Source organism: Polypterus senegalus, chromosome 14 (assembly GCF_016835505.1).
Source record: "Polypterus senegalus isolate Bchr_013 chromosome 14, ASM1683550v1, whole genome shotgun sequence".
Lineage (NCBI taxonomy): Eukaryota > Metazoa > Chordata > Cladistia > Polypteriformes > Polypteridae > Polypterus > Polypterus senegalus.
In genome coordinates, this window is record NC_053167.1 from 127,358,152 (window position 1) to 127,414,816 (window position 56,665).

Consider the following 56,665-nt stretch of genomic DNA (forward strand, 5'->3'; position numbering starts at 1 on the left):
CCAGTTTTGGCCCAATGACCTCACTTTCCGTTTCCGCCCCCAAGAACATCACTTCAGGTTTTGAATCGATGACCTCACTTTCCAGTTCCGCACCCAAGAACATCTCTTACGGTTTTGACTCAATGACCTCACTTTCCAGTTCTGCCCCCAACAACATCACTTCCAGTTTTAGCCCAATGACCTTACTTTCCAGTTCTGCTCCCAACAACATCATTTCCGGTTTTGGCCCATTGACCTCACTTTCCAGTTCCGGGCCCCAATGCCGTCACTTCCGCCAACCTGTCTTAAAAGCAAGACAACCTCCACTTTGCATTCAGGTGTTTTGGACTCAGCTCTCTACACAGCTGTATCGCATTTTTCGCCTTTCGCTGCCCCAAACCTTGTTTCATGTGTCAAGGCTATCACTTCACATGGGTCAAAGCCCGTCCTAGCAGTGCTGGGTTCAGTTTGGTACCTCTGATCAACGTAAGACTTTAAAATATGGAACAACCTGGAAGGAAGGTGCCCGCTCCACACTGACAGCACCAGGTGTTGGGTCTGATCTTGGACGGGCAGGGCTGGCCACTCTGCTAACTGCGACTCCACGTTAGATTGAGGATGCAACTAATGATCATCAGCCTTACCAAAATTATGCTCGGTTCACTTGCAAATGATGCCATTAAGCATGTTTAAGCAAAAAAAGAAAAAGAAATGAAGCAAAAGCAATAAACTCTGAGGCTGGCATGCCAGGGAAGCACTCCCTTAAGTGAAATTTTACTGCCAATGGTGTGCAAGCAGAGGAGTATAAATACTGAGCAGCCGGGAGGTGCTGGCAGTCAGTAACCTTCAGGGGAAACGCTCCCAGTCCACAGCCAGTCTGCCAGTACTTAGGGGACCATGAAGGTCAGTGTGGTGTGTGTGTTGCTGCTGCTGGCTGCTGTCTGTGTCGGAGTGCACAGCGAAATGAAGATGGTGAAGCTGTGCGGCAGGGAGTTTGTCAGAGCCGTCATCTACACCTGTGGAGGGTCACGGTGGAGGAGAATACCAGGTGGGGGGGACCTGCCAGGTAAGCTTTTTTAATCCATGACTTTTTTTTTTGGGGTGGTGTTTTTATCTAAAGTTTTCTTGCCTCCTCTTCCTCCTCCTAGTAATGACTTCTTTAAGGTTTAACAAGTTTCTATTAGTAATGATGAAGGTACATCCATCCATCCATCCATTATCCAACCCGCTATATCCTAACTACAGGGTCACAGGGGTCTGCTGGAGCCAATCCCAGCCAACACAGGGCGCAAGGCAGGAAACAAACCCCAGGCAGGGCGCCAGCCCACCACATGATGAAGGTACACCACTTCCCAGTTCATACAGTGACAGTACTAGGGACAGTTTCATCAATAACAGTTGTGACCAGTAGAGGGCATTGCAGCACCCCAAACCTCAGACCCCACCACACACACACAAGTCCCGGGTTCAAATAAGTGATTTATCAACAACAACACCTTCACAATGGCTCCTCCAATACACACAGTTCTTCTTTTATTTCTCTTTTTCTTTTCCTCCACACTTCCAGGCGAGCTTTGTCCTCCTTTCTCCCGAGTCCGACTTGTATGGATGTGGCAGTGCGGCTCCTTTTATCTTAGACCCGGGAGTACTTCTGGTACCAGGGCATGGCCCAATGGTAGTACTTCCAGGTCATTTGGAAGTCCCAAAAAACATAGCACCTAGCTAAGGATGGGCGGAGGGGGCAGCACATTTTTAGGGTGGCATTATTGGCCAAAAGGCTCAGTACAACTCATGAATCCATCCATCCATCCATCCATCATTCAACCCACTATATCCTAACTACAGGGTCATGGAGGTCTGCTGGAGCCAATCCCAGCCAACACAGGGCGTCGAGGCAGGAAACAAACCTCAAGCAGGGCGCCAGCCCACCACAGGGCACACGCACATACACACTAGGGACAATTTAGAATTGCCAATCCACCTAACCTGCATGTCTTTGGACTCTGGGCGGAACCTCACAGAACACGGGAGAACATGCAAACTCCAAGCAGGGAGGACCTGGGAAGCAAACCCGGGTCTCCTAACTGTGAGGCAGCAGCGCTACCCACTGCTCCACCGTGCCACCCCATCCGTGAATAAAAAAAGTCAAATTCTCTGATTTTTATCCACAAATGCTTCAAAAATAATTTTCAGACTGTCCTTCTTTGATGGCATCAGACACAGCAGTTGAAATCTTTGAGGCAGTAATAAAAATAAACATAAATATTACACCGAGGGGTGGCACGGTGGCACAGTGGTAAGGAGGCCTGGGTTCACTTCCTGGGTCCTCCCTGCGTGGAGTTTGCATGTTCTCCCCGTGTCTGCGTAGGTTTCCTCCCAGAGTCTAAAGACATGCAGGTTAGGTGCATTGGTGATTCTAAATTGTCCGTAGTGTGTGTGTGTGTGTGCCCTGCGGTGGGCTGGTGCCCTGCCTGGGGATTTGTTCCTGCCTTGTGCCCTGTGTTGGCTGCGATTGGCTCTGGTAGGCCCTGTGACCCTGTGTTAGGATATAGTGAGTTGGATAATGACTGACTGACTCCAGATGACTGTTATAACATTTTCACTTGTTCCAGTTGCCCAGGATGACACAGAGGTTAGTGCTGTCCAGTTACGGTCCAGTAGCGTGGCTGTGAATCCCACACTGGGTCATGCTGTGCACCTTCTCCCTATCATTGCGTATTTCTTTTTCCCTTTTTTTTCCTACAACTGTGAAGATGGGAATGGTTGGTGATATTAACTTCCTGTTTGTGGCACATTAGTATATGTGAGGGGGGAAACTTTTCAAGATGGGTGGTGACCATTCTGAAGTCGGCCATTTTGGATCCAACTTTTGTTTTTTCAATAGGAAGAGGGTCATGTGACACATTAAACTTATTGGGAATTTCACAAGAAAAACAATGGTGTGCTTGGTTTTAACGTAACTTTATTCTTTAATGAGTTATTTACAAGTTTCTGACCACTTATAAAACGTGTTCAATGTGCTGCCCATTGTGTTGGATTGTCAATGCAACCCTCTTCTCCCACTCTTCACACACTGATAGCAACACCGCAGGAGAAATACTAGCACAGGCTTCCAGTATCGGTAGTTTCAGGTGCTGCACTTCTCGTATCTTCACAGCATAGACAATGGCCTTCAGATGACCCCAAAGATAAAAGTCTAAGGGGGTCAGATCGGGAGACCTTGGGGGCCATTCAACTGGCCCACGATGACCAATCCACTTTCCAGGAAACTGTTCATCTAGGAATGCTCGGACCTGACACCCATAATGTGGTGGTGCACCATCTTGCTGGAAAAACTCAGGGAACATGCCAGCTTCAGCGCATAAAGAGGGAAACACATCATCATGTAGCAATTTCGCATATCCAGTGGCCTTGAGGTTTCCATTGATGAAGAATGGCCCCACTATCTTTATACCCCATATACCACACCATACCATCAATTGTTTTGTTCCAACAGTCTTGGAGGGATCTATCCAATGTGGGTTAGTGTCAGACCAATAGCGGTGGTTTTGTTTGTTAACTTCACCATTCACATAAAAGTTTGCCTCATCACTGAACAAAATCTTCAGCGTAAACTGAGGGTCCTGTTCCAATTTTTGTTTTGCCCATTCTGCAAATTCAGTGTGCCGATCTGGGTCATCCTCGTTGAGATGCTGCAGTAGCTGGAGTTTGTAAGGGTGCCATTTGTGAGTAGCTAATATCCGCCGAAGGGATGTTCGACTAATGCCACTCTCCAGTGACATGCGGCGAGTGCTACGCTGTGGGCTCTTGCTGAATGAAGCTAGGACAGCCACTGATGTTTCTTCATTAGTGACAGTTTTCATGCGTCCACATTTTGGCAAATCCAACACTGAACCAGTTTCACGAAACTTAGCAAGCAGTTTGCTAACTGTAGCATGGGAGATGGGTGGTCTCGTAGGGTGTCTTGCATTGAAATCTGCTGCAATGACCCGGTTACTGCGTTCACCAGACATCAACACAATTTCTATCCGCTCCTCACGTGTTAACCTGTTAAATAACTCATGAAAGAATAAAGTTACGTTAAAACCAACCACACCATTGTTTTTCTTGTGAAATTCCCAATAAGTTTGATGTGTCACATGACCCTCTTCCTATTGAAAAAACAAAAGTTGGATCCAAAATGGCCGACTTCAAAATGGCCACCATGGTCACCACCCATCTTGAAAAGTTTCCCCCCTCACATATACTAATGTGCCACAAACAGGAAGTTAATATCACCAACCATTCCCATTTTATTAAGGTGTATCCATATAAATGGCCCACTCTGTATATGTTAACCGCAATGTAGCGGTATCGAAACAGAAATCGGCAAACGGCAGGTTTGACCAACTTTTTCGCTGCAACGGTGTGTACTGACAACTAAAACAGCTTGATGATGTAATATGGCATATTATATAGGATTATATAAAGCGCAGTACAGATAATGTTTAGTAGTTTAGAAAATTAATTTTAATGTCAAACAGTAACCAGTACATAAAATGAAATTATCATGAAATGGCCGGCCCATGACCAGACCATACCAGAGTCCGCGGCCCACCGAGCATTGCCCGAATGCCCTGATGGCCAGTCTGCCCCTACCTGAGAGATATGGAGGAATATTTCGGACAAAATTAAATAAATAAATGCGCAAATAAATAAAAGTACTGTACTGTGAAATGTGAACATAAATAAATAAATGTGCCATGAAATGAGAGCCTAAATAAATAAATATGTCATGAAATGAGAGCATAAATAAATAAATGTGTCACGAAATATGTTTTTTGTTGCTAATTTATTTATTTAATTTTGGCCGTAACTTTCCTGCCTCTCACTTTCACTCGTCAAAGTTGAGAGGGTGGGCTCTAACACGCCCTCTAGTTACTGATTGGTGAATCGATAGCACAAGAATTAATTAGAAAAATGCTTACTACTGCCGATGAAATGGATTCTGCCGTAGATATTACGTATTTCAGAGAGAGAGTTGAAGATTTATCGGAATAAATTACAATTTAGGCGGCCCTTTTAGACTCCGATATAGATGATACTATTTTTGAAATTATCGAAGAACAGGTGGAACAGACTCTACTACACTCCAGTTCGGGTGACGCAGTTCCCTGCTCTGGACGTCCATCCTTTGACATTCCAACTGAGTCAATAGAACACCTTCTGTTATGCGGTTTAAAAGTACGGCAGATTACAGATCTATATGGTGTATCGGAGAAGTTTGGCAGTTTGATATATGGTAAGCTGCAACGGCTGTATTAGTTTAGGTACTTTGACATGGAATGCCCAAAGCGGCTCCAACTAATATTTTGAACTGAGTATTTCACTCTTGTTTTACGAGTATAAAGTCAGGTGCATATTCGCAGCTACTTTTTCAAACAACTTTACCACTGATCAGAGCTGTAGAGTTGTTTGAAAAAGTATCTGCGAATAGGCACCGCAAATATTGTAATTTCTTCCGATAAATCTTCAATTCACTCTCTGAAATACGTCATATCTACGGCAGAATCCATTTCATCGGCAGCAGTAAGCATTTTTCTAATTAATTCTTGTGCTATCGATTCACCAATCAGTAACTAGAGGGTGTATTAGAGCCCACCCTCTCAACTTTGACGAGTGGAAGTGACAGTTTTATTTCAAGTCGTATTTCATGACGGTTTGCAGGAATGTTACGGACAAAATTAAATAAATAAATAAATAAGCAACAAAAAACTTATTTCGTGACACATTTATTTATTTAGGCTCTCATTTCATGACACATGTAGTTATTTATGCTCACATTTCACAGTACTTTTATTTATGTACGCATTTATTTATTTAATTTTGTCCGAAATATTCCTCCATAGGAGAGATGTCGTTAATGAACAAAAAAGAAAAAAAAAACCTTCACATCCCACACAGCCCTCCCTCTCGAACCATCCAGGGGTGCCGCCTTTCCTCCTTTTTCCCGTCAATCATACCCCGACGTCAGTCCTCCGCCCTTCCTCGATCGACCCAACAGTCGCTCCCCCAACCCCACCTTCAACCTGGCTTCAATACTGATGAAGTCATTAATCGTTATGCATATACTGTCACAAATGATAGATATTGGGACTCAAAACTTTCCCTCTCTCATTTCTGCTACCATCCATTATGTTAATGAGAACTACATTCTTGTGTCAAGGGTACTTTGTGCGACCCTGTTTGAAGCAAAGGTGAAAACAAAAGTTAAGTTTTCGGAATTGACTGCCAGTGACCGAGGAGCAAACACGATCGTTGCCATGCGTGGCTACATTAGATTAACTGTGCCCACATTCTTAACACGATTCTCTTAAGTGCTTTTACACCAGCAGTAACAGAAAGAAAAGTACGCACCCAGAATTGCACAGCTTCTGTCAGGTTAAAAAAAGGCAGGTATTTTAAACATACTGGACAAGGCCAGCTTACGAGGTCACTCAAACAGGTCTGTAGAGACAAGGTAGAGTGCTGCATTCGGGATTGCAGCAACTTGTCGACTGGCTGCTTCAAGAAAAGGATACAGCTGTGGTCTCTTTTCTGAAAACCTTTCAATGATGCGTCGGCTGATTTCGAATCAGATATTATCAAAAGAAATTGACAGCAAACTGTTCAACACCAACTGTTATCCACAGGTGATACGAAGGAATAACATTTATCAGCCCGAAGCCTATAGCTTTTATTGAAAAGGATCGCAAAGGCGCAGGATCAAGAAGAGATTTGTAATAATCGCGATTCATTGCAATTGAACTAAATCAAAGAGTGCAGTCAAGTTCATTGGTCAGCTATTAGTAACGCCCTCTTTCGTCACGGAGCTTGAGAGCGGACCAGCAGATGCCAGGGACGTTCACAGTGCGCGTATACTGATAAGCAAAAAGTACTCTGAGAAAGTGGGGAAGCGTTTGTTAAGCTATTAGTACCGACTAGAAAAGCGTATGTTTCAAGCAAAACTTGCACGTGCGACTTGTACATAGACAGCGCCTACCTTCCGTCTCCTTTCCACATGTTTGTGGAATGAATAGCAATTATTAAAACACATTGATAGTACTGTAGCGATCCTGGTAAATAAAGAAGAGGAGCACAATCTTTAACTCCAGCATTTCTGGGCCACGGAGCACCCCTCCTCCTCCTTACATCCGCTACTTCTATCTCAGGGGTGTGTCCGCCCTTACAAACAGAAACCTCCCCTTCCATACACAGCAGGTTATTTAAAATATCACCAACAGTGAAAATGTGTGACAAATTTGACAGCTGGTATTAATACATTACACTACTGAAAGAATTTAAATTTTGAAAATGTATATTTTTTATTTTTTTAGTGCCTGTAACATTTTATTCAATGCATAATGTACAAAACACCCTAGTCCAACTCAGTATGTTTGTGGGCTAAAGCCCATCCTGGTAGCATTTGGGTATAAGAAGTATGGCACCACTCCATCACAGAACACTCTCATGTGCACACACCCATCTAACGTGCATGTCCTTGGGGGTATGAGAGCAAAACCAGACTACCTGGACAAAAATAAACACGGACATGGAAAAAACATTCAAACTCCACACTGAAAACATCCATGCACAGGATCTGAACAAAGAACACAGGACCCATGAGGTAGCCATGCTACCCAGTGTGCCATTGTACTGCAGGACCAGGACCATCACAGTACTAAACATTAGCTTTATCTTTTGCTTTCTTTTTGTATGGACATAATGCATCCATTTAACCTTTTTAGTTTGTATTATACTTTTTATAATGCCCTTTATTGTTAAACATCTCTCTCTCTCTCTCTCTCTCTCTCTCTCTATATATATATATATATATATACACACTACAGTGCATCCAGAAAGTATTCACAGCGCATCACTTTTCCACATTTTGTTATGTTACAGCCTTATTCCAAAATGGATTCAATTAATTTTTTCCTCAGAATTCTACACACAACACCCCATAATGACAACATGAAAAAGTTTACTTGAGGTTTTGCAAATGTATTAAAATAAAAACTGAGAAATCCATGTACATAAGTATTCACAGCCTTTGCTCAATACTTTGTCGATGCACCTTTGGCAGCAATTCCAGCCTCAAGTCTTTTGAATATGATGCCACAAGCTTGGCACACCTATCCTTGGCCAGTTTCGCCCATTCCTCTTTGCAGCACCTCTCAAGCTCCATCAGGTTGGATGGGAAGCGTCGGTGCACAGCCATTTAAGATCTCTCCAGAGATGTTCAATCTTATTCAAGTTTGGGCCACTCAAGGACATTCACAGAGTTGTCCTGTAGCCACTCCTTTGATATCTTGGCTGTGTGCTTAGGGTCGTTGTCCTGCTGAAAGATGAACTGTCGCCCCAGTCTGAGGTCAAGAGCGCTCTGGAGCAGGTTTTCATCCAGGATGTCTCTGTATATTGCTGCAGTCATCTTTCCCTTTATCCTGACTAGTCTCCCAGTTCCTGCCACTGAAAAACATCCCCACAGCATGATGCTGCCACCACCATGCTTCACTGTAGGGATGGTATTGGCCTGGTGATGAGCAGTGCCTGGTTTCCTCCAAACGTGACGCCTGGCATTCACACCAAAGAGTTCAATCTTTGTCTCATCAGACCAGAGAATTTTGTTTCTCATGGTCTGAAAGTCCTTCAGGTGCCTTTTGGCAAACTCCAGGCGGGCTGCCATGTGCCTTTTACTAAGGAGTGGCTTCCGTCTGGCCACTCTACCACACAGGCCTGATTGGTTGTCCTTCTGGAAGGTTCTCCTCTCTCCACAGAGGACCTCTGACAGAGTGACCATCAGGTTCTTGGTTACCTCTCTGACTAAGGCCCTTCTCGCCCGATCGCTCAGTTTAGATGGCTGGCCAGCTCTAGGAAGAGTCCTGGTGGTTTTGAACTTCTTCCACTTATGGATGATGGAGGCCACTGTGCTCATTGGGACCTTCAAAGCAGCAGAAATTTTCTGTAACCTTCCCCAGATTTGTGCCTCAAGACAATCCTGTCTCGGAGGTCTACAGACAATTCCTTTGACTTCATGCTTGGTTTGTGCTCTGACATGAACTGTCAACTGTGGGACCTTCTATAGACAGGTGTGTGCCTTTCCAAATCATGTCACATCAACTGAATTGACCACAGGTGGACTCCAATGAAGCTGCAGAAACATCTCAAGGATGATCAGGGGAAACAGGATGCACCTGAGCTCAATTTGGAGCTTCATGGCAAAGGCTGCCAATACTTACATACATGTGCTTTCTCAGTTTTTTTATTTTTAATACATTTCCAAAAATCTCAAGTAAACTTTTTTCACATTGTCATTATGGGGTGTTGTGTGTAGAATTCTGAGGAAAAAAATGAATTGAATCATTTTGGGAATAAGGCTGTAACATAAAATGTGGAAAAAGTGATGTGCTGTGAATACTTTCGGATGCACTGTATATATAAAATCCAGCGTCTGTCTGTCCTCTTTTCATCAGAGAACTACTTAACGGATTTAGATCGTTTTTTTTCTATAATTTACTTGAACATTCTGGTTGATTTTGCAACTTCTCTGATTGCACGAAGTATCATAGTTCGCTTGCAGTACCGATTTATTTGCGCGAATCTGAGAGACACGCAGTGGGCCGAGGGGCGGGTTCCCTCCTCACTCACGCGCCATCCTCTTCGAGTCGCTCTACCTTCCCTCCGCTTAACTAGCGATACCCGTTTCTTCAACAGACATTATCATCTACAGATTGTTAAGGAGTAACTTTTGACATTTTTGAGAGAGAGATCAGAGCTACGTGTGTTTTAGAGGGGAGCTGCTGATTGCTAGAGATATCATGGCCACGTGCTTTTCTCCCCATGTGGGTGATGCTCTCCTGTGAGAGCTGAACACGATCAGATACAGTGCCAGTATTTGACATTGGAGCGTACCTACCTTCAGCTTGGCCAGAATTACATTTTTTGTACTGTATTGCTTTTTAAAGTTTGTCCTGTTTCACTATTATGTGGGCAGAGCTGCGGGGGGACACCTGGTGCAATATAAAATAAAGACAATCTATCCACTAATTCATTTTTTTTGCAGAGTACATTTGTGCAAACACCAATGTTTAATTGTACTGTACCAGTTTATCCCACCAGTTCACTTAAAACTGCATCTCTTTAAAGAATTAGGAGTGTCCTGAAAAGAAAAAAAAAAAAATGAAACACAGGATAAGATACAAACTCCAAAGGCAATGGCCAGGTTGTGAACTGAAACCCGGGGCTATGAGTCAGCAATGTTAAACACTTGACTAGACCACTTTGGTCAGATTTGCTTATTATTTTACTATGTCTGTTTGGAACACGTTACTACATGGCTTTTTCTTTTTGTCTCCCACCTTTATGAACAGGTCCAGGACAGATGTCTCTGAATCCTTTCTCCCAATCTCTGAACTCCCTGGAGGACATCAGCAGTGAGGACAGCAGGGAGATCTTCAGCAGCAGCAACCCATTAGTTAAGAGAGAAGCCCCCCTCAAGCTGGAGCGGGATCTTAATCAAATCCTCACTACTGGCTGTTGCCAGTTTGGCTGCAATAAAAAAGACCTTAGTTTTCTCTGCTAGAGCAGGACTGTGGCACTGTGCCCAAAGCTCCTGTTGTTTTAAATCCAGGAAAGCTACGGCTTCGCCATTTAGATTGTCATTGTAAATAACACATTCATTGCATGAGCCGCTTTTTGTTTTGATGAAAGAAACCTGAATTCTTTGTACCAAACATATAGGAAATGTCTGATGCGATGCCCAGTTTTGCAGATCACCTAAGAACCGAAAATATACCATGCAGTGCTTTTAGTGTAGAGCTTACAAATCTGCTTCTCCTCTCTGTTGTGTTTAGAAGTAAAAATCAGCTGCAGAGAAAGAAAAAAGAACAGCTTTAAATGAATCAGGGGAATTGTTTAATGAAGGGGTTTATAAATCTGGTTGATATAGATGTATCAATATTATTTACATCTGAAAAATTGGAATATTAAAAAAAAATATATCTACTATATCTATTGTTAATACCCAATACAAACTGAAATATGTCAGAGAGTACAGTCTGTTAATAAGTTAGGCAAGAAAAGGAAGCTATAATAAAGATGTATAACAGCGGATATATTATTATTGTTTTACAATTGTTTTTCTTTTTCTGACAATGTTAATACAAAGCTGGTTTAAAAAATGAATAAAAACGTGCAATTACCATAGCTGTATTACTCATAAATAATGACAACCAAAAAAAAACACAGTATCTATTCTGTTGTGTTATGTTTAACGTATTTGTATCAATGTAAGTAAATAGATTTCTTTACATTATGTGTAACATTAAATATACAACTTTATATACAATGGGCCTGTGACCCTCGATTGGATTAAACAGATTGAAAACAAATGATAGATGGATTTAAGAGTAGGTTTTTCAGATAGAAACCATTATTCAAAATAAACTGCATAAACATTGGCAACAGCAAACAGGGAATTATTCTTAAAGGTAAATGAGGAGAAGGTGTCACTTGCGGGATCCCAGAGGCATCTGCTTCCAAACTTCATGTTCTGCTCATTCAGCTGCCCAATGTTTATTAGAACGATGATCTTGTACCTTGGGATCATCAAATCTTTAACCCTGGCTTTTACAACCTAAAATAAAAAGAAATGTACTTTAACGGTTTTCAAAAAGGAAAGATTGCATCACACTTTCAGACCCGATAAATCCAATTCATGGTCATGGGCAGCCAGAGTCAATTCTAGTTGTATCAGGTGCAATGCTCGAACGAACTGTGGATGTGATAACAGCCAGGTCACCTCTAGGCTCACACAACCACACTCACGACGATTAGAATCGCTAAGTGTCCTACCACACATACTTGGGGTTGCAAGAAGAAAACTGTAGTCACTTGGGAGAAAAACTTATAAAGACTTGTGCAGACCCCACACAAATACTAACTGGGTACAGAATTCAAATCAACAAGGATGGATCCATGAAGTAGCACCACTATCCACCATGCCATCATTGTAGTACTCCATAGAATAAAGTAGTATAAGGTTTTACTGTTAGATACACAGCTTTTGTTTATGTTGTCCCTCAAGTGGTCAGCATATTCAGTCCCATACATACCGTATGTTGATTTACAAATGATCTCATGATCATACAGTATCATGTTATTTTCTAACCTGATTAATACAGACTTCGATTTACTGACTATGAAGTCAGTAGACGGAGTGGGAGAGCATGGGTGGTCATGAGGTCGCTGGTAAGGGGTGTGTGGCACTCCTGATATCTATACAAAAGGATGAAGGTCCAAGTCTTTAGAGTCCTGGTGCTTCCTGTCTTGCTATATGGTTGTGAGACATGGATGCTATCCAGTGATCTGAGACGAAGACTGGACTCCTTTGGTACTGTGTCTGTCCAGAAAATCCTTGGGTACCACTGGTTTGACTTTGTGTTGCTAATGGAGTCCAGAATGAGGCACATTACCTACATTGTGAGGGAGCGTCAGTTACGGCACTACGGCCATGTGGTGTGATTCCCTGATGGTGATCCAGCTCGTAAGATACTCATTGTTGGGAATCCGTGTGGCTGGACCAGGCCAAGGGGTCGCCAGCGTAACACCTGGCTGCGGCAGATAGAAGGTCATTTCTGGAGGTTGGTACTCAATCAATCAATCAACATTTATTTATATAGCACATATTCATACAAAAAAATGTAGCTCAAAGTGCTTTACAAAATGAATAGAAAAATAGAAGACACAATAAAAAATAAACATAAGTCAACATTAATTAACATAGAATAAGAGTAAGGTCAGATGGCCAGGGTGGACAGAAAAAACAAAAAAACTCCAAAGGCTGGAGAAAAAAATAAAATCTGTAGGGGTTCCAGACCAAGAGACCGCCCAGTCCCCTCTGGGCAGTACTGGACCGCATGTCTGCCTGGGGGGTTGCCAACTGGGATCCCGAGCTGTTTCATCGTGTGGTGGGTGCGGCAATGTGCTGTACCAGTGCATGCTCCCCAACTTGACTTGACTTGACTTAATACAAACCAGGGTTTTGGCTGGAGCCTATCCCAGATAGCATAGGGTGCAAGGCACGGATAAACCCTGGACAGGGCACCAATCCATCACAGGGCAAACACGCACACCCACATACCAAAGCCAATTTAGCGTGGCCAATTCACCTAACTTGCATGTCTTTAGGCAGTGGGTGGAAACCAGTGTACCGGGAAGAAATCCACACAGACATGGGGAGTACATGCAAACTCCATGCAGGGAAGACCAAGGACATGAATCCTGGTCTCCTTACTGTGAGGCAGCAAAGCTACAACTATACAACTGTGCCGCCCTTATTCATCTGAGTGAAATAAAAAGAGAAAGTAGCAAATTATTTTAAGCAATTTACTGTATCTGGCTGCTGTCTTTGTGGAAATTTTACATTTTTTTCCTTGTGCAAGGTTTTTTATTCTCTCTAATGGGGTTTTCTCTTTCACATCCTAAAAACATGTCAAGTCAAGTCAGGTTGGGGAGCATGCACTGGTACAGTGCGTTGCCGCACCCACCACACAACGAAACAACTCGGGATCCTGGTTAGCAACCCCTCAGGCAGACATACAGTCCAGTCCCACCCTCCGGAAATGACCCTCTTTCTCCCGCAGCCAGGTGTTACGTGGGCGACCCCTTGGCCTGGTCCAGCCACTCGGGTCCCCAACAATGAGGATCTTATAAGCTGGATCACCCTCGGGGAAACGCGCCACATGGCCGTAGTGCCGTTACTGACATTCCCTCACAATGCAGGTAATGTGCCTCATTTGGGACTCCATGAGCATTAAAATAAATATCTGTTTTAGCTTAATTTGTTTAAAGTTTGCTTAATAGGGGCAACATTGCAGGAATTAGCCTAAGACTGACAAGCAAGCTGGCAAGTCCTAAATGTATTCATGTAGGTCCATGTTATCTATAAAAAGACAGGTAGCTAATGGGCCACAGTAGTGTTCAGGCAACATTGGGTCTGGAGCTGTAGTGACATCAGCAGCCACTTCTGTTTTTATTTGGTACGTTGAGTTCTGGTTGACACCAGCCTTTTTTAACTAAATTGGTCTTCCTGGGATTTATTCTGGGTTTGTGCACATCTTGAGAGTATCCTCTATCATTCACCGTTAACTAACCCAGAATGAGTGAGCTGGGCCGTGTGTGCGAGACTGTCTAGCAATGGTTCCTAGTACTTTGCACCCAATGCTGCCACAACAGGTTCTGGCTTCACTGTGGCTGAAAATTGGATTTAGCAGGTTCAAGAAATAAAAGTGTAAGCTTATTTAACATACTGATATACAAACGTTTGGTCATTAAATCACAGAAGGAATAAAACAGCACTAAAGAATTCAGAGAATTGGGTATAACACATGAGAAAAAACATGAGAGTGAGGTCAGCATCATCAGCCAACAGCAATAAAAGTAATACTGATAAAAAATAAAAAGTAACTAATTACTACAAAAATCAGGTCCATTCAAAAAATAAATTAGGCAGTAGCATCGTTGTTAACGCTTTGGACTTTAAATCCTGAGGTTGTGGGTTCAAATACCACTACTGACACTGTGTGACCACAAGCAAGTCAATTCACCTGCCTGTATTGCAATTGGAGAGAAAAAACAAAGGAAACGTAACCGCTCCTGTCACCAAATGTCACCTCCAATAAGGGCATCAGCCAAATAATAAATAATAATAAATTAGCTTGCTTACGGGCACCAGCCATTTGAAGCTTCTATATCATAAACAGCATAGTGAAAAATATTAACAAGACAAGACAAACTGGCTGGTTTGATAAGAGGAGTGACCCTTTCCTTGTTATTCTGGCCAAAACAAATGGAGGTGCTTAGTGCAGTCCAGATCTATAAGGTCTCCTAGTGGCAACAGATAATGGGTAATTAGAACTGACACCAAAGCTAGCTAATGTTCAAGACTGTGATAGCCTCACAGACAGAAAAAGTGTGAAAATCCTGAGTTGTCCATTTATTCTCTTTAATTATTTGGTAAATTACTAGCTAACCTCACTGTCACTCTCAGCTCATAACCTCCGGATCTCCTCTGTGGAGAACCTTTGAATGGCAGCAAACAATATAGCTTAATAACAGCAAAGGTTTCTGCCTATATATCATAAGCTGCTAATCTACTCCATTAGTTACTCCTTGGGTTACTATGAGAGTTTCATTGTATCTCCCGCAGCTCCAAGATTTTAAATAAGGAAACAACTCTTCTGTACTGTATTTACAAATGGTCTGCTTTCACAAAGGAATGCTTCAATGTAAAAGTAAAGTTTGTCAAATAAATCATCTATCTAGTAATTTTCAGAAATGTATTTGTCCATTATGAGTTTATAGAAACCCAGAGCCTTATGCAGCAACACTGGGCCCAAGAACTAAACCTAAATATGATGTTGGACCATACTCATAATGGGCCAAATTAAAGTTGCCAGTTAATCTGGCATGCATGAAAACCAATGTGGAGTGTGAAAAATCACGTAAACTCCACACACACCATTGCTGGGCCAGAAATTAAATGTGGCCTTCTGGATCTGTGACACACTGAAGTATCAAGAACACATTGCTCTCATCTTAGTCGTAAAATGTTTTTTATACTTTTATAAAGTGCTTTTGATTTTGCAAACCACTGCACACCAATTACAATGAAGATTAGTAGAAACAAAATATTTCTTAATGTTTAAAGACCATGAGATCTTATCCAGATTTCTCACTGTAGCTCGATATTTCTTCCTTTGCTTGTGTAAAACAAATTGCTTTGTCACACGTTATGCTTAAAAAAACCCACCTCAGATATTGTTTTTGTCATCTGTCTGCAAAGATCGGCATCATATTTTTCTTCCTGTAGATAACTTGTCAAAACATCTTTTAAAATGTTGTTTACTGTTGCCACTGGAAAACGCTTGGCGGGACCTAAAAAAAAAAAAGCAAGATAAAATGTTACCAGAGCAAATTACAGTATTTAAAAAAGTCAAGAATTTACTTGTGTATATGCACTGGAATGTACAATCATATGAAAAAGTTTGGGAACCCCTCTCAGCCTTCATAATAATTGACTCTCCTTTCAACAATAAAGATACCAATGGCATGTCTTTCATTTCTTAGGAACATCTGAGCACTGCGGTGTTTTCCGAACAAAGATTTTTAGTGAAGCAGTATTTAATTGTATGAAATCAAATCAAATGTGAAAAACTGGCTGTGCAAAAATGTGTGTCTCCTTGTAATTGTGCCAATTTGAATGCCTGTCACTGCTCAATGCTGATTACTTGCAACACCAAATTGGTTGGATGAGCTTGTTAAGCCTTCAAAGACAGGTGTGTCCAATCATGAGTGGTAAAAGGTATTTAAGAAGAAGACTCTCCTCTGAAGAGTGACAGACAGCATGAGATCCTCAAAGCAACTCTCAAAAGATCTGAAAACAAAGATTGTTCAGTATGATGGTTTAGGGGAAGGCTACAAAAAGCCATCTCCGAGGATTAAACTGTCAGTTTCAACTGTAAGAAATGGAATCAGGAAATGGAAGGCCACAGGCACAGTTGCTGTTAAACCAACCCAGGTCTGGCAGGCCAAGAAAAATACAGCAGCGGCATATGCGCAGGATTGTGAGAATGGTTACAGACAACCCACAGATCACCTCCAAAGACCTGCAAGAACATCTCACTGCAGATGGTGTATCTGTACATCGTTCTACAATTCAGCACAATCAGCACAAAGAACATCTGTATGGCAAGGTGATGAGAAAGAAGCCCTTTCTGCACTCATGCCACAAACAGAGTCACTTGTATGCCAATGCTCATTTAGACAAGTCAGATTCATTTTGGAACAAAGTGCTTTGGACTGATCAGACAAAAATGGAGTTATTTGGTCAGAACATAAAGTGCTTTGCATGGCGGAAGGAGAACACCGCATTCCAAGAAAAACACCTGCTACCTCCTGTCAAATTTGGTGGAGGTTCCATCATGCTGAGGGGCTATGTGGCTAGTTCAGGGACTGGAGCCCTTGTTAAAGTCGAAGATCGGATAAATTCAACCCAATACCAACAAATTCTTCAGGATAATGTTCAAGCATCAGTCACAAAGTTGAAGTTATGCAGGGGTTGGATATTCCAGCAAGACAATGACCCAAAACACAGTTCGAAATCTACAAAGGCATTAATGCAGAGGAAGAAGTACAATGTTCTGGAATGGCCGTCACAGTCACCTGACTTGAATATCATCGAAAATCTATGGGATGATTTGAAGCAGGCTGTCCATGCTCGGCAGCCATCAAATTGAACTGAACTGAAATAGCTCCATCCAGAATGCAGACACTCATCAAAGACTATAGGAGGCGTCTGTTATATTTACAAAAGCAGGCTCAACTAAGTATTGATGTCATATCTCTGTTGGGGTGCTCAAATTTATGCACCTGTCTAATTTTGTTATGATGCATATTGCATATTTTCTGTTAATCCAATAAACTTAATGTCACTGCTGAAATGCTACTGTTTCCATAAGGCATGTCGTATATTAAAAGGAAGTTGCTACTTTGAAAGCTCAGCCAATGAGAAACAAAAATCCAAAGAATTAAGAGGGGTTCCCAAACTATTTTAGATGACTGTATTTTGTGTACACAGTATTCTTTCCTGAAGCTGACCCACTCTGACTGAAATCTTCACTAAATTTCAAAATGCAGTCCGCCCTCCAGGCATAGTGCAGTTAAAGGAACCTTTTGTTTTTAGCTCTAGTATCAATTTATCTTTTTGATTTTAGATTTTTCTTTGTCAATTACAAGGTAAAACAGACCATATACGAGGGTTGTTCAATTATAAACAGGAATTTTCATGTTCTGCTCTTAGTGCAAGGTAGACCTGACTCATTGGACAAACACACGCATATATGAAGTTGTCGTTAGTAGTGCTAGCTGCTCTTTCCCCCCTTGTCGGAGCAGGAGGTACACAGTAGTGTTATGCAGTGCATGATTATTCAATTTTTGACAAATGAAGGAGCCATTCCATCTCAGATTTATTCAAAACTTAAAGAGTTTGGAGAGGAGCGTCTCTTTCAGTCTACAGTGTATGACTGGTACAAGTCATTCAGAGGGGGACTATCATCTCTTCGATCCACTTAAGGAATTTTTAAGAGGGAAGGAATTCAAGCTGAATGAGGAGGTTATTGACACTGTGCAAGAATAGGTCAACATTCAGTCAAAAGACTTCTACTCTTCTGGGATTAAGAAGCTTCCCGAGTGCTGGAACAACTGTATTGCAGTGGCAGGAGACTATATAGAAAAATAGAGTGTAAGTCGTTTCATTGTATTCCATAAATTAAGCATTGGCTTATAAATTTCTGTTTATATTTGAACACCCCTCGTACAACACATACAGGGTGGAATGTTCAGACTAATGGTGTGTAGTCTCCTGAATATTATGTTTACCCCAGAAAAATAACCTAAAAACACTGAGTGTTTTTCAACATCAAAAATATTATTATGTGTAACAGAAACATTTAAATACCAAAACGTCAACAAGCATACAGTAGGAAAATATATTGCCAAAAGTATTGAGACCCCCCTCCAAATCATTGAATTCAGGTGTTCCAATCACTTCCATGGCCACAGGTGTATAAACTCAAGCACCTCGATATGCAGATGGCTTCTACAAACATTTCTGAAAGAATAGGTCGCACTCTGGAGCTCAGTGAATTCAAGCGTGGTACTGTGATAGGATGCCACCTGTGCAAGAAGTCCATTCGTGAAATTTCCTCGCTACTGAACATTCCATGGTCCACTGTTAATTGTATTATAACAAAATGGAAGCAATTGGGAAGAGCAGCAACTCAGCCACAAAGTGGTAGGCCACGTTAAATCACAGAGCGGGGACAGCGCATGCTGAGGTGTGCACAGTCAATAGCTACAGACCTCCAAAAGCTGAAGAACAGTGCAGCATAGAGAGAGAGCTCCATGAAATGGGTCTCCATGGCCGAGCAGCAGCAGCCAAGCCCGAGATCACCAAGTGCAATGCAAAGCGTCAGATGCAGTGGTCTAAAGCACACCGTCATGTGTCCTCTGGAGTGATGAATCGTGCAATCTGATGGACGAGTCTGGGTTTGGCAGTTGCCAGGAGAACAGTACTTGCCTGACTGCATTGTGCCAAATGTAAAGTTTGGTGGAGGGGGGATTACTGTGTGGGGTTGTTTTTCAGTGGTTGGGCTTGGCCCCTTAGTTCTGGTGAAAGGAATTCTTAATGCTTCAGCATACAAAGCCATTTTGTACAATTTCATGCTCCCAACTTTGTGGGAACAGTTTGGGGATGGCCTCTTCCTGTTCCAACATGACTGCGCACACACCAGTGCACAAAGCAAGATCTATAAAGAAATGGATGAGCAATTTTGGTGTGGAGGAACTTGACTGGCCTGCAACATTATTCATATTATTCATATTCATTCGCACGCCTTCTTGCGCTTGTAATCAGTGACCACATTTTTTTTTCCAATCTTGCCAGTGTCCACTTTTGGGTGAATGGTGGTGTTTCTTTTGTACTCCAGGACATGCTTGGAAAGAATAGTACAGCGAGGTCAGTCCCGCGCTATATGCAATCATCAGATTCAAATGTTAACAGTTCCCACACACCCAAGGACTGTCCTTTCTACATTTACGACATGTGTACCTGTTGCAATGTACACACTTCTCTCTAAGCTGTGGTTTCTATTACATTGAAGGGGCGCCCGACACTGACTGACTGAGTTTGCTTTCCTGGGGAAGCGTCTGTCTTGAAACTTGTTAGGGGGTTGTATGTATAGCAGGCTGCTTGGGCTTATCAACACATTTAGAAGACAAAAGACACTGACAGAGAGGTCGAAGGGATTTAAGGTGGGCGGATTTACGAGTTTTTGCGTTGCCTCTGGTAATTCTAGTGTTAAAGGCATAATAGATGCAACTAAATACTCTTTTTGCCATTTGTATTTTATGTTGATACAATTTTATAGTTTAAACATGCCTAATAATACAGTAGTTCATTATTAAGTGTATTCTATGATGGACTAGTGCTTCATTCACAGTAAGTTCCTGCCTTGAGCCAATTTCATGTTTTAGGTTAATAGGAAACTCTAGACTGGCTAAGAATGACTAAGTGTGGGTAAGTGTGTCTGTGTGACTGTCCTGCAATGGAATGATACCTTGTCCAGTTCTGGTTCTTGCCTTGTATCCAATACTACCAGGATAGGTGCCTGCCCAATGCATCCCTAAAACTGATTATGAACTTTTACCAAAGCTTCAGTTTTTTGGCAGACTGAAACAAGTTTGCTTCTATTTTCTATCGTTGACAAGAACACCACTGCTGTTTGCTGTTTATATCACCACCAGAGCTCTGCCTTTATGAGGTGTTGGATTGAATTAGAAATGTCACACTCAGTGGCTCATCTAATTGCTTCCGGTCACAGCTAAGCCAAATTAATTTGCGGCTGTCTCCAGACATATAATATACACACCAGGCCCTGCGAGAACACAGAGCTCTTGAATGTTTGCCAGGTGCACCTTTTCAACCACTTAACTCTGCCGAGTCTTGGCCCCTCTTTGGCTTTTCTCACAAGTCTCCTTAATGTTTGCCCTGAGAGTTTTAAGGGACAACCTTTACTACATGGTGGTTTGACGTACTTCCTGAAAATCTAAACAAAAGTGTCTACTGGAACATCCAAACACATGGATAATGATTTGCTTCTAACCCTTTCTCTAATTGATGTATTGTTATTTTATTTAATCTTTACTCTTTCTGGAAAGCTCTTTAGTCTTCATTTTCACAGCTGCCCTTCAGATTCATAACCTGAATCATGATCCCTGAACAATGGGGTTATATTCACAAAAGTGTCTGTTATTGTAATGATTTACTAGCGTAGGCCAAGTGGAAGGCAACTGTGTCCACTTTGGGCAATTGATTTTCACCTGTGTAAACTTAAGGATTGAATACTTGTGCAAAGAGCCAGTTTCTTTTTTTTTTATCTTCTAAATACATTTTCTAAAATAAAGCAGTGTCTCATAAAAAATAGTTTTGAGTTTCAGTGCTTTGACATAAACAGCTAAGTTTCAGTGTGGGGTTTGTTTTCAGTCAGGTTACAGAATTGGTCAATGGACAATAGTTTTACAGGCAGTTTATACAATAAGAAAGTTACAGCTTCACCTATGAATGGAAGGCATCACATATAAAACATCTCGCAGGAAATTGTGCTGTGTATGAGAGATTTCACACTCCCAGGTTTACATTGTCTCACCTTGTTACTCTGAGAAGTTGCTTAACAGATAAAAACAGCACAGTTACATTTACAACCCTTACCTAACTGATACGTGTTCTCCATTTGAACAGCAGGTCGAGGAATGTCTTCATGATGGCCGGGCTCATCGATATAAGAGACAGTACTCAGAGAGCTGTGAGGAACAATTGAAAAATATGAGCAGAAGGCAGACAGGGGAACCCACCAGGTCACACTTGCCAGGATTGTCTTCACAGTTGATAACACTTCTTGTGTTCTGTTAGAACTAATCTATCTTCTCTTAGCAAGAAGTCAATCTCTGGGTGGTACAAACATTAATCTAATAAATAACTAACACATCAGATGCAAAAAAATGTCATTCTACTAACATTTGTATAGAGTCCTTCTAAATACAAACTATAATATCTCAATAGGCGGTGTGCCACCTTTATGGCTAAGGCCTGTGAAGTGCAGGGACACGGGTTCTCAGATGCTCTGTTTTGTTCCCACATCTATTTTACATACTACACATGTTAGATAATGGATGAATGAGCATTAAATTTTTTTTAAGAACTCCTGTAAGTATGGGTAATCAGTTTGGTCTTTCATATTAATTTTCTATTTGAATCAGCATCTCATCTACAGTAGAACCTCTGGTCACAAACATTTCCAAACACGGACAAATCAGGTTACGATCAAAATGTTTGCCAAACTTTTGCATCTGTTCACGACCACACTCTCTGGTGGTGAACAAAAACACTGGCGGCCAGTTTCCCTTCCGGTTCGTACGTGCCAATGAATTCCGTACATGTTCAGTCTCTCCCTGTACGTCGTTCTCGGTCAGCTGTTCAGTCTCTCCCTGTACGTCGTTCTCGGTCAGACGTGCGTGCATTCACTGTGAACTCTGTATTCGATTTCGTGTGCTTTTGCATTAATTTTGCAATTAACCATGGCCTCTAAGCAAGTGAAGAGTGGTAGTGTTGGTGAGAAGAAAGGTTCAAAGAAAACTGAAATCCAATTAAATAAAAAAACCATTGAAAAATATGAGCATGGCATTCATGTTACCGTTCTTGCCGCCAAGTACAAGAAGTCGAAATCTACTAGAAATCTATCGATTTCTGAAACGAAATCTTCCTTTGTGGTGCTGGACTCTCCCTCAAAACTGTAATCTCCTCTCCACACAGCTTCCTCCTTACTTCCTTCATGCCAGAACTCGACTCATGCAAGGTTAGTTTTCTTGGTTGTTTATGGTTAGTTTTTGTATAAATTAAGGATTTTTCAAACTTTCATTTTTTTCCCCTGTGCTTGTTTACAGCAAGCGGTTCGTAAGGGTGTAGCGCAAACTCTTGCAATGTTAGTTTTCTCAGTGTTATTCAATGTTTTTACATTTAGTTTACTTTTACACTGTGCATTCTATGGTATAATTAACTATTTTTGTGCTTAAAAATCTTAAAACAATATATTTACATACAGTTCGTATGGGCTGGAACAGATTAATTGTATTTACATACAATCTTATGGGGAAATTACGTTCGGGTCGTGACCAAACTGGGTCACATCCAGAGTTTTGGCATGAATTACGGTCGTGACCAGAGGTACCACTGTATATGTCTACTAAAAGACCACTTTAGCAGCACGAAGATTTTGTGTCCATCGTACTCCTCCCCTCTTATCTTCATTGAGTACCTGCAATCTTGGGTTTTACTATCTATCTCAAGTGATTGGCGACAGAGCTTCAGATACATGAGAAAGTCCTCTTACTCTTTGTTCTTGGCAGTGGTTTCCTTGGCTTTCACTTCATGGCTACCGAGTGAAGAAATGCTTCCTCTCTTCTTCAGCAGCCGGGCGGCCTTGTCTTTTGCTGCGTCAGACATGATCAGATCTACCAAAACAAAAAAAAAGGTTTCAGAGAAATTAATAACATGCTATTTTAGGATGCAAGAACTTTTCATTCCTTTTAATGCTGAACGCCATGGCTGGAGGTGACTTTCAATGGGATGAGAATGGCATTAATAAATTAAGTTGGAAGTTGGTCTCGTCCGTTATGGGAGATGAACGTCTGAAGCAGAACTCCGTTAGCAGCTGTGTTATTTTTTCTCTTTTTTTATCATCCCAAGATATTCTGTATTTACTCAGCCTGAGGAGGTTCAATTACAGTATATGCACGCATATATGAACGACCAGCAGAAAAACATCACAGAAAGAAATGGAAAAGACAGCTAAAACTTCATTCAAGCCTTGACAGGCATCAAGTCCAAGCTCAAAGTATGGCCTGCCAGAGACTGACCTGCAACAGATAGGCGAAACGACAGATTTCCCGGGACCTGACGCTGCTGCATCGTTTCCAGCCGAAAGCAAAAGTAGGAGCAAAAATGCAAGCAAGTCGGGACAAGAGAGCTTGTCGATTCCAGAAGATTTACTGAAACAGAAAATGGCCTTACTGTCCTCATTGTCAACTACTCCCTGCGAGCCGGTAACATCAACTCCAACTGGGCCTGACACTTCACCTGCACAGCACGGAGAAGACCGAAACGATCTGTCCAAACTGAAGGTAATGATTGCCACAATGGCCACCGCTCAAAACATAAAGGAGCTCAAGAATGATAAAAAGAAAGATATAAAGAAAGAAATCTACTCTCTCTATATATAAAACCCTAACCCTAAAAGTACAACAATTTTGTGCAATGATTTTATGTGACGTTTTTTTTAAATCAGGCTTATTTTAATATCTACATAGCATATACTGTATGTTTGGTATCACTCGTTTCAGAATTTATCAAACTTTAATGTGATGTTGTTAGATTTTCAGATTCTTATTTTGTTTTTTAAATTATAAACTAAAAAATATCAAGAACTCATGTCCCAGACAGATCTCTGTGCCAAGAGATTTAACCATGCCTGGGGGCTGGAGATAAAAGACAAAGAGTAGGACAGCTTTTGTACAGGCTTTTAAATGTTCGAAACGCTGCGCGAGATGCAGATCACACTGCACGGCAGCAGCAGCTGCAAGACAGCAGCCGATCGAGCAAAGAGGAGGTAAATAAAAACTGTATTTGTGTCCCATCGTATCACCATTTAAGAGGGGGTTTCGGAGGAGCGACTGCATCTTCTTGGGGTGCGTTAAGCCCCCCTCTTCACAACCCGAGTGGCAGAGACATGAAGTGGCTGGCGCGTAGTGCAGGCCGGGAGGGAGGGCAAGCAAAGCAAGCAGGGGGGAACCCCCTAGTAAATGATAAAAGGAAAGAAATACAGGACATACACAAGACAAACGAGTAGCTGCTTCAGGACATTAAACACCAGGAAAAACATTTAAGTAATCCCTTTGAGGCAAACTTTAAATTTTGAGGAAAAAATACAGGCATTAATAAATTAAAAACAAATTGTCACATATGTACTGGCTTGGCTGTAACATAAATACTGATACATTCGGGGAGAGGTGGGTGTTGAGTAATAACAAATCACACAAAACAGAAACCCCTGTTCACTGCCTTTTGTGAGGCATTTATTAAAATAAAAACATTAAAAAAAATTTAAAACATAATAGTAATTTGATAAGTTGGACTGGCTGAGCTAAAGCTCCATTTATGATCAGTCCTGGCTTGTACCTGTTGCTGTATGCATAAACGTTGGCCTCTCATATACGGTATACAGCAAAAAAAGTGGGCAAAAAGAATGGGGTAAAGAGATTTCATCCATTATAATTTTTTTAAAATAGGTCTAAAGAATATGACCTTGCAGAGCTTCTTGAAGTAGCACAAACTAGGAACTTAAGGCTGCCAAAGTTGTTTTTTTATGGTCCTTCAGGCTAATCCACTTCCTATTTTGCTTATTTATAACAAAGAAAACAGATAAAATGTTTAAAATGAGTTGGCTCCAAACATATTAGTTATTTCTTCCATGAATTTATATAAAGTATATTTCAGCCAGCATACCTATCCATACCAGGAACCCCAGTCATCTAAAACGGTTGTGTTTGAATACGTAAAACGAACTCACAGAGCAATTTTTGACATAAAGTAATAAATGACTACACATGTCCTAGAAAATATTTACACTAGGACACTAGACTCCAGAAATGCATGGTCAAAAAAAAATTAATAAAAACAGTCCATGCACATTAATGACTAAACAAGTGACTAATAAATAGTGAAAAAATATTCATTAAAATCTCAATGAATAGAAAAGAAAAACAAATCACAATAAAATCTTCCCTTTTTTCAGGTCAAAAGGAACCCCGGTTTGGCTTACAGAACAGACCTCTCTCTTTCTTGAAATTTCATCAGTTAGTTTCGGCTGCTACACATCCAACAATTACATCTCCTGGTCCCAGTGGGGAGAAAAAAAAAGCCCACCTTCCTAGCACTGTTTGCTTATTTAAACTTGTAGTGTGGGGCTGGGACCCTTGCCCGGCCGGGAGGCCTCCACGCTGGAAGAACCAGGGGAGCAAGCGTGGACAATAGACTAGATGGCAACCCCCTTGGGTTGCAGCGGTGCCTCGGACTCCCACAGGGCTTCATGGGAGTTGGAGTTTGGTGCAGCCCTGTTGGGATCTGCAGGCGCCTCCAGGGGGTGCTGCAGCTGGAGTTGCTGAACCCTTATGGGCAGTCCTTCTGCCACACCTGGAAGTGTTGCCAGAAATGAAGCCATCAAGCACTTCGGAGTGCTTTATAAAAGGAGCCAGCAGCCACCACTCTGGAGGCCAGAGTCGAGAGGAGGAAGACGAAGCTTGCAGAGGAGGAGTGGAGGAAGAATAAGAAAAATATAAAAGTATTGTGTGGAATTGTGCTTGTGGGTTCTGTGTTGTGTCTGTGGGTATGGGGAAAATGCAGCCCACAGATAAAGAAAATAAATAATTATTTGATGGCGAGTGGTAGCGTTGCTGCCTCGCAGTTAGGAGACCGGGTTCGCTTCCGGGTCCTCCTGTGTGGAGTTTGCATGTTCTCCCGTGTCTGCATGGGTTTCCTCCGGCGCTCCGGTTTCCTCCCACAATCCAAAGACATGCAGGTTAGGTGGATTGGTGATTCTAAATTGGCCCTAGTGTGTGTGTGTTTGTGTGTGTCCTGCGGTGGGTTGGCACCCTGCCCAGGATTGGTTCCTACCTTGTGCCCTGTGTTGGCTGGAATTGGCTCCAGCAGACCCCCGTGACCCTATTCGGATTCAGCGGGTTAGACAATGGATGGATGGATGGATGGATTTATAAGTGTGCCTCCCATGACTGTCTGTGTCGGGTCGGCGCTCATATAGCGCCTTTTTGTCACACACTATAAAACAACCACAGATCCATTTTAAGCATTTTGAAACAGTATGGTAAACTCTTAGGATAAAGGTTTAAACAGACAATGCCATAATCATTTCTATCATCAGGCACATTAGCTTTGGGACGTGTGTGGATTTGCAACAGAGCTGTACAGTAAAATGACCTGACCTGACTGTACCTGCTGCAGTGATAATCAGACTCAATTTGACCAAAATTTAAGAAATATTCATATTTGAAAAATGGCCCTCAGATTGTTGCAGTCCTATACCAGTGTACACTGCTAACAAAGAAGCAACAGAAATAGTCATGTTGGTCTAGGATTTGTTACCCAATAATTTCCTCTTATCTACTGTCCTCATATGAAGGAGAGAGATGGTGCTTTGTGGTGGATTTAACCCTTTGGACATGGTTTGCAATCTGCTGCCCTAACATCTGTAACTGAAAACACATTAAAGAAGGTGCTGCTTCTCAAACTAACACAATTATATGGGGATAATTGTGTTTTACAACTAATGTTTCTAGAATAAATTCCAGATTACCATGCACTGGGCAGCACGGTGGCGCAGTGGGTAGCGCTGCTGCCTCGCAGTTAGGAGACCCAGGTTTACTTCCTGGGTCTTCCCTGCATGGAGTTCACATGTTCTCGTGTGCCCGGGGGTTTGTTTCCTGCCTTGCGCCCTGTGTTGGCTGGGATTGGCTCCAGCAGACCCCCCGTGACCCTGTAGTTAGGATATAGTGGGTTGGATAATGGATGGATGGATGCACTGGAATAAGACGTTGATGCTATTAATACAGTATTTGTTGAACCTCTGAGTAGCAACTGCTGTGTTTAGCTGGTAACCTGATGATTAAAAGCGAAAATACAATGCGAGATATACAGAACTCCAAAATTAATTACAACGTGTTGTGAAGTCTGCCGAGAAAATAATTGGCTGTACTCTTCCATCTGTTGCAGACCTTGCGTCATAAATAATGTCAAAAGAATTATCACTGACTTCTGCCACAAAGATCAAAACTTGTTCCAAAAAATACCCTCTGGTAAATGCTTTAGGTCAATTAAAACTAATACTAAGAGACACCTAAACGGTTTCTTCCCCAGAGCCCTTGCAAACTAACAATTTAGCCTGTCTTCCATGCTTATGTGTGTGTTCTCTCATACATGAAGATGTGACACTCTACACATACACACTCTTCACACATGCGCTTTCACTTGCATATCTCCTTAATAATTGCATTATTCTGTTGCTGTTTATAATGTACTTTGTTTCAATTATGTGACTTGCTTGTGGTGTTGTGTTGTAAGTTACGTTAGTTAAATTAGTTAAAATAGTGGTTCTAATTCTAATGCATTTCCAAACCCACTTAACAGATTTCAAGGTGATTGGGAGCCACAGTCAATCCCAACAGCTGTAGGTAATAACCTTAGAGAGAGTGCCAAGGCCTAACTATGCACACATCTACTGGCAGTGTGGCATAGTGGTTAGGCCTCTTGACTTCATATCCTCAGGCTGTGGGTTCAAATCCAGCTAGTGACACTGTGACCATGAACAAGCCACTTCCCTACCTGTTTGAAAATCCATGAAATAAAGACATCAACCAAATAAGTAACTCAGAAATGCCACTTTAACTAAAATACATATCGTTGGAAATGTGGTAGGAAAATCAGATTGCCTAAAAAAATAACCAGACTGCCTTGCAAACTCAAACTCAGTGGAATTCAAAGCCAGGACTCTGGATCTGTGAGCCAGTAGCAGCACTACCCACTGTCCCTTAGTATATTAACATGACATTAAATTTAAAGTACACACATAAACATACTCTTATTCTTGAAGCTTATCACACCTACTGTAGGTCTATGTGTAAGGTTAAGACAATCAACATTTTTCAGTGCAGAGTCACGGGATTCACAGCTTGCTCAGTTGCATTGGGTGTAAGACAGCATTAAACTCAGTTTAGACTTCCTGATGAACCATTTAGACAATTCAAATTTTTTATGAGACGTGCACAGAGGCCAAAAGCCCAATCTGGCAAAGAATGTAAGATACAAAAGAATATATGTGCAACAGAAAAAAAAAATCTCTCTATTATATAAAAAAATCTTAGGACGAGACGTGACTTTTTGAGAGACTTTTTGGAATGAAGTCCGGTGAGACGGAGACTTTTGCCATTAGATTCTTTCAAGTCACACCCTACTTACAACCATTTTCAAACAAGACCACAGTCATCTAACCTCTCAGTTGTGTGAATGCTTTTGTCAGACACACTTTCTGCACTCTCAGCTCTTATAACTTTTATCAGGACAATAATTTTATAAGTTCTAGACACGTCAATAACTAAGCAAGGAAGAAAGAGCAGGGATAAACATTTGAAAAAGTCTGGTAATTTATTAGAGATAAAGAAACTTAATTCACTCACGGACAATTATATGCTGCGTTGTCATGATGCAAGTCCAAACACTGAATCAAAATTCAATACTTCAATTCCAAATATTGTTTTTACTGAAGTTTTAAAGTAAAAGTGAAAATACTGCATATGTAACAATACCCATGAAAATAACAATCTCTTTAAATTGTATATCCGGTTATCCAAAGCCGGGGGTGGGTGAGTGAAGCGAACAGGGGGCAGAGCCCCGTTGTATAAATAACAAAATGACTTTATTAATATGATTAGGAAGAAATTGACACATACAGTTCTTTAGCAACACTTGACACAAATTCAGCACACTTTATTTATGACTGGACTTCAATCAGATAAGAATTTAAGGTTCTTTTTTGAAAGGACACGGTCCAAGAAATTACAAACACAAAGTTCAATGGGCTTAAATTGAAAAATCTAAATTAAAGAATCATTAGATGAGTAATAGAATGATTTTGTGAGTGGGAGGATATTGGGTGGAAAGGGAAAAATTGTTTTGATGTGTTGGAGTTTTGCTGGAGTTTTTTTTCCTCCTCCTCCTCGTCAGCTAACCATGTTTTTTTTCTCTGTTATATTCCATATAATAGTATTGCCCAATCTTGTGTGTTATACTTTATATTAACTCCCTTATTATGTCATCTTGTAAAGCACTTTGAGCTACACTGTCAATAGCACTAAAATCTGCTATTTAAATAAATGTTGTTGTTGATACTCTTTAGGATTAATTGAATTTGATAGGTGTAGCTTCTAAATGTTATTGGAATAAAATGAAAAAATAAATAAACCCGTGCCTGTATATTCTGTACATTTGCATAAGTTTTCCCCCTAACCAGGCTAACTCTCCCGATTTGACCATCAGGAAACTCCACACTGATTGCCAGGATTACGTCAGCCATTATTATACTCTGCACCTTTTACAGACAACATCAAAATTGTTTCTGGAAATAATAAAATAACTAGAATAAGTAATAAAAATATAACAAAACTAAGCACCCAAAGCTTGGCATTAAATAAGACTCAGAAATAAGTGACAAGTTGGAAGCAGTGTAACAGTAAAAGCGATACGACCGACTTAAAAATCAAATATTGTATTCACCGAGTTCTGAAACGAAAGGGAGAATGGGCGAGGCAACCGGTGGGATAGGAACGTAAGCGTCACGGAGAGAAGAAGCAAATCTGAACCGATATTGTTACCTTACATATGTGTCAGACGAGCCGAAAGCCCACTTCCATAAAAAAAAAAATCTCCCAGTTTAGTCGGGGTGAGTTATTAATTGTCAGGTGCAAAGAGAACTCGCAACAGTCCAGAATAAAGAGTGTAAGGACAAAAAACTGGGAGATCAGACTCCAGAAATTCCTAACCCTTTTAGGCGGCTCCTTAGACGCGACGAAACGGCACGAATGTTCCCATTTCAGGCTTTCGGTTTTTGTTATATTAATTTATAAAAATTTTGCAGGCTTTGTCAACGAACACTTACCAGCTTGGTGAGCGCAGCAGCAGCAGCAAACAGGAAACGGCAGGCTGCGAGACTCGACTAGAGCGTCCCGTTACCGTGGCAACGCGGCTGACTTGTTTTCCGGAAGCAAACTTTAGCGCGCGGGCTCGGTGATGAGGTGAGTGTGTGTCAGCAGGTCAGTTAATCGCAATATGACATTTTGGATGTAACCGCCGATACAGACCGATTCCTTCTGTCAATTAACGTCGTGAGTCTTAACTGGAAAGTTGTATATGAGAAGCGTCTCATTCTGCCGAAAACAGCAGTCTGGATTAACAGATACTATACATTGAAGAAAGACGATTTTTATCATGTACTGGACAGGTCATGTGATGTTTATTGGACCCTTTAGTTTTTTAATGGTTTAATTAATAAATTTCATTTACTATTTTAAAGTTCATGCAGTGAATTAGTTGTGTTGGCGTGTAGGCTAAACGTCCATGCAATGGCAAGAAAATTATAAATAATGTATTCTTGAGAATAAATTGAAAATAAACTGAGGATATACACAAAATAATATACTGACAGAGGAAAAATAACTGCAGTACCCTCTGAAACATCTCGATCGGGGAACACACCGGTTTTGCGGTCTCTTTTTGTAATTATAAAAACATACACACGCGCGAGTTCACGTGCACATGCGCACCAACATGCATCAAAATCACGTGATTATTAAACACGGGAACATACCTTGCAATTGAGAGCATTTAACAGTCATGCTAATAAGTTGCTTCGGTGGGTTGGCACCCTGCCCTGGATTGGTTCCTGCCTTGTGCCCTGTGTTGGCTGGGATTGGCTCCAGCAGACCCCCATGACCCTGTGTTCGGATTCAGCGGGTTAGAAAATGGATGGATGGTTAATAAGTTGCTTAGGAGGTCTTTAAAGTTAATATCTATGAGCCCAAGCTGTGTGGTAAAAATGTAATAATCCAATATAAAAATGTCCAAAATAAAATTGGCAGCAGGTAATTTTTACTGATGAATTAGACAAGCCACGTCAGTATGGATAGATGGGTCATGTCAGTCAAGTCAGGTTGTGGAGCATGCACTGGTACAGCATGTTGCTGCACCAACCACTCAACGAAATAGCTCAGGATCCTGGTTGGCTACCCCCCAGGCAGACACGCGGTCCAGTCCCACCCTCCGGAAATGACCCTCTATCTGCCGCAGCCAGGGGTTATGTGGGCATCCCCTTGGCCTGGTCCAGCCACTCAGGTCTTCAACAATGATGATCCTGTGAGCCGAATCACCCTTTGGGAATCGCACCACATGGTTGTAGTGCCATAACTGATGCTCGCTCACAGTGCAGGTAATGTGCCTCATTCAGGACTCCATGAGCAACCACTCGTTCGACACAAAGTCAAACCAGCGGTACCCAAGGATACTCTAAAGAGACCCAGTACCAGAGGAGTCCAGTCTTCTTCTCAGGTCACTGAATAGCGTCCATGTCTCACAACCATATATATACAACCATTCCTGCCTGGATGGATGCACTGGAATAAGACGTTGATGCTATTAATACAGTATTTGTTGAACCTCTGAGAAGCAACTGCTGTGTTTAGCTGGTAACCTAATGATTAAAAGCGAAAATACAATGCGAGATATACAGAACTCCAAAATTAATCACAACGTGTTGTGAAGTCTGCCGAGAAAATAATTGGCTGTACTCTTCCATCTGTTGCAGACCTTGCGTCATAAATAATGTCAAAAGAATTATCACTGACTTCTGCCACAAAGATCAAAACTTGTTCCAAAAAATACCCTCTGGTAAATGCTTTAGGTCAATTAAAACTAATACTAAGAGACACCTAAACGGTTTCTTCCCCAGAGCCATAGCCCTTGCAAACTAATAATTTAGCCTGTCTTCCATGCTTATTTGTGTGTTCTCTCATACATGAAGATGTGACACTCTACACATACACACTCTTCACACATGCGCTTTCACTTGCATATCTCCTTAATAATTGCATTATTCTGCTGCTGTTTATAATGTACTTTGTTTCAATTATGCGACTTGCTTGTGGTGTTGTGTTGTAAGTTACGTTAGTTAAATTAGTTAAAATAGTGGTTCTAATTCTAATGCATTTCCAAACCCACTTAACAGATTTCAAGGTGATTGGGAGTCACAGTAATAACCTTAGAGAGAGTGCCAAGGCCTAACTATGCACACATCTACTGGCAGTGTGGCATAGTGGTTAGGCCTCTTGACTTCATATCCTCAGGCTGTGGGTTCAAATCCAGCTAGTGACACTGTGACCATGAACAAGCCACTTCCCCTACCTGTTTGAAAATCCATGAAATAAAGACATCAACCAAATAAGTAACTCAGAAATGCCACTTTAACTAAAATACATATCGTTGGAAATGTGGTAGGAAAATCAGATTGCCTAAAAGAATAACCAGACTGCCTTGCAAACTCAAACTCAGTGGAATTCAAAGCCAGGACTCTGGATCTGTGAGCCAGCAGCAGCACTACCCACTGTCCCTTAGTATATTAACATGACATTAAATTTAAAGTACACACATAAACATACTCTTATTCTTGTAGCTTATCACACCTACTGTAGGTCTATGTGTAAGGTTAAGACAATCAACATTTTTCAGTGCAGAGTCACGGGGATTCACAGCTTGCTCAGTTGCATTGGGTGTAAGACAGCATTAAACTCAGTTTAGACTTCCTGATGAACCATTTAGACAATTCAAATTTTTTATGAGACGTGCACAGAGGCCAAAAGCCCAATCTGGCAAAGAATGTAAGATACAAAAGAATATATGTGCAACAGAAAAAAAAAAAAATCTCTCTATTATATAAAAAAATCTTAGGACGAGACGTGACTTTTTGAGAGACTTTTTGGAATGAAGTCCGGTGAGACGGAGACTTTTGCCATTAGATTCTTTCAAGTCACACCCTACTTACAACCATTTTCAAACAAGACCACAGTCATCTAACCTCTCAGTTGTGTGAATGCTTTTGTCAGACACACTTTCTGCACTCTCAGCTCTTATACATTTTATCAGGACAATAATTTTATAAGTTCTAGACACGTCAATGACTAAGCAAAGAAGAAAGAGCAGTGTTAGGTAGATTGCCCAGAGGGGACTGGGCGGTCTCATGGTCTGGAATCCCTACAGATTTTATTTTTTTCTGCAACCGTCTGGAGTTTTTTTTTTGTTTTTTTCTGTCCCCCCTGGCCATTGGACCTTACTCTTATTCTATGTTAATTAATGTTGACTTATTTTGTTTTCTTATTGTGTCTTTTATTTTTCTATTCTAGATAGATAGATAGATAGATAGATAGATACTTTATTAATCCCAAGGGAAATTCACATAATCCAGCAGCAGTATACTGATACAAAGAAACAATATTAAATTAAATAATAATAAAATGAAAAGAATTAAAATAAAATTAATGTTCGCATTTACTCCCGGGTGAAATTGAAGAGTCGCAATAGTGTGGGGAGGAACGATCTCCTCAGTCTGTCAGTGGAGCAGGACGGTGACAAAAGTCTGTCACTGAAGCTACTCCTCTGTCTGGAGATGACACTGTTCAGTGGATGCAGTGGATTCTTCATGATTGACAGGAGTTTACTTAAGCCGTCGCTCTGCCACAGATGTTAAACTGTCCAACTTTAATCCTACAATGGAGCCTGCCTTCTTAACAAGTTTGTCCAGGCGTGAGGCGTCTTTCATCTTTATGCTGCCACCCCAGCACACCACCGCGTAGAAGAGGGCACTCGCCACAACCGTCTGGTAGAACATCTGCAGCATCTTACTGCAGATGTTGAAGGATGCCAACCTTCTCAGAAAGTATAGTCTGCTTTGACCTTTCTTACATAGAGCATCAGTATTGGCAGTCCAGTCCAATTTGTCATCCAGCTGCACTCCCAGATATTTAAAGGTCTGCACCCTCTGCACTCAGTCACCTCTGATGATCACAGGGTCCATGAGGGGCCTAGGCCTCCTAAAATCCACCACCAGCTCCTTGGTCTTGCTGGTGTTAAGGTGTAAGTGGTTTGAGTCGCACCATTATGTCTTTATTATGTAAAGCACTTTAAGCAACTTTTTTTACTTTAAGCTACTGTTTGTACTGTTTGTACATAACTGATGCTCGCTCACAATGCAGGTAATGTGCCTCATTCAGGACTCCATGAGCAGCCACTCATTCGAAACAAAGTCAAACCAGCGGTACCCAAGGATACTCTAAAGAGACCCAGTACCAGAGGAGTCCAGTCTTCTTCTCAGGTCACTGGATAGCGTCCATGTCTCACAACCATATAGCAAGACAGGAAGCACCAGGACTCTAAAAACTTGGACTTTCATCCTTTTTCAGAGATATCAGGAGTGCCACACACCCCTTTCCAGTGACTTCATGACCCCTGATGCTCTCCCAATCCGTCTACTGACTTCATAGGAAGAGTCACCAGAGACATGAATGTCACTGCCAAGGTGAACCTCTCAACAAGGTCAACACTCTCTCCACAAACAGACACACTGCTGATGGCCGTGCCCAAGAGGTCATTAAAGGCCTGGATCTTTGGTTTTTATCAGGACACTCACAAGCCCAGACACTCAGACTCCTCGCTCAGTCTCTCGAGCTCCCTAATCAGAGCCTCCATTGACTCGGTGAAGATCACAGCATTATCAGCAAAGTCAAGATCCGTGATTCTTTCTTCACCAACGGATGCCCCACAACTGCTGGACCCCATGACCCTGCCCAACACCCAGTCCATGCAAGCATTGAACTGAGTAGTAACAAAACACACCCCTGAGAAACCCCAGAATCAACTGGGAAAAACGCAGAGGGTCTGCCTCCTCTCTGCACAGTACTCCCAGTACCAGTGGACAGGCCGGCCATGACATCCATGATAGATGGGTGCAGAGGATTAATAATATCAGTTGTTTAGCTTCACAATAAAAACATTTTTTACCCCCCAGAGTTAAGGAAGTACCATTTGAAATGTTTACGGTTAAATAAAATTAAGGATGGTTTTCAATGATTGCAATTTCTGTTACAAATGCAAAATCTTTTTTTTAAGCATTTTAGTGCATTTTGGGTACATTTAAAATCAGGGTTTCTTGTACATCTCCAATATAATACAATACAACATACTTACACCAAAATGATAATTATACAATTTCAGGTAACCTTGTTCACAAAAGTGTATGTTTTTTAATTCCCTTCACTTACTGCTTTTTAGAGTTATCTACTGTATATCTTAAATCTCTTAAGTTTCAGGAATGCACAATATTTGAATATTTTTAGAAACTTTTTATGTTTAGTTATATTTTAGCTTTTCCTGTGCTCTCTTATTTTGTGCATTGTAATTCTTTATTTTGCTTCACTGTATGCTTTAATATCCAGTGTGACCAATAGGGGGCATTGCAGCACCCCAACCCCCAGACACAAGTCCCGGTACAATAAAAGGTTTATTGTCATAAAATACCTTACAGAATACTTTAAAAATCACAAGAATACCCTTTTTCTTCTCCTTCCACTCTCTCAGGTAAGCTCCATCCTCTTCCACACGACTCTGGCTCACCAGGATGAGGTCAAGCAGTTTTTTTTACCCTGGATCCGGGAGTACTTTTGGTGCTAAGGCGTAGCCCATTGGAAACACTTTGAGGTCAAACGGAAGACCCACAAAGTAGGGATTGCTGATCCTGGCAACCTCCACCGACATCCCTCAATGGACGCCATCTGGCATATCGGGAGAGCATGTAGTCCTAATAGGTTGTCTCCCCCTGTCCTTGCATCACGCTGGCATCCAGGCCAGATAGGGATGCTGATCCTGTCCCTGCAGGGATGCCATCCTACCCACTTCTGTACTGGCATCTCTTGCTTGTCTCCTTGCTGAGGCAGGACAATCCTTGCCTTGCTTCTGAAGGGCAGGCCTCCTGTCCAGTTAAGGAACCTTGCCCCTTGTGGTGATGATTTAAAGTGGTGACATTCAACCTCTTATTGTGAATAACCAAATGTTGCTGTAGCCCTGAATTGTATTAAGCCGATATGAGAATGTTATTTTACATTAAGATGATATAAGCAACTTATCAGCTCACAAGTGGTCTTTTAAATTTTACTTAAACAATTAAAGCAATAGTCTAATATTAATATGAACTGTCTGGAGAAAATAGAACTAAATTGCCGACTAGCAGGAGATGACTGACATCAATTAATCAATCAATCAACATTTATTTATATAGCACATATTCATACAAAAAAATGTAGCTCAAAGCCATTATTAATTTTGCTGTAACTTTGTTGCTTTGCATAGCTTCTTACTACAATGACTTCCAGCCCAATATGGTTTACAAGTTCACGGTTATGCTGTAGTTGTTTCCATATATATGTATTTCTATAAATAGTGCAATAAGTTAAGCAACTTGCTCAATATCTCACAGTGAGTCTGCCCAGCTCAGTAACCACTGAATGGCCCTTTCGGAATTCTGACTGATCTGCTCCAAGAGTCTTTGGCGATCTTACTTGACTCTCTCAACACTTCACAAATCACTGCTGTGCACATTCCATTATTAAACATTGAGAGACCCAATGATAATGTCTTTGTCTTAATTAAACCTCATACATAATCCAGACCCTAGCAGATTTCCCCTCCAATACAAGGGGCACCGTTTGATATAGAGATGGACTACATCCGGAACAGCCTCTTTAAAGGGTTTATCCTGGTATGTCATCCCGCAATCCAGAAGCCAAAGCATCCTAGAGATTGCCTCTCATCTGGGGCTGCCATGCTGCTCCTGAAGTTGGGACTATGGCTAATCAAAGACTATGGAGGGATACATGCAGTTCTTTCTGGATCTGAGATTCAACTTTTTGCAGGAAAGTCTATGCTATTACCCCATACCTCATATCATAGGCTTTCAAGTTTAAGTTTCTTGTTAAGTGTGTGCTGCACAATGAGATTCATATTTGCACATACAGACTAGTTGTTCTTAAACTTTTTTTTCTCACAAGCATATTTTGGCTTTGTTTGTGATCCATTTTGGAGAACCCCTGATGATTGCTATCATCATCATGATCATCATCCCGGGTTCCCCAAAGTTTAAGAACCTATGCCACAGACTAAAGATAGCAGTAAAATACTAACTATAGACAAAAAAGACAATACATCATACATAGAATGCAGCACACATATACAATATATATAATTCTTCTTTTACTATTATCTCTCTACTATAGTTAAAAAGCCCTGCGGCTGTGGGCTGGTTTCTTGCCTTGCTGGCAGGGATTGGCTCCAGCAGACCCCCATGACCCTGTAGTTAGGATATAGCGGGTTGGGTGAAGGATAGATGGATATAGTTAAAAAATCCTGGGATGAGGCATGACTTTTTCAGAGAAATCTTTTCACGTCTTGCGAGACGAGACTTTGTGCCAAGAGAGTTAACCATGCCTGGGGCCGGAAATAAAAGACAAAGAGTAGATGACAAAGTAGAATGTCGTAAAGAATTCAAAAACGTTGGCACAATAAACATGCAGAGCAATGAATTACAAAAATTCGAAAGTCTCAAAAAAATGAGAGTAAAGATCGCATTAGCGCAGGGGTCCTCAATCCCAGTCCTGGAGAGCCACAGTGGCTGCAGGTTTTTGTTCTGACCTGGTTGCTTAATTAGAAATCAACTCTTGCCAATAATGCACTAACAAGCTATGAAATTAAATTAACTCTGCTATGTCAGGTCATTCTCATATCCTAGATTTTCTTTCCCTTTCTATCATGCAAATGATTTGTAGGCTAAAATGGACGAGTAATTCTCAGTCCTTCACTTTTTTCTCTTCATTTTGCTTCCAAGTATTTAATTAAACCCAATAGTGCAGATAAATACACACAGGTGTAAATGTAAATAAGCTAAATGGAGAAATGCTGCTCTCTCTTGTCATTTGCATGTTATTGATAATAAGGAGCAATTAAAATAGCTGTTTAAGACAAAATTAAGCAATAAGGGCTGAAAATCACTAAAGTGAAGCAGAAGTGTTACTTTAGCAATAAGTGCTTTTTATTAAGCAACTGGGTTGGAGCAAAAACCTGCAGCCACTGCGGCTCTCCAGGACCGTGATTGAGGACCCCTGCATTAGCGCAATCAAACAGAAATTACTACTTGGTGAAATAATGGAACAGTGAAAAGAGATCGAATATATTGTTCGGATTTAAACTTTAAGTTGGAGACTTGTAGATCGTCTAATTCGTGTTGCCATCATAGTGTTTCTTCCCAATGAATTGGCGTAATTTGTTGTTTGGTAAAAGTGAAATCCACATACGCTGTCATGCTTGGGTCACAGAGTTGCACAGATACACAGGAGATTTTAGAGACAGAAACGTTATTCAAACACTTCAAACAAACGTAATTTTCTTTCAGGAGTGAATCGAGCTCTGTGTGTAGTCAATCCCGTCTCTCAATTAAAAGAATAGAAAATCTTCCTCTTCATAGGGGTGTGTCTTGGGAGTGGGACCCCCAACAGGAGCAGAGGATGTCTGGCAGAGAAGAGAGACAGGGCAGTGAGACAAAAGGACAGCTGCTGTACAGGCTTTTAAATGTTCAAAGTGCCACGCGAGATGAAGATCACAGGGCAGCGCAGCAGCAATCCAGCAGCTGATCAAGCAAAGAGGAGGTAAAAAAAAAAACTATTTGTTTCCCATTGTATCACCGTTTAAGAGGAGGTTTTGGAGAAGCAACCGCATCTCTTTGGGGTGCGTTCAGCCCCCCTCTTCACAACGAGAGCAGCAGAAACGCAAAGAGGCTGGCGCATAGCGCAGGCCGGGGGGGTTGGCAAGTGAAGCAAGTGTATAATAAAACACTAAAGTCTGTGTGTCCAATCCCTCTGAGCAATCTGATTGGTCAGTTTGGCTTTGGTGACACGACCAAAGAGGAAGTGCCAGTGCGAAACACACAAGGATGAGAAACAGCATGGGTGGCATGCTTCAAAGACGGCAAGTATAAAAGCTGATAAGATGCGATAAAACAACCTTGAAAATAATGACAGTGTGAGAAGCAGGCTTTATAGGAACACACACATTAAATGGAATGATGGTGAAGAGAGGCTCAGACACAAGCAAAAAGTGTATGTAGGACAAGAGATATAAATATTTTTAAACCATTCTATAACCTGTCTTATATAATAGCATGGCTATTATATCGATGATTAAGCAATGTGCAAATTGATTTGATTGTTAATCAAGTCATCTAATACATCCATTGGTAGGAAAAGCAGACACATTTAAGCAACATTCCAAACTTTTCAGAAAGGCTCCTTAAAATGTATAAAAATAGGTGCAGATCTTTTTAGCTCTGGTGCCCTCACATTTCAGAAGCATTGCCCTGGTATCACTGGCAAGTTTAGAAAAATGCATAAAATCATTTGTTTACTTACTGTTATGATTGATGTTCTTGATTTCCTCATCATAATTCTGCAGTCTACACATTTTCTTGGTTCTCCTTTCAGCCAAAGGTAATGAATGTGGCACGTTGTTTAGGTTTGGCCCTACATACAGTGCAGGCTATATTCCATGTCGGTGACACAATGGAAATGACGACAGGGCAGACCAACACGTCACTCAAAAACAGTTATGTCACCTTTCAGAAGCATTTGTATTTACATTATTACTCATGCAATTTAAAAGACGGGCTTCATGATATTTCAGGAATTTCATTGGGAAGTCATAATGAGAGAGCCAACGCCACAAAAAATTATCAGCTGAGTGGATGTTTGCATGCATACTACAGACAACTCAAGTTAACTTATAAAATTTTTGTGTTGTTCAGCAGAAAGGACAACACAAAAACAGTAGTTTTACCAGCTTACATGTTGTATCAATAATTCAATTATTAAACAAGCCATCCAGTATATTAATGTGGGATGAAACATCTACTGTATATGAGATACCCCAGAAAATCAGGAAATAAAGAGATGCAGCATTCATGGGTCCAGCCTAGCAGCAGTTACCACAATTATGAAGTCCAATTAGATGCAAAAAGGAGAAATTCTCAACTCGTGAGAGTAGATACATTCATAGGGAGGTAGTGTTGATGATGGGTGGGACACTCGTATTTCAGTCAGCAGTGACAAAAAGGTTAACATTTATAAAACACAAATATTTTTTAAGTCTTAATCCATCTGTCTTACAGACAGACCTCAGTATGTGCGTCTCGGGAACTGCAGGTCTGACATTGTGGTCAGCAGCACAGGAGCGCCGCAGGGGACTGTACTTTCTCCGGTCCTGTTCAGCCAACATACATCAGACATCCAATACGACTCGAAGTCCTGCCACGTGCAAAGGTTTGCAGATGACACTGCCATCGTGGGCTGCATCAGGAGTGGGCAGGAGGAGGAGTATAGGAGCCTAATCAAGGACTTTGTTAAATGGTGCGACTCAAACCACCTACAACTGAACACCAGCAAAACCAAAGAGCTGGTAGTGGATTTTAGGAGGCCCAGGCCCCTCATGGACCCCGTGATCATCAGAGGTGACTGTGTGCAGAGGGTACAGACCTATAAATACCTGGGAGTGCAGCTCGATGATAAATTGGACTGGACTGCCAATACTGATGCTCTGTGTAAGAGAGGACAGAGCCGACTAGACCTCCTTAGAAGGCTGGCATCCTTCAACATCTGCAATAAGATGCTGCAGATGTTCTATCAGATGGTTGTGGCGAGTGCCCTCTTCTACGCGGTGGTGTGTTGGGGAGGCAGCATAAAGAAGAGGGACGCCTCACACCTGGACAAACTGATAAGGAAGGCAGGCTCTATTGTAGGCACAGAGCTGGACAGTTTGACATCCGTGGCAGAGCGACGGGCACTGAGCAGACTCCTGTCAATCATGGAGAATCCACTTCATCCACTGAACAGGATCATCTCCAGACAGAGGAGCAGCTTCAGCGACAGACAGACTCCTGTCACCATCCTGCTCCATTGACAGATTGTGTAGACACCACACTATGCGACTCTTCAGTTCCACCCAGGGGTGTAAACATCAACATTATACAAAATTATTGTCTGTTATACCTGCATTTTTAACTTGCACTGCATTTTTATCACTATTTAATTAATATTGTTCTTTATCAGTATGCTGCTACTGGAGTATGTGAATTTCCCCTTGGGGATTAATAAAGTACCTATCTATCTATCTATCTATCTATCTATCTATCTATCTATCTATCTATCTATCTATCTATCTATCTATCTATCTATCTATCTATCTATCTATCTATCTATCTATCTATCTATCTATCTATCTATCTATCTATCTATCTATCTATCTATCTATCATTGTACAAATATAGCAAGGCATCCCTGGTTACTGTGGCTAGTGAGACTCTAGTGTTTCTTTTTACTTATTTCTGTTTAAATACAGCATATTGAGTCTGGAGCTGGTTGGTCACTTGGCACTTCTTTACTAATTGGCTTGTGATCATCTGAAATTAGAAGAAATGGGCAGTGCATGGACACAGACAAGAAGTCTTTTCTGTCGAGCCTGCCACAATGCTACATTCACCTGATGTTATCTACTCTGTCGATAACACTGATAGCATTTCGCCAGCTTCCTCTTCCACTGATGATTTAATCATAGATGTTGTCTTTGGTAGTTTGGCAACGGCCTGTTGTGCCAATTGCTTTTGAGTCCTGCTTACGTGTTTTCTTTTTCTTATCATGATGGAATTCTTTGTTGCCTACTTGCTGATCTTTAAGTATTCTCACGTTCACCTGTCTGTCAAGTGAGGTGACACTTCAGTTTCTTACTGGTTTATTTCTCATTTTAATGCTCAAAATATTTCTTTCTATGTTCAAAACTTAAATGTATATTTTTGTAGCTGGCTTTGGAGAGGTCTTGGCTGGGGTTGAGAGGGAGTCCATTATACCTTTGCTTGGACCCTTCCTTTTGTCCCAGGTTTTTTAGCTATGTTTATTTGGTTCCTAGCTACGTCATTACTGTGTTGCCAAAAAGGTAGCTTGTAATTGTAGCTTTGTACATAAAAGTTTAATTATTATTATCTATTCTTATGTTGGAAAGGTTTTATCAATTGTAAGTAATAACCATTGAAATGGACTGCACAAGCAGCAAAAATAAGATTATATATAAAAACGACATACAAGTCGGTGAAGAGCAGCTCATCACCACTCTCTGACAGTTATGATTCCTGCCACATACTAAACTCAGAAATGGGTGCAGGTCTCAGAAAACCATAAAGAGTCAGCCCTGTCCTGACAGAAGTTTTGGACCCACCAGATAGGCCTCACCCTAGGCAACCTAGTGTTTAACTCAAATTACAGGCTTTTAGCTGCCACAGGCCAAAAAAATGGAGGTAAGGGTTGTAAAAGGCAAAAAGTTTAAAAGTGTCCTTTAAGGAAAAGAGGGAAAACCATTTAAAAGCCTCTGGTCCAAGGGTAACGTTTCTTTCTATTTAAAGTGAGAAGTCAAGCAAAATTAAGAAGAAAACTAAAACGATTACAATATGCAAGTTTTTTGAGGCAACCCTTCTTCAGGCAAGATGTAATTCAAAGAAAAAGTTTCAGGAAATGATCACCAATGGAAAGGTGGGGAAAAACAGAAAAAGCAGGTTTTGCCTAAAAATGAACAAATTCATTAAATCGCGAAAATCAAAAACTAACTTCAAGACAAAGTACAAATCAATAAAAAAGGACTCCACACTAAATACAATGCTGAAGCTACAGTGACAACTGATGATTCTCCTTTTTTACAGGTAATGCCTTGGCAATGATGGAGCTTTTATTCTCCACAGTGTCATAAGAAAGAGTCAAAGACATCATAAAGATTTGGGGCAGCCGTATATTGTTTTTCCCGGCTGCAAAAATTTGACTTGAAGTAGCCCGATGTGCATAGAACAGAGTCCTGAACAGAACTCATTGCATGGAGACAAGATGGCGGTTTTAACTGATAAAACGGGAAATTACGTCATCTGCACCAGAACCAGAAGTGATGTCTTCATTAACAAAAGGGACATCCTCCTGACCGGAAGTGGCATCATCGTCGCTGCCGGCACAGGAAGTGACATTTCTTGACCGCAAGTGACATCATTGTCGGCTCCGGAATCAAGTAGGATTTCCCGAAAATGGTCTGCAAGAGACTGAGAGAGACAGTCTGGCATATAATTACTATTTTGTAGGCCCTTTAGCTGTTTCCCATGCGCACGTGTATGACAACAGTAATGGATTCAACCCAGAGCTTCAGACAGCATCCCCTACAAGTAAGAAGGGCTCTTCAAAAAATTCAGAAGTTTCTCAAAGTGTTTCATTTCTTAATAAAATCCTTAGTCAAGTTTAATATTTCCTTAACTCCACTTAAGACAATATTAACAATGTTGCATCTCACCTTCCTAAGTAGTTGAGCAGACTGGCAGAAACTTTGAGTGGATTGGCTGAACCTTCTTGAGGCTTCCTGAAAGTCATCCTCCAAAGTCCACTCACACACAGTCCTTTGCTTCAGCCCCCTTCTTGACCTACTAGTACCATTCAGTGAAATCCAGGGACAGTCCTTTTGACCATGAATAGAACTTGACAGCTTTCTTTATCACAAGTGTCCAGCAATGGGCACCAGGCCTACCACCGTGACAAGCACCAACTACATTTTGGTCTCGGCTCCTTGAAGTGGCTTTAACTTTGGAGGTCTTGAAGAGTATGCATTCACACTTAATGTCTGTGATCGCTTCTGACATACTGGAGAAACTCTTCCATAGGAAAAAAATGAACTAAGCTAAAACAGAGGCATTTGCTAGTTATTCCCGGTACACCCTCACTGCCTTTTTGGGTCTTCATGGTCGTCATTTTAGGCCGCTTCCTAAGCAAGTGGTGACTAGATGACAATCGGCACCAGTCTCTAGAACATACAGCCTCAGATCAGATGACAGATCTGTGAACTTGATCAATGACCTTTGACACAAGGTACTCAGGTACCGTGTACACTTATGAGCATCCTTGTGTTTAAACATGATGTTCATTATAGACCACCCTTGACTAGCACAGAACTCCAGTAACAGTTGACCACTCACAATCAGACCAGGCAAGTTTTGGGAGTTTGACAATCCCATCAATATTACCTTTGTGCAATTGTTCAAAGCAATGTTTCAAGTATATATGAGGCTTCTGAACTGCTGCTGCATTTGAGTTATGATTACATACATGGCAGTTGCATTTCATTTTAGCATAGAGTTTTCCAGCATAGGTGTGTCTTGTCTCTTCTCCTGTTTCAGATTTTCATGGAAAGGATGTTAATGCCCATTCGAGGATTGGATAGTATTCGTTTTGGAGAAATGTGAATAACAGAGTCAGTCCTCAAATCTTTTGATCACACCACCCATGTTCTGATGACAATAGACTTTGAATTTATCAAAATCAGTCAATCCATTGATTTGTAATTAGTAAATTCTATTTATTTAAAACATAGATTTTGCACTTACTGGCACATGTTTTGAAAAGGTCACCACCTGTTACACTTCTTCTCAGAACAAAAGGAATTTTTTGCCTTGCCTGCAAAGTCATCAAAGTCAAAGACGTCTCACGCCTGGACAAACTTGTTAAGAAGGCAGGGTCTATTGAAGGCACGGAGCCGGACAGTTTGACATCTGTGGCAGAGCGACGGGCGCTGAGCAGACTCCTGTCAATCATGGAGAATCCACTGCATCCACTGAACAGGATCATCTCCAGACAGAGGAGCAGCTTCAGTGACAGACTGAGGAGACCACACGCTATGCAACTCTTCAATTCCACCCAGGGGAGTAAATGCTAACATTATTCAAATTATTGTCTGCTTTTACATGCATTTTTATTACTCTTTAATTTAATATTTTTTTGTATCAGTATACTGCTGCTGGATTATGTGAATTTCCCCTTGGGATTAATAAAGTATCTATCTATCTATCTATCTATCTATCTATCTATCTATCTATCTATCTATCTATCTATCTATCTATCTATCTATCTATCTATCATATAGTGCCTTTCATATCTATCTATCTATCTATCTATCTATCTATCTATCTATCTATCTATCTATCTATCTATCTATCTATCTATCATATAGTGCCTTTACTATCTATCTATCTATCTATCTATCTATCTATCTATCTATCTATCTATCTATCTATCTATCATATAGTGCCTTTCACATCTATCTATCTATCTATCTATCTATCTATCTATCTATCTATCTATCTATCTATCTATCTATCTATCATATAGTGCCTTTACTATCTATCTATCTATCTATCTATCTATCTATCTATCTATCTATAATGTAATTGTTGGTGTATTAGTGACTTATTGTAAATTGTCTTATATTGTGATTTGTAAATAGTAAGAGGACTGCTCACCATTGCCGCATCAGATGGAGTTCTGTTTGTGAATTTTCAGGCTTGGGTGGCGTAGTGGCACAGTGGTGGCACTTCTTCCTTGCAGTAAGGAGACCCGTGTTTGTGTCTGCGTGAGTTTTCTCAGGTTTCCTCCGACTGTCCAAAAGGATGAATTGGTGATGCTAAATTGGCATTTGGTATGTGTGTGTGTTTGCCCTGCAATGGACTGGCACCTTGTCCAAGGTTTGTTCTGTTCTTGCGCCCAATGCTACCTCTGATAGGTGTGGAAGTAACTCCTGAGGAAGACGGGAATAGTTCAATCAATCAGTCTTCATTCAGTCACCGACGAGTTCATAGGATTCATGTGTTGCAAGGCAGAAAGGTACAGATTTCCCTTTTCAGTCGGCTTATATTTTTTTCCTCCCTCCCCTTTCCCCTTACTTATCAAAGTACCTAAGCATTTCATCTTGTATTGTGCAAATCGGCCAGCCGTTTCTGTTTTGTGTACGTGTCAAATGGGGCTCTAAAGAAGCAAAGGTCATCTTTCGTGTGCCTAACAGATGCGTTCCTAAAAAGGAAGTTGTCCTAAGTCAGATTACTGCACCCTGTCTTATGATGGACGTCTGTATGAATAACCTGCCATTATAGCAAAACACCTGTCAGCTCTTAACCCTTAGTAGCTTGCAAGTAAGGAATCCATTCCCAGGAATTCTGCATGTCATTCCCGGGAATCCCGGGCTCCTGGGGATGACACAGTGCATGGGCAACTCACATGTGAATGGTTTTAGAACGGCCGACACTTATTTTTAATAAAACTACTGCAATATGTTGACACCAATAAAAGACTAACCTTATCTACAAGCAGTTCGTGCTGTCATATAAGTACATGTATCAGTTAATTGCAGTAATAAGAGCGTAGAAAACACAACGTGTCTAGAGTGCGATCGTCCAGGCGAGGGCGTACTTCTTGCAGAGTACGCCAGCTGCTGAGAAAGCACACTCTGCCTCCACTGAAGTAGGCAGCACAGTCATCAGATACTGATACACTTGTTCTAAACAACTCCCGCACTTGCCATTGCTCTGAAACACCACCATTTCAGCTTTTACTGATGCATCCAGTTTCTTGTCATCATTCTGTGATGGCAAGTTTCTTGGCACAGATACTGCAGGTGCATTGACTGACGCATTACAATTTCAAGTTGCTGTTCGAAGCTGTTGTCTGATGAAGTGCAAGCTGCAGCAATGGCGCCACCTTAATTATTTTCAACTATTACTCTGTTATTTCTTGATCGATTTTTACACTTTTACATGCTATATATGCGAGCTTGGCCGTGAAAAATGAAAAATGTCTGGGATTCCCTACTTGCAAGTAGTTCTTTCACATAGGCAACCTGTAAGTCTGGTCAGGATTAAGCAGATTAAAAATGACAGGACCTTTCAGACTTACCCTTTTTACACGCTCCCCTGCCACTGGCACTGATGGAAGGTCAGCTCATACTATGGGTGACTCTTCCCTGCCAGACACAGAGCCATTAAAATAATTTATTTTCCGCACTTACATTTACTTCTATTATTGTGCTCTGTATATTAGTTCTAGCTTTGTTCTAGTGACTGTCACTAGTAGGGAAGTGTTGGTCACTCACATATCCAGATCTGTTATTTTTTTGTTGCCACTCTGGGGACCAGTAGCTTATAGTATAATCGTGTCGGGTCATGGTGGGAAAAGAGACTCAAGGAGTGGTGTAATTTCACACTGTTGGCCTTAATGTATACCTCTCTGTACTATTAGGTAATACGTTTTCCTAAAAAGAATAAATCAGTGCAGTGTAAGCTGGAGTGCTGGTGTTCTTGAACTTGTATGACAGAGTTAAAGTGAGCGACTGTTGCAAGAGTTGCCCCCGGTGAGAGGCGCCGAGCAGGTGTGGGCATACTTATTGCCCCCCGACTCGGAGCCTGTGCATTGGGGTTTACCCCGGTGGACGAGAGGATGGCCTCCCTCCGCCTTCGGGTGGGGGAAAGGGTCCTGACTGTTGTTTGTGCGTATGCGCCAAACAGCAGTTTGGAGTATCCACCCTTTTGGAGTCTCTGGAGGGGTGCTAGAGGGCATACCTTCTGGGGATTCCCTCGTTTTGCTGGGAGACTTCAATGCTCACGTGGGCAATGACAGTGAGACCTGGAAGGGCGTGATTGGGAGGAATGGCCCCCCCAAACTGAACCCAAGTGTTGTTTTGTTATTGGACTTCTGTGCTCGCCACGGATTGTCCATAACGAACACCATGTTCAAGCATAAGGGTGTTCATATGTGCACTTGGCACCAGGACACCCTAGGCCTCAGGTCGATGATCGACTTTGTGGTCGTGTCGTCGGACTTGCGCCATATGTCTTGGACACTTGGGTGAAGAGATGGGCGGAGCTGTCAACTGATCACCACCTGGTGGTAAGTTGGCTTCGATGGTGGGGAAGATGCCGGTCAGACCTGGTAGGCCCAAACGTGTTGTGAGGGTCTGCTGGGAACGGCTGGCAGAGTCCCCTGTCAGAAGTAGCTTCAACCACCTCCCAGGGAGGGGGGGAGGTGGGGACATTGAGTCCAATGGGCCATGTTCCGTGCCTCTATTGTTGAGGCGGCTGACCGAGCTGTGGCCGCAAGGTGGTCGGTGCCTCGTGGCGGCAATCCCCAACCCGTTGGTGGACACCGCGTGAGGGATGCCGTCAAGCTGAAGAAGGAGTCCTATAGGACTTTTTGTCCTGTGGGTCTCTGGAGGCAGCTGATAGGTACCGCAGGCCAAGCGGAATGCGGCTTCGTTGTTGCTGAGGCAAAACTCGGGCATGGGAGGAGTTTGGAGAGGCCATGGAGAACACTTTCGACGGCTTCGAGGAGATTCTGGTCCACCGTCCGCGCCTCAGGAGGGGAAGCAGTGCAGTGTCAACACCGTATATGGTGGGATGGTGCGCTGCTGACCTCACTGACGCTAGGGTCGGTGGGGGAGTACTTCAAGACCTCCTCAATCCCACTAACATGCCTTCCAATGAGGAAGCAGAGCCTGGGGACTCTGAGGTGGGCTCTCCCATCTCTGGGACTGAAGTCACCGAGGTGGTCAAAAACTCCTTGGTGGCAGGGCCCCGGGTGGATGAGATACCCGAGTTCCTTAAGGCTCTGGATGTTGTAGGACTGTCTTGGTTGACACGCCTCTGCAACATCGCATGGACATCGGGACAGTGCCTCTGGATTGGCAGACCGGGTGGTGGTCCCCTCTTTAAAAGGGGACCGGAGGGTGTGTTCCAACTATAGAGGGATCACACCCTCAGCCTCCCTGGAAAAGTCTATTGGGGTTCTGGAGAGGAGGGTCCGCCGGATAGTCAACCTCGGATTCAGGAGGAACAGTGTGGTTTTCGCCCTGGTCGGAACAGTGGACCAGCTCTTCACCCTTAGCAGAGTCCTGAGGGTGCATGGGAGTTTGCCCAACCAGTCTACATGTGTTTTGTGGACTTGGAAAAGGCATTCGACCGTGTCCCTCGGGAATCCTGTGGGGTGCTCGGGAGTATGGGGTACCGGACCCCTGATAAGAGCTGTTCGGTCTCTGTACAACCGTGTCAGAGCTTGGTCCGCATTGCCGCAGTAAGTCGAGCCCGTTTCCAGTGAGAGTTGGACTCGCCAGGGCTGCCCTTTGTCACCGATTCTGTTCATAACTTTTATGGACAGAATTTCTAGCGCAGCCAGGGTGTTGAAGGGGTCGGTTTGGTGGACTCAGGATTGGGTCACTGCTTTTGCAGATGATGTTGTCCTGTTTGCTTCATCAGGCCGTGATCTTCAGCTCTCTGGATCGGTTCGCAGCTGAGTGTGAAGCGGCTGGGATGAGAATCAGCACCTCCAAATCCGAGACATGGTCCTCAGCCGAAAAGGGTGGAGTGCCCTCTCAGGGTTGGGGAGAGATCCTGCCCCAAGTGGAGGAGTTCAAGTATCTCGGGGTCTTGTTCACGAGTGAAGGAAGAATGGAGCGTGAGATCGACAGGCGGATCGGTGCGGCATCCGCAGTGATGCGGCTCTGCATCGGTCTGTCGTGGTGAAAAAGGAGCTGAGCCGTAAGGCAAAGCTCTCAATTTACCAGTCGATCTACGCTCCTACCCTCACCTATGGTCATGAGCTATAGGTAGTGACCGAAAGAACGAGATCGCGAATACAAGCGGCTGAAATGAGTTTCCTCCGCAGGGTGTCTGGATTTTCCCTTAAAGATAGGGTGAGAAGCTCAGTCATCCGGGAGGGGCTCAGAGTAGAGCCGCAGCTCCTCCGCATCGAGAGGAGTCAGATGAGGTGGCTTGGGCATCTGATCAGGATGCCTCCTGACGCCTCCCTGGTGAGGTGTTCGGGCACGCCCAACCGGAGGAGGCCCCGGGGAAGACCCAGGACACGCTGGAGGGACTATGTCTCCCGGCTGGCCTGGGGATGCCTTTGGGATTCTCCCGAAGAGCTGGAAGAAGTGGCGGGGAGAGGGAAGTCTGGGCCTCTCTGCTTAAGCTGCTGCCCCTGCGACCCGACCTCGGATAAGCGGAAGAGGATGGATGGATGGACTGTTGCAAGAAGTGAAAACCAGCACCCCCACACAAAAGAGCAACAAGCCCTGGGCGAATGGCCTAAGTATGTGTCTTCTAGAGATGATGTGTTGATGGATGAAGAAAATGTTGAACACCACCTGCAGTGACAAAAGCTCTCATAATTTGATATCTCTGGTCATAACATTGTCAGATAAGACACAATGCTTGACAAAGAGGATTGTTTCTCTGGCTGCCTATTGCAATGTGCAAACAAAAAAAATTGCCTGTCAGTTTAAGGGAAAGGATACACAAATGATTAGCTGTCCTTCATTATTTCATTTGTCAAAGTCAAAGTGAATTTTATTGTCATCTCAACCATATACAAGTATACAGATAGACGAAATTGCGAAGCTCAGGGTCCACAGTGTAACAACATGAAATACAAATAATAAATGAAAAATAGAATTAAAATTAAAATTTAAAATTAAAACACAAACAAGACAAGACAAAGAAGTAGCAGCAATATTGACGTGTAGCAAGCGATATGAACATTGATGCAATGTATGGTATTTGCAATCTAGATACATAAATATAGTCAATAGATATGTAATATAATAAATAAATAAATAATTAAAGATAATGCAGAAATGATCAGTGTATGATAATAGTTGTTTAAGACATGTAAACAATGACAGGTCAGCATATTTCACAGCAGAAGGATATCAAGAGTGTCCAAATCCTTCAAGGTCAGCATGAGATTTTCAGTTCTTTTCTTCCTGCACACTCGTCCTTGTAGGAAAGTGGCCGGCATGTATAAAAGTTCTGTTTTTAGAGGTGGTTGAGTGTGGAAGTGTGGAAGATCCCAGGGGGCAGCATGGTGTTAAGGAGTCTGACAGCTTGGGGGTAAAAACTATCCTGCGGCCTGGCAGATCTGGCTTTGATGCTGTAGAATCTTCTCTTGGATGGCAGAAGTGTGAAAAGTCCATGTGAGGGGTGTGAGGGGTCCTGCTCAATGCTGCAGGCCTTGTGGACACTGCGTTTGTAAAATATGTCCTGTAGTGAAGGGAGAGGCACCCCAATAATGTTCTCTGCTCTCTTCACTATCCTTTGCAAGCGCTTGCGGTCGGATATGTTGCAGTTTCCATACCAGAGAGTGATGCAGCTGGTCAGAACACTCTCAATGGTGCCTCTGTAGAACATGGTGAGGATGGAAGGGGGAAGACCTGCTCGCTTCAGCCGCCTCAGGAAGTGTAGTCTCTGCTGGGCTTTCTTGATTAGTGATGAGGTGTTATGCATCCAAGTAAGTTCCTCAGTTATGTGCACACCGAGGAACTTGGTACTTCTAACAGTCTCCACACCTAAACTGTTGATGCTGAGTGGGATGTGAGCAGGATGTGATTTTCTGAAGTCCACAATTATCTCTTTTGTCCTGTCGACATTGAGAGATACATTGTTGTCTTCACACCATGCAGACAGCCGTTCCACCTCATCTCTGTATGCTGTTTCATCATCCCTACTTATCACTCCCAGCACCGTCATATCATCCACAAACTTGATGATGTTTGCATTTGTTGTTGTTGTTGTTGTTCTTTTAATTAAAATTAGATATCCCTTCTCCACAGAATTAATGAAGATGGGTCAGGACTGTTTCAAATGAGAAAATATGGTGAAGAGTGAGCAGTGATAAAATATCACAGCAGAATTTCCATAGCAGAGTGTTGTCGTAACAGATGTTTGCTCTGAAGATTTGGACTAATTAAGAGTACATTAGAGGGTCAGCTCAAATTGAGGAAGGGAACAACATGTCTGGGAGTGGAGGATTGTGTATTGATTATTGGTTTATTGTACTGGTTTATGAATATAGTGGAGTGGAAGGTGCTTTGTGCACATTATTATTATAAAATAAATTATAATTGGACTTTTACCTGGTGCCTGGCGTTTGGTCTGAGGGTTCAAGGGGACGACAGTGCCCCTATCTGTCACACCAGTGCAATATGTATATATGATAAATGTACTTTGTATATATTTGTAATGTACTTTTATTACTGTTCTCACAAGGACCCTAAACTGTGGAATGGTCTTCCTGCTACTATAAGAGATGCCTCTTCAATCTCAGCTTTTAAATCCCGGCTGAAGACTCACTACTTCAGTTTAGCCCACCCTGACTAGAGCTGCTGATTAACTGTACAGACTGCATCTCTGTTGTCAGTCATTAGCACTAAAACATAAGTAACATGGCAGTTAGAATTTGTTACTAACTCTCACCTCTTCTGTTTCTCTTCTTGGTACTCAAATGTGGCACTTGGCGCCACCCGCCTACTGCCAAGTTGTTTTGCCTGCCTAAGGTAAATTAGGATCGCAGGAATCATGGGGTAGAGGAGTCCTTTCATCTGATTGGCTGGCCCAGCACTATCTCAGCTGTGGAATGGCCAATTGGGGGAAGCAGCTTGATGGCTGAGGTCTCCAGGACTCTAAACAAATCCAAATCATATTATGGGATATCATTTACTGTTAAATTCTGGTCTGTACCTGTATAATTTTTATACTGTATTGAGGATTTGTTCTGTTCTGTGTATTGTACTGTATTGTATTGACCCCTTTCTTTTTGACACCCACCCAATGGAGGTTTCTTCCATTTTATTCCCTACAAGGGTTTTTTTTTTGGGAGTTTTTCCTGGTCTTCTTAGAGACTCAAGGCTGGGGGGCTGTCAACAGGCAGGGCCTGTTAAAGCCCATTGCGGCACTTCTTGTGTAATTTAGGGCTAAACGAAAATAAATTGTATTGTATTGTTTTTTAATTCTTATGCCTCACACTGAGTCGACAGCACCTTCAATTTCATTGTTCCTTTTGTAAAAGTGACAATGACAATAAACATTTATCTATCTATCTACCTTTCTCTCAACCATTATCTGCACATTATGAGGATTTAGTGTTTCACTGGCGCTAGAATTCACTGGAGTAGCCAGATGTTCAGGTGACAGGCGTAGTCCAGATTTCACGCCACGCGTCCTGACAAATAACTGATGAATACCAAAAGTGTTTTAATGAATAAAACATTGCTCCACCAAAACAAACACCCTCACAGTATATTTAGAACGGCGCGTACAAAAACTCCAAGGGAGGTCCCCCCATACCCCAGATGCCAGTTCGATGTAATATACATGTGCATTGTCCGATGGGGATAGCTTAATTAAGAACTTGTGTTAAATTTGAACAGCATTGCCAAGACGACTAAGAAGCAGACAAAACCAGACATTAATTTGTTTCAGCTTCATGCACTCTGTGGAATCCTATATGTTCACCTGTAGAAGTGTTTTGTTTTTTTTCCCCATGCTCTGATTTCTCTCTGATGATTGTTATTTTTGATATACTTTATTTAATCCCAGGAGGAAAATGTGATCAGATAAAGCAGGCATTACACAAATGAGGACGGGCTTACATGCTACACAAACGTCCTAGATGGAGACTTTAAAAATCTGGTCATCCCGTAATTTACCATCAGAGTGCCACATTCACTAGATATCGATACAGGTCACTTGCTGTAACAGATTCTGCTTTTCCCTAACATTTGTCAAACCTGAATAGCTTTGCGAGTCCCATTTCCTGCAAATTACTATGACCAGACATGCTCAAGCAAATACGGAGTTAATTACTAAGGCTTGTCGTGTAGCGGGTCCACAGTGCACGACAAAACGGCCACTTTTAAATAATCACTGCGCTCGCGGCTTAGCGAGGGGGCGTGGTAGTGTGGCTGAAGCGGTTCTCGGGGCGAGTCGCAGTGTGGGCTTTTCTCACCTAAGTGCACAGGTGAGAAACTGTCCACATCCGTGATTGTTCCTGGGGCCGCTGATTTGCCACAGCTGCCATTCATTCTAGATAAATAGAAGCACAAGTCAGTTAGAGAGGAGGAGGGAGAGAAGAAGGAAAAAGAAAGAATGGACGAGAGAGAGAAGAAGGAAAAAGAAAGAATGAGAGAGAGAGAGAGAGAGAGAGAGAGAGAGTGTGAGTGTGAGTGTGAGTGTGAGTGTCAGAGTGAGTCCTGGAGAGCGAGCGAGTAAAGATCGCATGCAGCTGTGCAGGCAGCCTGGGTGTTTGGCCGACACCCGAGGAGTAGTAGTTGTGGTCGCTCCCGCAGAGTTTGTTTTTATGGAGGGCGGGAGTGACTGGAAGGTGGCTGACTCTCCGCGTAAGGCAGCGGAAGTCGGAACTTGGGACGTGGTGTCCCCAGCGTGAAAGCCCTGGTCGATGGGGAATCCCAAGTTGCTGTTCTTGGAGCCTACCGGAGCCAGGGATCGGTAGGGCGACAGACCAGTCGGGCAGAGAAAAAGTTCAGCTGCTGAGAGGGCGACTCCCCTGTTGGGAAGCCCAGACAAGAGGAGCAGGGGAGCTGCAGGTACAGAAGTCAAGGGGCTTGTTTTTAAAAGACTGTTTTCCTGCATTGTATTTTAACCTCGTTTTTAACGGATTGTTTTTCTGTTTATTGTTTTTTTTTTTAACCACCAAATTTCACAACTGTTTTTATGGATTACTTTATTTGAATCTTTGAATACACTGCACCTATTTATTTGAACATTGTTTTTATTGTTGTTTTTAAATAAAAGCACTTGACACTTTTTACATCATCCCTTTGCTTTGCTGTTGCCTCACTGCTAAGCTCATCGGTGACATTACTGACGGTGACGGGATCAAGGGCTCCCAGAGGCAAGATGGGATCGTGGAGCGAACCCACATCATCACAGCTTTTATTTATTTATTCTTCTTTATTAAGGTTATGTTAATTGCCAACTGCAAATTGTCACTGTGTGTGAATGGGAGTGGTGCTTGTGTTTGACTAGAGTCCCGTGCAGGCCTGTTTTCAGCCTTTTTCCCAATCCATAACCTTTGGCCTCCATGACCATGAAATGGACTGAGAAGGTTGTAGATCCAACCTACTGAACTGAGTACATCCTTAAACTCACCTGAATGTTACGCCACGCATACATTTTCTAACTTATTTTTTTTTGACATCTTCGGATTCCATCTTCACTCAAAAGCTGCTGCCACCTTATGCAGTCAGCACATCGATTAAGACAGGATTGTAATGATGGCTGATTTCCATTCTTTATCTGATGTTCCAACATATTCCAAGAAGGGGTCACCACATGCCAGAGACTATCCTGGAAACAACCTCGGGAGGATGTGTTGAAGCAGGCTGACACGGCAGGGGTGTCCTCAGCCCCAATGAAGGCACTCGGGGACTTCAGAACAGACAGCAGAATTAAGCTTTATTGTATGGTGTGCGTACCGACTCGCTTAAGACGGAACAATGAGCAAACCACTAAAAGCAACTCTTACATTTATCACACAAGTCATTATTCATTCTCATCTGACTCCTCAATATTTCACTGCTCAAGTTCTGCCTCTAATTAATCTACCATTATGTCTTAGCTAGGTGGGTGTCAGACTCTTCGCTGTCCATCATACATGTCTGACAGCCCCTACCTGCACCCCCCTTCTTTCCCAGTGCTCGCCAACTGTTTACAACCCAAGAGTTTATACTCCCCTCCTTATCAAGGGGGCCATCTCTTCTCAACTATCCTGCATGTCCAGACTTAACTTGAGAGATAATGGTTGTCTGTGGCTTATACAGGGAAATAAAAATATAGGCATGAGCTTTTTAACTCCTAACTCTTACTCTTAATACAGGCAGTCCCCGGGTTACATACGAGATAGGGACTGTAGGTTTGTACTTAAGTTGAGTTTGTATGTAAGTCGGAACAGGTACATTATTTTAATAAATGCTATTGTTGACCGACTGTAACCAAGTGCTCTGCCAATGAATGATGGAGTTTCACGTCTCTCTGACCTGTTTATTATTTCTACTTTATTTTCAAAGGTGATGGTTTTTCTCTTCTTTACTGTATCACCGTCACATGCATCAGATTTGTGTTTCAGAGACATTGTTGAAGGGTGAAGACAAAAGGTTAAGATGAGCTCTTCTGCACCGCACTGTCCACACTATCACAGCAGGAAGGCACCCGTCGTCAACACGTCTGATGAACTGACAAGAGGCAACTTCCTGCTATGTGTGTAACAGTACAAGCAGGTTTGCTATTGAGAATGAATGGGGGCATCGACGGGCGCTTCATCACCAGCCCACCTCACAGTCACCTCCACTACAGTATGCAGCCTGAAGCGTCCGCCCACCAAGAATGAACACGGTGCAGCCAAAGGCGGGTAGTGAATCACTCCCATTCAACAGGCAGCCATCCGATGCACACTACAATGCTACCCTCCGCCGTCCTGTTCACTCTCAGTGGCCTCCATTCAGCCACAACCGGGCCACCGCTTGCAGCATCACCAGCCGCCCAACGAGAACGAACAAGGCAGCCGTGTGTGGTGGGCAGGCAGTGAAACTGCTTGCCGCCGGGAG

General features: G+C 42.2%; 2 protein-coding genes across 3 annotated transcripts; one reads left to right on the forward strand and one right to left on the reverse strand.

Annotated features, from left to right (window-relative positions):
- Positions 1 to 861: 861 nt before the first annotated feature.
- Positions 862 to 10,993, forward strand: insl5a (insulin-like 5a). The gene is made up of 2 exons (XM_039735894.1): positions 862 to 1,045; positions 10,368 to 10,993. The coding sequence occupies exons 1-2, from the start codon at positions 877 to 879 to the stop codon at positions 10,577 to 10,579; spliced, it is 381 nt and encodes a 126-aa protein (XP_039591828.1). The 5' UTR covers positions 862 to 876; the 3' UTR covers positions 10,580 to 10,993.
- dynlt5 (dynein light chain Tctex-type family member 5) lies at positions 10,893 to 30,470 on the reverse strand. 2 transcript variants are annotated; one of them, XM_039735892.1, is made up of 5 exons: positions 30,393 to 30,470; positions 23,004 to 23,124; positions 21,326 to 21,417; positions 15,809 to 15,933; positions 10,893 to 11,632 (listed from the first exon to the last, which is right to left on the reverse strand). In XM_039735892.1, the coding sequence occupies exons 2-5, from the start codon at positions 23,114 to 23,116 to the stop codon at positions 11,429 to 11,431; spliced, it is 534 nt and encodes a 177-aa protein (XP_039591826.1). In that variant the 5' UTR covers positions 23,117 to 23,124; positions 30,393 to 30,470; the 3' UTR covers positions 10,893 to 11,428. The 2 variants fall into 2 exon arrangements, with proteins under 2 accessions (XP_039591826.1, XP_039591827.1); XM_039735893.1 differs by having other exon boundaries at positions 23,004 to 23,127; positions 30,393 to 30,465.
- Positions 30,471 to 56,665: the final 26,195 nt, after the last annotated feature.

Bases quoted from the DNA above. Each gene is read 5' to 3' on its own strand.
- insl5a (XM_039735894.1), top strand. From the start codon at position 877: ATGAAGGTCAGTGTGGTGTGTGTGTTGCTGCTGCTGGCTGCTGTCTGT. The intron at 1,046-10,367 runs GTAAGCTTTTTT...CTTTATGAACAG, and splicing joins AGGTGGGGGGGACCTGCCAG to GTCCAGGACAGATGTCTCTG.
- dynlt5 (XM_039735892.1), bottom strand. From the start codon at position 23,116: ATGTCTGACGCAGCAAAAGACAAGGCCGCCCGGCTGCTGAAGAAGAGA. The intron at 15,934-21,325 runs GTAAGGGTTGTA...TTTTTTTTTTAG, and splicing joins GGAGAACACGTATCAGTTAG to GTCCCGCCAAGCGTTTTCCA. The intron at 11,633-15,808 runs GTGGGTTTTTTT...TTTTTATTTTAG, and splicing joins TGACAAAAACAATATCTGAG to GTTGTAAAAGCCAGGGTTAA.